The sequence below is a fragment of the Quercus lobata genome, chromosome 12 (assembly GCF_001633185.2).
Source record: "Quercus lobata isolate SW786 chromosome 12, ValleyOak3.0 Primary Assembly, whole genome shotgun sequence".
Lineage (NCBI taxonomy): Eukaryota > Viridiplantae > Streptophyta > Magnoliopsida > Fagales > Fagaceae > Quercus > Quercus lobata.
The window spans coordinates 28,939,548-29,010,674 of record NC_044915.1 but is presented as its reverse complement, the minus strand read 5'-3'; the positions used below and the strand labels follow the sequence as shown (position 1 = coordinate 29,010,674).

Here is a 71,127-nt window from a genome sequence, read left to right as displayed (position 1 = left end):
AGGCACTTCTACGAATACGTCCAAGGACAGCGGAGTGCATGAGGAAAAGATGGGAGAGGACACGTTGGTGGACAATGCAAAGGACATGTACGAGTCGTGGATTATGGTATCACGTAGAAGGAGTGGGAGCAAGGCGACAAAGAAAGTGGACCCCATTGATTCAAGCTCTCCCAATATGAAGGGAGAAGGCAAGCTTGGGCTTAATCAAGCCGTTCAAAGGGAAGGCAAGAGGAAAGTGAATTCGGTGATCAATACTCTTGAGGCCCAAATGGCTAATGTGGTCCAGTCAATTACAAATGGGCTGAATAACACAAACAAAAGCCCAAGTCAGCATCACGTGGAAAAGAATGGTCCGAAAGCTGAGTCTAGTCTCTCTGTTAGGGGCAAAAAGGGGATTGCAAGAAATAGGATGTCTTTATTTGCTACTAATAGAGGGGTAGTCAATGGTGCAGCCACAGGAGAGATCAAATCTACGAAGCCTTCCTTTCTAGATAATCTGAGTGTCAATGGGAACGCAACTTTTAATTTCAAAGCCAATTCTTGTGGGCATTCAACGAGCGTTAGCACCAACGACCATCAAAGCCGTACCAACCATGGGGAGAGGCAGCCATCAGTTCAAGCGATCATGGCGGCTCAAGAAAGTTCAGATATGGTGGAGGGAGGGGATGATGGGTCTTCTCAGTCTAAAGTTTACTCAGATGGGGTGGAGCAAATAGCAGAGTTTCAGTTCTCGAAAGGGAATGATGTGGTGGCTAAGAAGAAAGCAGGCTCAAGCCATGATGGGACAGTGCAAATGGAGTTTGAAGAAGATGAAGGAGTGGGTCCGCCCCCTTCGTAAGGAGTTTCTGTTGCTTCTAGTCTTTATGGTAGCTATGAATTTAGTTGTATGGAACTGTAGGGGCGCCTTGAAGCCCAATTTTCAAGACTATGTTCATGATCTTGTCCGACAACATGATCCAGCTATTTTTGTGGTGACTGAAACCCATGTTGGAGGTGCTAGAGCTCGGGATATCACAGACAAATTACCGTTTGATGGTGCTATTCACACCGAGACTATTGGTCGAGCGGGGGGATTGTGGTTATTGTGGAATTCTAACAGAGTTGATGTGTCCTTTTTGGCTAGCTCAGAGCAAGAAATTCACTCCACAGTTAAGGTACGCTCCTCTAATTTTAGTTGGATGTTATCTGCTGTGTATGCTAGTCCTAGAAGTGCTGAGAGAAGTATTTTGTGGAATAATCTTTCTAATATTGCTGATCTTCATAAAATGCCTTGGGTCATTACGGGAGATTTTAATGAGCCTCTTACTGGTGCGGATAAGTTTGGTGGTAGAGCGGTCAATGTTAATCGAGCCTTGGCTTTCAAGGAGTGTTTAGATAAATGCAATATGGTGGATTTAGGATTCTCTGGTCTGAGATTAACTTGGACTAATGGCCGGGAAATTCAGGACCTTATACAGGAAAGGATTGACAGATTTTTTGTCAATCCGGACTGGTATAGATTCTACCCGGAAGCTAGAGTAACGCACCTCACCAGATGTCACTCTGATCATTGCCCAGTGCTCCTTGAAACAATGCCTCAAAGAAGAATACACCTTGACCGTCCTTTCAAATTCCAGAGATATTGGCTTTCGGATTTATCCTTTCCAAAGGTTGTGTCTTAATCCTGGAGGCAGCCTACTCAACTTCATGAAGCTATTCAGACATTTGCTACTAATGCTACTATATGGAACAGGAATCAATTTGGCAACATTTTTTCTAAGAAGAATAGGATTAGAGCTCGCTTAAATGGGCTTCAAAGGATTATTGCTATTAGGCCTTCGAGCTATTTGTTAGAGCTTGAAAGAAATCTGAATCAAGAGTTGGAAGAAATTCTTAATCAAGAACACGACTTGTGGGCTCTTAAATCTCGGCTGAATTGGATGGTGCAAGGGGATCGTAACACGGCCTTCTACCATGTATCTACTTTAGTGAGGAGAAATAGGAACCGGATCACTGCTATAAAAAATAGTGTGGGGGAATGGATAATGAATGAGGCGGAGGCGATGGATTTTATTCGTAGGGGGTTTTGTGATATTTATTCTTCTTCCCACAGTACTTCTAAGTGGTCGGCAAGGCCTATCCAATCAGGGCAGGCTTGTTTGAATAATGAGGAAAGAGATAGTTTATGGTCCAGGGTGACGAATGAAGAGATAAAAGCGGGGTTATGGTCGATGAAAGCGAACAAAGCCCCTGGCCCGGATGGGCTTCATGCGGGTTTTTTTCAATTATTTTGGCCAACTGTGGGTGAATCGGTGATCGGGGAAATTAAGCAGATTTTTGCCACTAGGAAAATGCCAGAGTATCTGAATCGAACTCATATTGTGCTTATTCCAAAAATCCAAGGGCCTGAAACTCTTGGGAATTACAGACCTATTAGTCTCTGTAACGCAGTTTATAAAATTGTCACGAAGATTATTGTAGGCCGTCTAAGACCTTATTTAGAGAAGCTTGTCTCTCCTCTGCAATCAGCGTTTGTTCCTGGCAGGAAAGGAATAGATAATGCTATCATTGTCCAAGAAGTAATTCACTCGATCAGTAGGAAAAAGGGTGCAGTGGGGTACATGGCAATTAAATTAGATCTTGAAAAGGCCTATGATAAGCTCGAATGGAGTTTTATTCGAGAGAGGCTTATGGAGATTAATCTGCCTGAAGAGTTAATTGAGCTTATTATGAGTTGTGTGTGCTCGGTTTCATCGTCTGTTCTGTTTAATGGTGGAAGTCTAGATCCCTTTTTCCCATCGAGAGGAATTAGACAAGGGGACCCCTTGTCTCCATATCTCTTCATTTTATGCATGGAGTATCTTGGTCATTTGATAGAGGAGAAGTGCAGCCAGAAGTTTTGGAACCCAGTGAAATCTTCACAGGGAGGCTTGTTCTTCTCCCACCTTATGTTTGCAGATGATGTGTTGTTATTTGCCAAGGCTGACCAGGGCAATTGTGTGGCCATAAGGGATGCTCTTGATACTTTTTGTAGTAGAACTGGCCAAACAATCAGTGAAGCGAAATCTCGGGTCTTTTTTTCTCCAAATGTGGACAAAGATACCAGGGAGGCGCTTTGTGGTGTGCTGGGGTTTGCCTCAACTCAAAATTTAGGGAAATATCTCGGAATTCCCATTAAACATACAGGTTCCCCGATGGACGTTAACTTCATTCTGGATAGGGTTAAGCAGAAGTTGGCTGGTTGGAAAGCCAACCTATTATCTCCAGCTGGCCGTACTGTTCTCATCCAAGCTTCATCTTCAACAATCCCCGCCTATGTCATGCAATGTGCTCTTCTCCCTAACAAAATTCTAGAGGGCATTGACCGGGTCAATCGGAATTTTCTGTGGGGGTCGTTTGAAACTGCTAGGAAAATCCATTGGGTGGGTTGGAATAAGGTGACAAAACCAAAAAAAGTAGGTGGCCTTGGTTTACAAAGTGCAAAAGGTAGAAACATAGCGTTATTAACTAAGTTGAATTGGAGACTCCACACCGAAAATGAAAGTCTTTGGGCTCGTGTGATTAAAGCGAAATATTGCTCCACTCGAAGAATTAATTCCAGGAATCCGAGCAGCCTCCCTTGTTCTCAAACCTGGAAAGGTATTAAAAAAGGCACAGATTTATTCCGGCAAGGAGCTAGGTGGGTGATTGGTAGAGAAAGCAACTTGAGCTTTTGGTATGATGATTGGTCTCAGAGGGGACCGCTAAGGCATTTGATCCAAGGACCTTTACCTTTGGGGGTGGCCGAATGGAAAGTCAAGGACTTAGCAGCCATTGGGGGATGGAATTGGGATATTGTCCCATTTGACATACCCCAAGACATAAAAATGGAGTTTCAAGCCATTCCTTATGCATTCGCTGCTAGTAGCAAAGATAGATTAATGTGGAGGGACTCGCCAAGGGGGGACTTTAACATGAGAAGTGCCTATAATATGGCAGCTGGGGTAGATCGGCTACCAGATTTTAAAGGAGGTTGGATTTGGAAGCTACATGTTTTTCCAAAGATTCAGTTTTTCTTGTGGAAGTGTACTTATAATAGTATTGGAGTCAATGAATGTCTTGCTGCCAGGGGAATGAATGTTGATCCGCTATGTCCTATCTGTCGTAAAGAACCTGAATCTATCATCCATGCCCTCCGGAATTGTGAGAAGATTAGGGTTGTATGGAATGAGCTTGACGCAGTGGGTTTTGACAAAGACTTCTTTTCCTCAAATGTTGAAGACTGGATGGCAGTTAATGGGAAAATGGACACAGCAAAAAATCAGAATTCTCCTCCATGGAAAATCATTTTTTCTTTTGCCGTGTGGAATATTTGGAAGAATCGGAATCATGCTGTTTTTAAAGGGCTTTATCTGAACCCCAGGTTAGCAAAATTAATTACCAATCATGCTTTGGAATTTTTCTTTTGTGCTAGCTTACCTAAGGCTGTTCGGACTCGGGTGGTAGAGTTGGTAAAATGGGTTAGACCTGAGATTGGGTGGATGAAGTTGAATACTGATGGGTCTGCTTTAGGGAACCCAGGAAGTGCGGGTGGAGGTGGTGTTATTCGTGACTGGGCAGGGAGATGGGTGGCTGGTTTTTCCAGGAAGATTGGCATTGCGACGAGCTTATTGGCTGAACTATGGGCCTTTCGTGACGGTTTGATGCTTTGTGTTGATCGCAATTTGGCTATGGTTGAAGTGGAGATGGATGCTAAGGCAGTAGTGGATATGTTAGCTAATCCCCTGTACTCAAATAATGCCATTTCTCCTCTGTTAGAGGACTGCAGGTTCCTTATTTCAAAAATTCCTCATGTGAAGATCAAACACTGTTATCGCGAGGCCAATAGGTGTGCGGACAATCTTGCTAGAATGGGTGCCAATCAGATTCTTGATTTCATTTTGTATGATGATCCTCCTGGGGATTTAGGTGTGTTGGTAGAGGCTGATTTTAATGGGGCGAGTACTGCCAGGCAGTGTCCTGGATCCTTTGTAGTTTCTTAGTTTTTTTTTTCTTTTGTATCCTTTTGACCAAAAAAAAAAATCTTAATTGCACCTTTGGCCGTACTCATTATATGGGCCTATCGGCTATCGGCAACAGCAAGAGGCCAAGACGCCAAGTGCTACACAGCTGTAGCACTTTTAAATGACATTGACAATTTAAAGTTTATACAACAGTCTCCAACCGAGAGAATGAAATTAATATATCTTCATGTAAAAAATCAAAATCAAAATTTAATTAACAATGAAGGTGTGGGGCCCAATAATTTAAGGGCCAAGCCCTATTGCTCCTGGGAAGTCCGAAGGCCCAATCCGAGGAGAGCTGTGGCCCAAGCTCTACAATACAGAGCACAAAACAATTTTTGGGAGGCAGCCGAGGACGGTTCAGTCCTCGGCAGATCCTGAATCCCACCGAAATAAAGGGGTAAAACAGGTATAGGGACGAATTCGTGAGGAGATCCAAAATATCTTGGGGAAGTTATCCTTACTACCCTTCTAGATAAGACCCAGCACATGACAGAGCCGTACTCTGCAGCCTTATCAACCATACCCAACAATTCTGGGATTAGACTGATGAGACAAATATCAGTCTTGTATAGATTGACCCTACACGTGGACGAAGGACAATCAACACGGACGAGTATAAAAGAAGAAAGTAAGTAAATCTAAAGGGGATCCCGGCCCACCCCCAAAAAGAGAAGGATCACATGGGGGAGAACATCTCAACAACACCGGACTTCACTGAAGAAAGTCCGTCGTTGGAGAACCGGGGAAAGGCCTCAATGGTCCTCGGATCAACTCCGAGGAGTCCCATCCCATAGGGTACGACGTCTTAGGGCTTAAATGTTCAAGCCCAACTCCTTTTTCTACCTGAATTCCTCTAAAACCAGGATTGGACATCGCCCCGTGACCAGCGGCTAGCTTTTTAAGCTCACTCTCTACAAATTATATTGTGAGGAATCTTTCGTACCCGAGCCCAACATCCTTATTGGGCCGCCAGAGAATTGTGTCCTTACAGAAGGAATAACAAAAATTAAAGGGCAACAAAACGGGCTTAGAGGCATGGAAAACCAGTCATTCTTAAACAGTATTTGCCCGTACAAAGATAATAAAGAGTTACCCCAATCTTGTTCCCAAGATATAACTCAGCATAGAATTTTTAAAGTAGTAGTATTATTGAGAGAATTCTTATGAATCTCTATAGGAAGCCGAGGAGAGTATATATATATTGTGAGAATGAATATGGATCATTATTTATAATTAAAAGGTCGTATTCCTTCAATAGGTACCTTTAGAGAGTTACAATAGTTTATTGCACATTCACAACAATATATTGCACGTTCATAAGGCATTTCGATTGTTTGAAATACTCAAAAACTGTTGCCAAGAATTCTGCAAAAATTCTACAAAAACTATTCTTCTTCAACTTTCGACCGGTCAAACATGATTCAAATAGGAATAAAAAAAAACCAGATTGGCCAGAAGGCCTCCACCATCGATTTGATTTGTCAAAATCCTTAATATAAACATTATTTTTACTTATCGTCTTTTTCAAATTTTATACTCTCTATTTATATATATTACAATATATGTTATATATGCCTATATATACGCCAACAATAACCACTTGCACAACAATGAGGCATAAAATCTCAATTAATTGCACCTCTTGCAGTACGTACTCGTTATATATGCCTATCAGCAAGAGGCCAAGTGCTACACAGCTGTAGCACTTTTTAATGACATTGACAATTTAAAGTTTATGCTACAGTCTCCAGTAGAGAGAACGAAATCAATATACTTTTTTTAAAAGGAAAAATAATGAACAATAAAAACCACAGTTCGTAAATTGTGAGAGTTCTGCCGTGGCTAGTGATTTGGGATTTCAATGAAATTAGATATCAAGCAGAGAAGGAGGGAGGTGCACCTAGGCCTGTTTAGCAAATGGCTCGGTTTAATAATTCTATTAACTATTGTGGGCTGAAGGAGGTTGGCTTTGTAGGTCCGAAGTTCACATGGCTATATCAAAGACAAGATAACACTCAAATCAGGGAACGACTAGATAGGGCCCTGGCTTCTACAGATCGGCATTCTCTATTCCCTACTGCAAAGCTTCATCATAAGTCCTCTTCTGCTTCTGATCATAATCCTCTTTTGTTGCATCTATTCTCAAAGAAAAAACACCAGAAATACAAGAAAATATTTAGGTTTGAGTCTATGTGGTTGAAGGATGAGAGATGTGAGAAAGTGGTGACAGAGGCATGGGAGGAAGGGATGTGTATGGCTTCGAATTTTCCTATTTTAGCTTGTATGGAGTCTTGCAGAAACAAATTGGAGGTATGGAATGCGAATGAGTATGGGCATGTGGGAAAAAAGATTGCTTGTTTACAAAAACGTTTAGAAGGACTGGAGATGCAAGCTTCATCACCTGGGGTTATCAGAGACTTAAGAGAAACTAGAGTGGAGTTGAATTGTTGGCTGGATAAAGAACATGCCATGTGGAAACAGAGGGCACGTCTAAATTGGTTTCAGGAGGGAGATCGAAACACCCGATTCTTTCATGCACGGGCTTCAGCAAGGTTTCAAAAGAATTTAATTGAGGGGGGTTTTTGATGCTGAAGATGTGTGGCAAGTTGATCAAGGTGAGATTGAGAAGGTGTTTACTGAGTACTACTCTGATTTGTTCACTTCCTCATAACCGTCAGACTTCACAGAAATTATGGAGGCCATTCAACCTAAAGTGACACAATCAATGAATTCCATGCTAGTGAAGGAATTTCAGGCAGGTGAAGTGCATAAAGCCCTGAAACAGATGTATCCTTTAAAAGCTCCAGTTCTGGATAGTATGCCCCCTATTTTTTTCCAAAAATTTTGGTCTATTGTAGGTGGTGTTGTGATTAAGACAATATTGGATTTCCTAAATTTAGGCATCACCCCGCCAAAATTTAATGAAACCCATATTGTTTTGGTTCCTAAAATTAACTCACCTGAAAGAGTAACTGAGTATAGACCAATAAGTCTCTGTAATGTCATTTACAAACTGGCATCTAAAACTTTAGCCAACAGACTCAAAAAAATCCTCCCATCTGTTATCAGTGATACTCAAAGTACTTTTGTGAATGCTAGGTTGATTACTGATAATGTTTTAATAGCCTTTGAGGCAATGCACCAGATTAATTTGAAGAAATCAAGGGCTAAAGGAGAGATGACTCTCAAGCTTGACATAAGCAAGGCCTATAACAGGGTGGAATGGGCATGCCTAGATAAGATAATGGAGAAGTTGGGGTTTCACTCAAGATGGAAAAGCTTAATGATGCAGTGCATTACTTCAGTCACTTATGTTGTCCGTGTTAATGGTAAACCTAGTGGCCATATTATTCCTTCCAGGGGGCTCTGCCAAGGTGATCCACTTTTCCCATATTTATTTTTGATTTGTGCAAAAGGTCTTTCTGCTTTAATTAAAAAGGCTACAACTAATGGTTTGTTAGAAGATGTATCTGTATGTAGGGGTGGCCCTTGTCTTTCTCATTTATTTTTTGTAGATGATAGTTTAATTTTCTGCAAAGCCACTATTGAAGAGTGCGAAGCCCTTCAGAAAGTACTGTGTACGTATGAGCAAGCTTCTAGCCAACAGTTGAACCGTGCCAAAACTTCTCCGTTTTTCAGCCCTAACACAATTAAAGAGATCCAGGATGAGATAAAGGTGAGGTTTGGTGCTCAAGTGATTCAGCAGCATGAGAAGTACCTGGGTCTTCCATCACTAGTGGGAAGAAATAAGAAGAATACTTTTAAGGGAGTTAAGACAAAACTGGCTAAGAAGTTGGCAGGGTGGAAGGAAAAACTATTGTCTAAAGCTGGGAAAGAAGTTCTGATAATGGTCGTGGCCCAAGCCATCCCAACGTATACTATGAACTACTTTAAAATTCCTGATTCTCTTTGTGATGAGATCACAAGTATTATTAGGAATTTTTGGTGGGGGCAATGTAAGGAAAAACGGAAAATGGCATAGATCAGTTGGGAGAAACTGTGTGCTCCGAAGGTTTGTGGGGGTATGGGTTTTAAGCAACTGAAGCAATTTAATTTGGCAATGTTGGCAAAACAAGGATGGCGGCTCCAGTCTGGGAATGATCCTTATTGTATAAGGTTTTTAAGGCCAAATATTTTCCAAGGTGTGAGTTTGTTGATGCAAGTCTTGGGGAGGAGTATTTTAGCAGCTCAGGCAATTGTCAGGAACGGTAGAAGGTGGTATGTGGTTAATGGCCATAGCATCATGATTTGGAAGGATAAATGGGTGTCCTCCCCCTCAACTTATAAGGTTGTATTTCCTATCTCATACCTACCTGAGGACTCTCGGGTTGCAGCCCTTATTGATGAAGAGAATGGTGTTTGGAAAAATAAGCTGGTGCGGCAAGTCTTCGTACCTTATGAAGCTGACTTAATATGTAGCATTGCTCTAAGTGCTAATCTGCCAGTGGATAAGCAAGTCTGGGCTTTAACACATAATGGAATCTTTAGTGTTCGAAGTGCATATAAGCTGGCCATGGAGATGAGCTCAGCTGTACTGGTGGGAGGAGTGTTTGATAATAGTCAGTTAAGGAGGTTTTGGAAGTACCTATGGAGCTGTAATATTCCGCACAAGATTCGCCATTTCACTTGGAGGGCCTGCAATGATGTATTGCCCATGAAGGAGAACCTGGACAGACGTAAGGTGCTGTTGGACGGAGCTTGTGATGAATGTATGGCGCACTTCTAATTTGTTTCAGGGCTCTATGGTTCATCATTTCGGATCATTCATGGACATACTTTGGTACATGGTGATGATAGCTCAGTGGGATCACAATGGGGTGGAAATACTGATTGTGATAGCTTGGGCGTTGTGGTCGAACCAGAACGAGTGCAAAAATGGCGGTGCGAAGAAGTCGTGTCAGGCTCTGTTGCAAGGAGCGTTGGAGTACTTGAGTGAGTATCAGGCCTATATGAAGGTCACGGTGTCTCCGCGACAGCCAGCTGAGGCGGTGGTGTGGTTGCCCCCCTCTTCAACCCATTACAAGATCAATGTGGATGGTGCCGTGTTCAAGGAGCAAAAAATGGCAGGGGTGGGGATTTTAATCAGAGATGTCGTGGGCCAGGTGATCGGTGCTTGTAGTAAAAAGATTGATGCTCCTCTAGGCGCCATTAAAGCTGAAGCTAAGGCCGTTGAGCTGGGTCTCCAATTTGCCAAGGATTTGTCTGTCCAAGACTTTACGCTTGAGAGTGATTCTTTGTCGTTGGTTAATGCCTTAAGGGACTTATGTCCTCCTCCTTTATCTGTTGCTGCTCTGGTCTATAGCTCTATAGCCACTGCCCATAGCTTTCGATGTGTAGACTTCGCCCATGTTGGTCGAAATGGCAATAGGCCACTTACTTGCAAGACATGCTTTAGGCATTGCAAATTTTTCTGTTTAGGTTGAAAGGACCCCTTGTTTCCTTGAACAAGCTCTCAACCAGGATGTATTTGTCATTTCTTCTGTTTAATAAAGTTTAGTAGTATTTCCCATTAAAAAAAAAATATATATATATATATATATATATATTTATATATTAACTATCGTACCAGAATTGGAAATGTGGTAGCTATATGTTATGTTCATATATATCTTTGTTATTATAGTAATGTTGATGTTTATAAAAAAAAGAAAAAGAAAAAGTAATGTCGGTTTCAATTAGGAAAGGCATGGTTGATAAGAATATTTGGAAGTCAATAAGAATTGTATGTAGGGGTGTTCACCAAACCGCAAAGATTACACTAAAACCGCTTGTAAAATGGTATAACCGCACTACACCGTAAATAATAGTGCATCGCACCGCTTGATGCAGTGCAGTTTGCAATTTTATAATAAAAAAACCACACCGCATCGCACCCTCTCTATATATTAATAATATATTTAATTTTTTTAATATGAAATATATTATTAAAAGTTTAATACCCCTAGTTTTCAAATATATATATAGTTTAATAAACCAAGTAAGTGTTGATTAGGAAGCCAACCCAAAATAAAGAAAAACTAGCTCAATAGTTTAAAACTTAGCCTAAAGCAAATGGAAAAATCAGTTTAGAGTGGGCAAGAAAAGCCCAAAATTTTAAAAATATATCGACTTCAAATTGCATCTTATACACCACACCGCATATTTAACCGCAAAAATGAGGTGCGGTGCGGTTATGATCAGATGAATGAATTGTCTGGAGTTTGTATGAGAGTTGGTTTAACTGCCCTAATCATGGTAGAATATTTCCGAGATGTTAATGAACAAGACGTACTCCTATTTATCAACAATATCTTCCGTTTCGTTCAAGTAGGATTCGAAGTATCTGCCTTATTGGGTAGAATGACTTTCGCTGTGGGTTATCAACCCACCCTTAGTACCGAAATGGGTTCTTTACAAGAAAGAATTATTTCTACCAAAGAAGGATCCATAACTTCTATTTAAGCAATTTATATGCCTGCGAACGATTTGACCAATCCTCCTCCTACCATGACATTTGCACATTTAGATGCTACTACCGTACTATCAAGAGGATTAGCTGCCAAAGGTATCTATCCAGCAATCGATCCTTTAGATTCAACTTCAACTACCACACATGTGACAGCAAAAATGAGGTGCGGTACAATTATGGTTTTAGCTAAACCGCACTGCAAAGTACGGTGCTAAAAATGACCCAAAATCACACCGCGAACCCCCCTAGTTGATGGTACTCTATAGTGTTTATTAATGTATTAAACAAAGAGTTTTTATTTTTTTTATTTTAAATTTATTAATGTATAACTTGACTCGCCCTCTCTTAAAAGTTATCATGATTTTTTAGTAGAATTTGTGGTATGCTTTTGTGTTAGAATACATTTCCCTCTCCTTATGTGTGTGTGTTTGTTTCTAAAATAAAAATAAATAAATAAATAAAAATAAATAATCTTTAAAGAGATTATGAACTGCTATTATAAAATTGGGAAAATTATATTTTACTCTCTTAAACTATATTTCTTTTACACTTACTCCCCTAAATTATCTAAATGCACACTTAACCCTCCTAAATTATTACTCATATGTAACACTTACCCCCTAAATTATGAGAATGCACACTTTTCATCCTAAATTATTACCTGTGTAATACTTATACCACATTCCATGGATAATTGTTTAGGTATGTAAGTGTGTATTTCTCATTGTTTAAAGGGCTAAATGTAAAATGAGTATAGTTTAGGAGGTAAGTGTAAAAGATGATAAAATTTAGGAGGGTACAGTGTGCATTCTCATAGTTTAGGATGATAAGTGTAAAAGAGGGTATAATTCAAGGGGGGTAAGTGTGCATTCAGATTGTTGAAAGGGATAAGTGTAAAAAGAGGTATAGTTTAGGAGGATAAAGTGTAATTGTCAATTATGAGTTTAAAATATTTGAAAGTCGATAAGAATTATATGTATAAATTCATTTCATCTAATATATTTTGGATAAGCCTTAATTTAAAAAAAAAAAAAGGGTAAAAATTCATGGATATTAATTTTAGAGGTACTTCATAATTTCACATCACTACTATTTCGGAATGTATAGAATTACATTGAATAAAGGTTACTAAATTCCTATAATAAATAAAAATAATTGCTGGAAATGTTAAAAATGCCATGCTATTTCTTTCCTTGCAAGTGGCATACCTTCAACTCACTGAAACTTTAGTCCTTCCTTGCCACATTAATTTATAAACTTTTTGTAGTGATTTTTATTATTATTATTATTATTAATTTTAGCATTTTCCTACTTTAACTTGTGTAATATAAAAGGCGAAGTCATTGGGAGACACACTAAAAATGATGCCACATCCGTCATAATTTTTGTCGCATTAACAAGTTCTAAAAAAATTGTTAATTTAATGTCACCAACATTGTGCATGTCATTTATGTTTCATAAAGAGCATTTGATTTTTTGTTGAGGGAAAAGAGCATTTGATTTGGTAGACCTACCTGGTATAAATCATTTTTTTTTTATATATAAAAAATTTCGAAGAAGTGAAGTTAAAATGTTATATGTCTATCTCAAATTCAAAACCTTTTCTCACCAACATTGTACCATTTATGTTTCATGAAGAGCATTTGGTAGACCTACCTGGTAAATATCAATTGCAGCTAGCCTACCTAATTTTTAGAGAAAATTGGTAGCCTAGTCTTTTTTTGTTGAGGAGTAATGGCTATTCATTTAGTTTCTCAAGTTGGAGAAACGTGAATTTTTTTTTCTCCTTCAAGCACAATTGTCAAGAACAATTCTTCTAAAAAAATTGTCAAGAACAAGAAGCAAGATTCCGCTTTTCTCCATTGAGAATTATTTACCAGCCTAGCTAGCCCTAACTCTAAAGCCTCAAACATTAGCATTTGGTGTGCTAAAAAAATGCTATTTTTAGTACCCATGCTACTTTTGTTACTTTAACATGTAATTTCACTTTAGCACATTACCAATTAAAATAACTTCTACTATTGAAAAAAAAAAAAAACAACTGAAAATCACAACCCCAACCCATTGCCACCACTGAAAAATCACATCACCCACAACCCACAGTTGCAACCCCCAGCCCATTACCACAACTGAAAAAACCACATCAACCGCAACCGACAACCGCAACCCATAAGTTTTTGAGCTCCACATCACAAACAATTTTTCAACACGCAAGCCCAATCACCAATTGCACACCATGCCACTTCCACTATCCTCCAACAACCACCAAAGAAGTTGGAGAGAGAGAGAGAAGATTGACGAAATGAATAAAAATATAGTAGCATTAGTACAATGATCTTCTACTGGTAGCAGGTTATTAAAGCAATGCTAGCACAAGTAACATGTTGCGTAAAGCAATGTTAGCACAAGTAACATGTTGGGTCTACACGTGTGAGTGAAGTCACACGTTGAATAATGATAAGAAGAATGAGTGATTAATATAACATAATTGAGTATATATCCATTGGATTTAGGCCTTTTAGGTTAAAGTGTGTCTCTATATATTATATTAATTACTCAAAATATCTCTCCAACATAACACACATGATGGAGGAATGTTTTTGCTCCTTGGCGTGCTAGGAGTTACACGTGTCACCATCTCTAAATCAAATCTTAAAAAAGAAGGAAAGTTATACTTTTGTTGCATATGTTGTAACATGGTATGAGACACTAAAAAAAAATATATTGTATGATACAAGTATACAACCACATGATTAATATTTGTATTCATAATTAAAAAAAAATAAAAATAAAACCATTAATGTTTGTCACTGCGTCACACACTTCACACAGACAGGTCCGCTCGGTCTTTTGCATTTTTCGGTCTGTTAAAAAGTAAAACCTTGGACACATCTGATTGGACAGGCCACCGGTCTGGTCTGGGTGTCAGTATTGGGCCTGCATCGTTGGGTTCCAACTAAATTGCTAAACGTTAAGGCAAATTATATTAATATGCGCTTGAGTACTCATGTAAATATTAGGTTTGAGATTAGGACATGTTTGGCTTTAGTCCTTTACAGTCAACAGAGACTGAAAAGTCAAAAGAAATTGGTCCCCCCTTACTTTATGTGATCCAGGAGAAGGTTAGTGGTTTGGTATTTCTGCTGTAAACACCTGAGGTACCTTGTTATCGATGCCAACAATGAAAGCAAATTATACACAGAAGTCATACACAGATATGTTTCTTAGAAATGAAAGAAAAGGATATAATATTATAATCTATATGCCGTGACGGCATTGCCGTCTAGCACAAAGAATCGCATAATATATATCAAATTTTCTTAAACTTTTTTGGATCAATCACCATCAATCTTAGTCAAGAATTTTCAACAAAGATGATATTTAACAAAACAACAAAAATTGGTTATGACTTGTGACCTTTGCATTGTTCTGATTTATATAGAAAAAAGGAGGACGAAGTTACCAGTTCGTAACTTCTCTGCCTAACCCCTAACCCCAACCTGTACTAATGAAACTGTCGGCAAATCAGCATTAATATGTATTTGATGTCGTGAAAACTACAAGAAAACAAAATATTTGATGTCAGGAAAGTTACAAGAAAACAAACATGTTGTTTTCTGTATAAAAAAAGAAATTAAACACTTTATCTCCTACTTCTGAATGAAAACTTTGAATCCACAAAAGGTTTTTTGAATCCACAAAGTGATAGAGTTCTAGAATCCGCCGGAGAGAAACAATAAACAAAGTCTGTATTTTTGTTAATCTAGAAACTAAATTACCCTGGAGGCTACAATATATTTAAATAGCAAAAAAAAAAACCCCGAGCGGCTAGGAAAACTCCCAAAAAATCCTAATTTACACTAATCTCATAATTAGGTGGCAAAATGGTATTTTTTGCCAAAAATAGCAAAATTAAGATAACTAACTGCGAACCCGCGCGTTGCGCGTGATATTTATTTTTATGGTAGTTTTATTAAATTTAAACTAATCTAATAATGAGTAATGTATTTCGTAATTATTTTTTTATTTATTATAGGAACAATCATAAATGTAATATAGGAACAATCCAAAACACCAAAAAAACATAAACTAAAAAAAATTTAATAAAACTTAATAATAATTAATTGAACCAATATTAGGATAAAATTTTGTTTTTGATAACCTATTAAGGTTATTTTCTTTGTAGAAATTATAATTTCAACCGCCCAAAACCTATTATCAAATAAAAAATTATTAGCAAAATCTAAGAATTAAATTTCTATACATGCATTGTTATAAAATAATAATAATAATAATAATAAAATTGCAAAAGTTAAAATTTGTCACCTATCCAATTATTTTTGTTTGGTTAACCTTTGCTTCTTCTTTTTTTAATAAATGGCATTATAGGGTACTTCTAATACAACTATTAAGAGTACTTTGTCCACCACAAAGGTTTAGAAAATAAACAAAAATTAGTAAAGTCTCATAGTTTAACATCTAAATTGAGCACTATAAAAAGTCATGCTATGTAACAGAATAAATACCAAATTATCTAAATCATGCTATGTAATAGAATAATATTATATTTTTATATGCTATATTTAATTCTTTAGAACGCAATAGGATAACATTAAACAATCAAAGAGAATAAAAAAAAACCAATTTAAAAAACAAAACTAAATCACAATTTTAAAAACAAAACTAAATCGCATAAATCCAAAATAGAGTTTTAAAGAATGTAAAAAATTATCAACCTAAAGTAGAGATGTAAGAAAAATAAAAAAATCCACCAAAAAATTTAGAGAGAGAGAGAGAGAGAGAGATAGGAGACCTTTTTTGTGAAGGAAAACTATGCATAGAATAGAAGAGATAGTGACAAATTTATAGTAAGAGGGTGTGAATAAGAAGAGACAAAAATAAAGGAAGATGAAGAGAAAGAGGAAGAATGATATTAATGTACAGGATAGTGGGGAGGTGAAAAGGTAAGGGAGAGAGAAAGATTGAAGTAGTGTAAATATTAAAAAAATAAATGTTAAAAATAATTATAAGGAAAAAAAAAACCACTAAAGCTTGAAAGGCTTCAACGTTTCATTTTGTTTTTTTTTTTGTTTTTGTTTTTTTTTTTTTTTTTTTTTAAGCTGAAAAGGCTTACACAAAACCTTAAAACTGAACTGAAAAGGTTCTGAGTTGGGCTTGATTGTGGAACTAAATAAATAAGAGGTGGGCTGGATTAATTATACAGATTTATTATAGGGTGATAGTGGAAGTAAATAAATAAGTAGTTGGTTGGATTTATTATAGGGTGATAGTGGAAGTAAATAAATAAGTAGTGGGCTACATTTATAGGGCTGAAAATTGTAAAAACCATTTAAAAATTGTAGGATAAATTATATTTTTAAAAACGAAAAGAAAAAAAAGAATGACGTGGCGGTTAATGTAGCGCAACGTGAGAGCGACAGCATTAAACGCTACACTTCAGCTTTTAGTAATATAAAGATTGCATAAATTGAAACTAGTGTCTCTAGGAGACGTCCTAAAATAGACATAACTTTATTCTCACTTTTAAACTAAAAGTTATTGTTGAAACAATATTACTAAAAATAGCAAAAATATTGTTTTCAAAGATTCGTCTAAATTAGGGCGACCCTCGAGATTCTCGAGTCTTGATCAGAATGTCGTTTCCCTTCATCCCTCCAAATTTCATGCAATTTCGACATCATTGCCCCGATGGATTCTATTGACACCACCTTTAATCTTACACTGTGATTTCCGATACCCTTATTGCTTTAGGAAGGTTTGTGTTGTCTATTCTACATCAGCATTTGTACTCTTCATAAAATCTAAGGTTTACCTTCTTTCTATTAGTAAAAGACCTAAAAAAACATGAAGAGTTTTACATGTAACATGGCAAATATTATTTTATACATGAACGGTTCAAATCTTTTCCTTGAGAAAAATGTATTAGGCAATATGCCCGTGAAGTAAAAACAGAATCACATTCACATGACATTGCATGCATATTGTATGGCTGCATGTGTGCACACTTGTTGGCTTTTCTTCGTATACCCTCTTTTTTAATACAGTAAATTTATATCGTGCTTGATGCACCTTAAAGCAAAATGGCCAAAAAAGATTAGCCAATTAACCTTAAGCATGAGGAATTTTAGACTTTGTTGAGTGTCACACATTTTTTTGGACTATAATAGTCCGTTTGGATTGAGGGAGAAGAAGGAGAAGTAGAGTAGAGTATAGTAGATTTAGTACAAAATTAGCTTATTTTTAGCTAACTCTACTCTACTCCCCTCTACTCTCCCTTCTTCCCCTTTCCATCCAAATAGGCCATAAATGTAGCCTTTGTCCCATCAATATGTACATGTGGCCTTTGGCCTCCCCTTCTAGACTTTCGTTTCTCTTAATTTACTGGCCTTTTGTTTTTTCCCTGGAATTAGATTTTAATAAATCTATAACAAATAGTGACGTTTTGGATAAACTCCCTTATAAACTTCTATGTACTGATAATCCCTAAGCTATGATATAATAACATCTTATAGTATAGGTAAGGCAAAGAGTTAAGATTCCAATTAATTATATTAACCTGGTGACAAAAGTGAGGCAAAGAGTAAAGATGCCAATTAATTATATTAACCTGGTGACAGAAGCAAAGTGCTAATAATTGTGAAACCATGCCTTGCAGAACATTCGAAAGCAGGCTGCATTTTGTGGTCTGTTAATTTGTTTAGATTGTCACTATCAATTCAGAACCTCAATGGTGATACAACGTGACTGGATGATAACAAATATTTTGTGGCAATTGGCATAACCTATCAAGGATATCAGTGCATTATGTACAGGATCAAACCCAGCCTGGTTCTAAAATATCGTCAATCTGCATATCTACCAATGACCATACATCATAATCTCACACGTTAATTATTTGTAGAAAATAATAAAAGGAACCGCAATTGATCGATAATGGTTTATTGCAAATGCATTGAAAGGGCTATTGCATCTTCCATCTATTGTATTCTTTGTTTAGCTAGAGAATCATATCGGCCACTTGTATAGAATATATTACCAACTTTCCACTTGGACTGCAGGCTTCCTTTATCTCCAAAGAAAGCTTCAGGGGAAGCAAGTGTGAATGTTTGCCTTTGATGTCCCTAGTTACTCCAGCATCCTTGGAGTAAAGCTAAGTTGTTGATTAGGTCAATAAGGACCTGAGAGGAAAAGGAATGTTTTAGAGACCATGTGGATTCTTAATGCTCACCTTATTATTTGACAGTTGGTTTCACTTTCATATATAAAGCAAGACACCCATCTTCATGTAAATCTCGTTACATGGCTTGAAACAAATCATTGCATGTCAGAACATATATTCTTGATGATCACATTATACCATAAAAGAGTTTAAAGGTTAGCCGACTCATTACATGCTATGATTAATGATTAGTTTGTAATCTAAGAGATGGCATCATTAGGAATTGGGAGAACAGGAATACATGACGACTGACCTAATAATTGGGAGACAGTTTTCTGGAACAAATAATAACACTTCCCTTCCCCAACTCAATATTGGCTTGCATTTATATATCCATCACTTTATACTTCATAGCACATATATGATGTATGTAGCTGTTTCTCTCTTGCATATTCCCTTATGGTGATGGCATGAGCTAGGAGGATTACATTGATAATATAGTACTTCTGATTGTGTGGATTGTATGTTAATTCAAATCCCGCATTAGGTGTGTAATCCTACATTAAGTGAGCTAAATAAATGATTATAGATAATTTCAATTATGACTAGTCCTTTTGAGATATAATATAGATATTTTATAATAGTTTCCGCAGTATGGAGTCCACCCTCATCCCTCACTATTCATAGGTTCTATGTGAGAAGGATGTCAAGACAGAGGAGACTAATACAGAGTCTAAACGACCTGTAGTAGAGTTATGAACTACAGGTAGTCTAAGATTAGGTGAGTCTGTTACTGATGTGAGTCCAGGTGTCATCATCTTATGTATTTGCCCACGTTTCAACATCAGAGGTATTTTAGCTAGAGTTGTTAGAGTGGTTCCACATTCTACGGAATTGGTTATTGTATATATTGGAGTCTATAATCAATGCTAATCAATCAAGAATCAAGAACTGAATTTCTTCAAGAACTCTTTCATTTTTTTTTCTCTGTGTTCCTCTTCTTCTTCTTGTATTGTTCATCATTCTTTTCATGGTATCAAAGCCTGCCATTAATGGCTTCTACTCCGAGCTATAGCCCTTCCACAACCCCTTCCACTACAACTACTACCACCACTCCTATAGTGAATCTGTCGTTGAGCTCCTATCGAATATGGTGAGTATGATGACGGTCAAACTAGATTTTTCCAATTATATGGTGTGGAAGCATTAGATTGTAGTTATTCTGGAAGCTTACTCCATGATTGGTTTTGTTGATGATTCGTGTGAAGGTAGTCTAAGATTAGGTGAGTCTGTTAGTGATGTGAGTCCAGGTTACATCATCTTATGTATTTGCCCACGTTTCAACATCAGAGGTGTTTTAGCTAGAGTTGTTAGAGTGGTTCCACATTCTACGGAATTGGTTATTGTATATATTGGAGTCTATAATCAATGCTAATCAATCAAGAATCAAGAACTGAATTTCTTCAAGAACTCTTTCATTTTTTTTTCTCTGTGTTCCTCTTCTTCTTCTTGTATTGTTCATCATTCTTTTCATGGTATCAAAGCCTGCCATTAATGGCTTCTACTCCGAGCTATAGTCCTTCCACAACCCCTTCCACTACAACTACTACCACCACTCCTATAATGAATCTGTCGTTGAGCTCCTATCGAATATGGTGAGTATGATGACGGTCAAACTAGATTTTTCCAATTATATGGTATGGAAGCATTAGATTGTAGTTATTCTGGAAGCTTACTCCATGATTGGTTTTGTTGATGATTCGTGTGAAGCTCCTGATCCATTCTTGAAAAAATAGTTCTAGAAGTTTCACTAGGGAGCTAAATCTTGAATTTGTCAATTGGAAAAACAAAAAGCAGGCATTATTCACTTTCATCAACTCCACTCTATCTCCCTCAATCCTAGCAATTACTATGGGTTAGAAATCTGCGAAGGGAGTCTGGAAGGTGCTTGAAAAGAGGTTTGCTTTTGTTTCTTGATCTCATGTGTTGAGTCTAAGAAATGAATTGCTAAGCATTAAGAAAGGTCCTGAAAATATTGATACTTTCTTTCAAAGATTTAAAGAAGCTAGGGATAAACTGAGTTTTGTTGCTATTTTCATTGATAAAGAAGAACTTATACATTTAGTCTTAGAAGCTTTACCTCATGAATACGATGCTCTTTGCTTTGCAATAAGGACTCGTAATGATGTGTTTACCATAGAAGAATTAAATACCTTATTAAATACTGAAGAAAGAGATATTAAGAAGAAATCTGAGCCTAGAGATACAACTATAGCTATGATTCTTCAGAATGGGTTTAATCAGAACAATAATAGAGGTAGAGGCAGAAATGGCAATCAAAGAGGTCGTGGTAGAGGATTCAACAATTTTAGTCCTAATTTTGGGTTTAACAATGGTCAATCTTTTGGCAATCCTAATTTTGGGTTCAATAATGGTCATTTCTCTGGGAATGCCACTAATCCTACTCAATTTCCTAGAAGTCAATCTAATCCTCAAGCCAAGAATGGTTCTGGTACTCACTCAAGTCAGTTTCAAGGGCAGAATTTTCTCAATACAAGGCCTACCTGTCAGATTTGTGGCAAGAATAGTCACATTGCCTTGGATTGCTATCATCACATGAATTTTGCTTATCAAGGCAGACATGCTCCAGCCAAGTTAGCTTCTATGGCAGCTAGTTCAATGGCAGCAACTGCTAATTCTGCTTCAGCATCTACCACTAATTGGCTCATTAATATAGGTTGTTATGATCATGTGACCCCTGATCTATCTCAACTTTCATTGCATTCTTAGGCTACTACAAGTAATGAGACTGTTACTGTTGGCAATGGGCAAGAATTACCTGTGACTCATGTTGGAAATGGCAAGCTTCTCATCCTTTCTCATAATTTTCGTTTGGATAATATTCTTAGGGTTCCTGCTTTAGCTTCCAACTTGTTGTCTGTCCATAAACTTTGTTTACAAAACAATGCCTTTTGTTATTTTGATGCCAATCAGTTCTTAATTGTGGATTTACCTACGGGGAAGGTTCTTTATTAAGGCCTGAGTAAGGATGGTGTCTATACAATTCCTCTGTCTTCTCAACTCTCAGTTGATCCTGGCTTTCCTTCTTCTCTTGCTTTCAACTCTTCAGTCAGTCATACTATCTCCAACCAAGCAATGCTATTCCAAGCTTCTTCAAGCTGCCTTAGCTTTTTTTCCTAGCAATGTTAAAGTTTCTGTAAATGATGACATTTGTTCTTAATGTAAATATTGCATAAGTGCTAAAATGCACAAACTTCCTTTTCCAAAGCAAGTTATGTCAAGTACTTTTCCTTTACAGCTTGTCCACAGTGATGTTTAGGCTCTGCCCCTATGACTTTTGTACTTGGCTATAGATTCTATGTCATTTTTGTTGATGATTTCACTAGATTTACTTGGTTATTTCTTCTTAAACATAAATCTGAAGTGTTTACAATTTTTCTGCACTTTAAAGCTTTTGTTGAGAACGAATTTGGGTCTAAAATTAAAACTCTTATATCTGATGGTGAGGGTGAATACACCACTAATTATTTTAAGTCCTTTTGTTTGGATAATGGCATTCAACATCAATTGTCTTGTCCTTACACCCCTTAGCAAAATGGTGTTACTGAGAGAAAACACAAACAAATTGTTGAGAGTGGCCTTTCTATGCTCTATCAGTCTAGGCTTCCATCTTTCTATTGGTGTTATGCTTTTAGCATTGCCACATATTTGGTCAATAGAGTTCCATCTTCTGTTCTTCAGTTTAAATCTCCTTGGGAAAAGTTGTTTCACACTCCACCTTCTTTACAATCCTTGAAAACCTTTGGATGTGCTTGTTTTCTTCTTCTTAGACCATATTCTGATCATAAGCTTCAATCTAGGTCTACTCAATGTCTTTCCCTGGGATACCCTCCATTAACCAAAGATTATATATGTCTTGAACCTTAGACACATAAATTTTACATCACATTTCATGTCATTTTTCATGGAACTGACTTTCCAGGTTTACCTACTCCGTCTGCTTCTTCCAACAATTCTGGGACTGCTAGTTCCTTCTTTGATCTTTGGTTGTCCACTCTTTTACCCACTTCTTCATCTGAACCCTTATCTGCTGTGTTTGTTGTCTTTCCTTCTCTTACTACATCTATTTATGTGCCTAATGATTCTTCTGATGCTATTTCCTTTCCTTCCCCTAGTCCTATCTCTTCTTCCAGTGCTACTTTTGATCCTATTCCTCAGTCCTCTCTTCCTATTGGTCAATCTGTACCACCTTCTATTCCTAATACTCATCCTATGCTTACCAGATCCAAACATGGTAGTTTCAAGCCTAAAGCTTACACAGTTGTGAGGGATTACTCTCAAGTGGAACACCTAGTTTTAGTGTTGCTTCTCTGCATCCACAATGGGTTGAAGCTATGGATTCTGAGTATGCCTCTCTTTTAAAACAACATAATTTTTTGGTACCTATTCCAGCTGGTAAGATTGTGGTTTCTTGTAAATGGGTATATAAAACTAAGAGGGACAGTGATGGAGCTATTGCTAGGTATAAGGTCAGATTGGCGGCCAAAGGGTTTTTGCAGCAATATGGATTGGACTATGATGAGACATTTAGTCCTATTGTGAAACCAGCAACTATGAGGATCATTTTGGCATTGGCTGTGTAGCATAATTGGTCTTCAAAGCAATTAGATGTATCTAATGCTTTTCTTCATAGGGTGCTTCATGAGAAGGTCTTTATGTCTCAACCTCCTAGTTATGTTGATCCTGAACATCCCACTCATGTCTGCCTCCTTCTTTAAGCCATTTATGGACTTAAACAAGCCTCTAGAGCCTATTTTGGGAGCTTCACTTCTCAGTTGTTTCACATTGGTTTTCATGCCTCTTCTGTTGATGGTAATCTATTTATTATGCATCATGGTTCCTTTGTGGTTTATCTTCTTCTTTATGTTGATGATATCATTTTCACTGGGAATAGTCCTCCATTCATTGATCAGCTTATTTCCAGCCTTAGTGCTTCCTTTGATTTGAAGGATCTTGGCCCTCTTAAATTCTTTCTTGAGCTTCAGATTGAATATACATCTCAAGGTTTGTTTGTGCATCAATCTAAGTATGCTATGGATTTGCTCACTAAGTTCAACATGTTGGGTTGCAAGCCTTGTCTCACTCCTTGTTCACCTATTATGCATGTGAACTCCTAGACTAGTCATTTCCTCTCTGATCCTACTACCTACATGAGTATACTTGGTGTATTGCAGTAAGATCTTACTTTCATAAGGCCTGATCTGTCCTATTTTGTTTAGCAAGCATGTTAGTTCATGAGTAAGCATACTCAACACAATTTGATGGCAGTTAAGAGGATTCTTAGCTATCTTAAGGGTACTTTGCATAATGGCATCCATTTCCAACCTGGTTCTTTGGCCCTTTCAGCTTGTTGTGATGCTGACTGGGTTGGTGATCCTCTTGATAGAAAGTTCATCACTGGCATGGTTGTCTTTCTGGGCAACTCCCTTGTCACTTGGTCTGCTAAGAAGCAATTGACAATAGCTCGATTCTCTACTGAGGCAAAGTATAAGGCCTTGGCTACTACAGCAGCTTATGTTGGATTAAGCAAATTCTTAAAGATTTAGGGGTTTATTTGTCTATGCCTCCCATGTTATGGTGTGATAATGTGTCTGCTCTAGCATTGGCTTCCAACCTAGTTTTTCATGCTCAAATCAAGCATATTGAGGTTGATTATACATCAGGGAGAAGGTTCTATCCAAGGAGACGCAGGTTCATTTCATTTTCACTCTAGATCAATTAGCTGACATCTTCACCAAAGCTCTCTCTTCTCCAAAGTTTCTGGAGCTTGCTTCCAAACTGATGGGAGTTCCTTCCTTCAATTTGAGGAGGGATGTCAAGATAGAGGAGACTAAGGTAGAGTCTAAACGACCTGTAGTAGAGTTATGAACTACAGGTAGTCTAAGATTAGGTGAGTCTGTTACTGATGTGAGTCCAGGTGTTAACGTATTTGTCCATGTGTCAACATCAGAGGTGTTTTAGCTAAAGTTGTTAGAGTGGTTCCACATTCTACGGAATTGGTTATTGTATATATTGGAGTCTGTAATTAGTGCTAATCAATCAAGAATCAAGAACTGAATTTCTTCAAGAACTCTTTCATTTTTTTTCTCTGTGTTCCTCTTCTTCTTATTGTATTGTTCATCATTCTTTTCAAAGGAGGGTGGGCTAAAAAGGTGCATTGGATTAACAAAACAATATCAAGAACAAAATAACGTGAGCATCTACCAATAATAAGGAGGGAGATCATCACATAACATTAAGGAAATATCTAACATATACACATAATGATTGCCTCTTCTGTTGGAGTGAACTAGGTTGTATGTGCTGAATTTACTCATCAAAGACCTACAATAAAAGGTCATAACCCTTTAAAGGCTAAGAATTTTCAAATTGAGGATAGCCCGGGCATCTAATACCAATGAGAAATATCAATATCAAAGGCATGGATATCCGCTTTTCATCACTAATAGAGTTATAGCTTCTTAATCAATACTTTTTACCCAAACAATATCTCATGTATCGAATGTATGCATTTTCTCACTCATATCATGTGTATTAGGTATCTCACATCAATATCAAAGGGAAGGGTATCCACCTCTCCTCACTAATACGTATTAGCTCTTTCATCCAAAGACTCTATCTCATGTATTGGATATATACATTATCCTTAATAACGTGTTTGTTTGACACAACTGTGGCTTATAATTAAACTATGATAAGGAAGATATATGTATCTGATATGCGTGAAATAATTATTGATTCTCCCAACTCTTCTTGTAACATCACAACATTAAACTCCAAAAAGGATATGGTCTTCTATGATTGTCTCACCTTCATCCAAATCTTAAGATCTGTTTGGTAAGGGGTTTCTAGTAACATTGTTGTTGTTTTGTGAAAATATATGTGTGAACAAGTATATAGAAATACGTGTAATATTGTTTAAACACTGAAAACTGTTGTTTAAATAACATTACCAAACACCCTCTTAGAAATTGCACTTATCCCATTCCTAGAAACTGCCTATTTGGTTAAATTTTGATTTTAAGATTAAATTTTTTTAAAAATAAATTATTTTTTCAAAATAAAAACCTCTCCAAAAAAGAGAGGAAAAAAAGTACGAACTTTCATATGCAATGAACGACTGTACTTGCCTAGTTGGTACCTACTAAACGGCAGGTCGTTCCAGCGTATATTGAATTAACCGACTTTCATGTGTAATAAACAATTGCCTTTGCTATTTATTTGAGATATCAGAAAACGACTAGCCGTTACTGACTCTACTGGTTTCGACGACGATGATGCTGAAGCCGAGGCTCGGAGCTTGTCTATCTTCACTATTATTCACTGGTATACCCTAACCCTAACCCTAACTCTCCCTTTTATTTTCACGTTTTTCACTGTTAGATTCTGAAGGTTTGGCATTAAAATACGCGCAGGCGAACACGGCGTCGTTTCAGTCTCTTCAAAGCTCAGGTTCTTCGAGCTCATTTCTACGACTTTATTTGTTTCCATTTTCTTAAATCAGTTTTTTTTTATATATATAGTCCTGATTTAACTAGATATTACAATTTCGGGCTTTAGTTATGTGTATTTTTATGTACATAAGAGGTGGTATAGGATAGAAATGAAGGACTTTGTACGATAATACATGGTTTTTAGCTTATTAATTTGTCTCTGACTTTTTCTGAATCTAGATAATATAAATTTTGTTTTTTTAAAAACCAATTGGATGGATTTTATCAAGTTCTTTGTGCAATTTCAAATAGTTTGATTTCAATCTTTAGGTGGAGTTAGTTGGGTGCTTGTCCAAATCCAAATACTAGTTGAGACTTGAAACTGATTGCCCATTGAGAGACATTGTTGTCATATCAATGTCCTTATTTTTTGATTAATTTGATACTTTTTTTTTAATTAATTTTTGAACCCTGCCACATAAGGAAAAGAAGAAGAAGAACTTAATTGAGAAGTGATGTGGGTGCATTGTGTGAAATTTGGAATGAAGTTACGAGTAATTAGATGAATTCATATTTGGAGAAACTGTGAAATGGGATTGAGATTCGCGGATATTCTTTAGACCCAAAGTCATTCAATAAAAAATATCTGCAAAAAAAAAAAAAAATTTGATTGACCTTTTTTTGTTGGATGGTCATATTAAAGTAGGCCATGGTGACGCTTTTTACTTTTGATATACACAAGTAAAAGCTTTAATTCTTGCCAAGAGCCTTGTAGCTCAAATGGCATCTCTTGGTGTTTCCAACGGAGACATCTAAGGTTCAAATCCCCCCTCCCCCATTGTAACTAAATAAAAAAAAAACTTTAGTTATTCTCTTACCACATTTGTCCAAGTGTAAATTCTATTCTATCTGCTAAGCTGGTCATTCAAGTTATGAAAAAATACATTTTTCTTTCATTGCTGTTAAAAGATAGGGCTGTATGTTGAAAAGATGATTAATTTTATGAACTTATTCTCTAATAGGGCTGTATGTTGCATACAAAGACTGGCCAATTTCCAATTAGAAGGCATTCAGAGCCTTAGGCGGTCCTTCTATAGTTCCTCGGGTGAGGATGATGACTTTGCAGAATTAGGCTCACCAGTGGTACGAAGTCTAGGTACACTTAAGAAATTGAAGACAGAAAAGCCAGAACCTTTTAGGGTATGCAAGTAATGCACTGATTGGATTCTGTGTATCTTTGAATTCATTATTTTCATATTGATAGTTCTCTCTGCTTAAGTCTTCGTGAATACTCATTGAAAAATGCAAAGTGAGTTGTTACCGGAGCTTAAATCTCCAATTTATGCAGAAAAATGAGCACGCAAAAAGATCTTCATCTGGCAAGTCTTTGCGTTCAGAAGCCAGCCCCAGCCTGAAGGATAACTCTACAAAACTTGTAAACTCTTCTCTAGCTCTTCGTCTCAAGCTAGACAACCTTGACAATGTTTCTAGTAATCCTAACAATGTAAATGCTTCTAACTTCAATAGTTCAAGCTCTATTTCTGTTGAGAAAATACCTTCCTCAGTCAGCCTTTCCCAGTTGAAAGAGGCACTTTCAACTTTTGGGAAGATCTCTAAGGCTTCCATGAGAAGTAAACCAAAAAAACGTGGTTGCTGCTACATCCAATTTGAGGTACTTTTTTTTTTTTTTGTTTGTCCATCCCTCCTCTCCCTCTTTTTTCTGATGCGGTTGTCTAATAAGTATGTGAATCTCATGCTTCAAGAGTGTGGAATCTTGCGAGAGAGCAATATCTGCTGGTGTAATTGCAATTAATAGCTACATTCTACCTATTCATCCTCTGCTTGTTGAAGACAATGTCACCTTTAGCATTAGCAACATCAGCTCAGAGACCGCTGATTCAACAATACATTCTATATGCATGTCATATGGTCCTTTGGAAGGGCTTGTAAGGACAAAAAAGGGTGTGGTGGATGCCTTGTTTGGTGTGAAAAACAACTCAGACTTACAGAGCATACTTGAAAAGTAAGAAATACTACCACTTATATGTTTTCTAATGGCTTGGTTTTATTCATGAATACATGTTCCTTTTTTGTCGCCCTGCCCCCCTTACTGGGAGGATGGGTATTCATTATGTACTGTTCTAAAATTAAGTTTATTGGTAAGCATATAACTTCTTCTGGTATATTATGCATTATCTAAAAAGTGGTCAGAAGGGCAAAATTATTTGGAAAGAAATGTTTTAACTAAAGACATGAGCAGCTCAAAGGGCATATGGGAACAGGTAACTATTATGTGCTGCTTCTCTAGACATGTAGGGAACTGGAATGCAGAGTTCAATGGTGCAAGGAATGTTCTGATGTGTAAGAGCTTTGGCAAGATGGTTGCATAGATAGCTCAGGCTACTCATATATAAATGATATACAGAGGAAGAGAAACACTAGGGCCCTGAACATTTTAAAATGTATGGATGGGAATCGGTTCATTGAAATTGCAGGGTAGCTAGTTTGGGTGCTGTTAAAAGATTCTGGAAACAATAGAGAACTCTGATTAATTTTGTATCTATCTTCATCTTTTGGGAGATGATTTGTTTTGCTAATATTATTTGAGTCTAGGTCATATTTAAAAAAAATAAATAAATAAGGAGTGTGTACAAGATGATTGGCTGTGAAAGTTTTTTGTTGCTGTTTTATTATTGATATAAACTATAAATCTTTTAATTCAGAGAGATAAGAAGAAAAAGGCATAAACACTGATGAAATTTCCATGTTTACTTGGGTTTTGGGTCCGTCAAATGTTTCCTCTGATGATCCATGAGTACTTTTGGGTATTGAGGGGAAGGAGGCAGGAACAAAAGTGCAACCTACCAGTGCAGGAATTTTACCTTTTTCCCATTGTATGTGCCTGCACAATGGGAATATTCATATTTCAAAACTACCTAATGTTCCTATTAGATCAAACTCATAACCCGAGTTTATTTTCTTCTTGTGTTACATAGGAATAAACGACTGCCATCATTATTTTCCCCTCACTTGAGCATGTCTTTGGTTGTCAGATTGAACCATACAATAATGGATGACTGCAACTGGACAGCTTGTTTAAATCTTAGAGACTCTGCGACTGAAGTGATGTCCAATAACAATGATAATCAGTGCGATTTGGGGATGCAAATCAGCAATCATTTAGCTGACTTGAAAAAGGAAATGTCAATTATGAAGGTTCACTTATCAAACAAAACTATGAAGGTTCATGCAGATGACTTGCAGAATCTGCATCATGTCATATTGCACCTTGAAGCTCCCCTTGCTGCAGAGAGAGAAGTTCCCAATATTGATTGAGTTATACATTTTAACATTAGGTATTTTCTGCTTTACAAAAGGCTTTAATGAAAATTTAGAAGATTATTATGAAGAGTTGAATGCTAATTTTGGCTGTAAGTCTTTGATGTCTGATTTTGACAATCATGGACACTCGTACTTGTATTTGTACTCCCTGCCGAACTCATATTGCTTCAAATCATACTATGATTTTTATTTCAAATGTATACATTTCATTGTTGTGATAAATATTATAAATCCAAATGTATATATAATCTCAGGCAATTTAAATTTTCAAATGGTGGGACACTACATAAACTGTTAAATGCAAGAAATAAAAAAAATAAAATGAACCCACCATTTAATCCTCCATATTAATGTTGAAGCTATCAAGCACGATTAAGGTGGCTGCAAATTAAGCAACAAATCAAGAAAAAACTATCATTCTTCTGTTTGAATTCGATAGGACCATTGTTTTGTATCAGTAATGATTTTAGGGTTGTTATATTTACCTATTATATTAGCTCATGTACATTTTAACCAATAATTATCTAATGCATTCTTTCATAGGGTGGGTGACACTATTATGAGAACTACACCCAAAAAAAATAGAAAGATGCAGATACAAGAGATTCTTTTTCCATTTTGACAGATGGATATCTAATTGTTATTATATATACTTTTTAGAATCAATGCCTAATCTATATCTGTATATAATATATATTGTGGGGATAAGAGATTCAGATAGGGGTGTTGGGCCGTGGGCCATGCCCGAGGATGCCAAAGAGCCCGAGGACAATCAAGTATTAATAAGGGCAAGTGGGTTACTGGGCCAAGGACGAGGGCTTATAACAGCAAGTAGGTGATGTTGTCCGAGGAGCCAAACTTCCTCAGACAAACAAAATGGAAGTCTAATGTCCGGCAACCTAGCGAGTACTGGATAGCAAGCAACCATGCTTGGGAGGATAAGCTTTAAAGGGGTGAGTCAACAAAGAGTTGAAAAATATCTGTGAAGAAAGCTTGAAAAATATTTGTGAAGAAAGTTGCTATCACCACATTGAATGCTCTGCACCTAACTAATTGGCCACATTAATGTAGAGATGATACCTGAACAGTGACTTCTAACCTTACAACTACACATAAGGACTTTAAGAAGGTTTTGATGGAACAAGTATCAAAAAGATTAGTTGCTTGATCAACAAGGAGAAGGCTGAGATGGGGGAAGGTGAAGGAGTATAAAAGGGAAAGGTTTCCATTACAAGTGGGGGAGGAAAAAAGAAAGAAAGAAAGGCATTGTATAACCAAGAACTTGAACATTTGTAGAATTCTGGGAGATATATACAAGAACCTACCATCCTCGAATTTGACCGATGAGTGTTTTTTCTTTTCAATTTGTTCTTATCAATCATTCCTACACTAAACTAACCCGTTGTGATTCACATTTGACTTGATAAACATTCAATATTAACCCGCTTTCTAACAAATCTATTGTTGTGAGCTTGTTGGGCCATTGTCCAAATTTTTTGGGCTGCGGATCAATTTGTCCCCCCACATATATAATAACCAAAGATGTTTTAACTTTTTTTGGACTCTTTCATATTATGTCACACAAGCTTTGGTAGTCTCATAATTTTTTACATAATTTTAATTTTATAATTCTTTATTTATTTTGACTCATAATTTTTTTTAATTCCTTATTTATTTGACAAAAATTAATCAAATGTCAACCATTTTTTTTAATACCCGATATGTAGCTTGCATTTAGACTCCCATTAGGAAATTTTTTTCTTAGAGTGGCTTGCAAGTCTTTAACTTGCTTCCAAAGCATGTTTGTATGTAACACAAATTCTTTCACAATAAAAGATGTGTAGTTGACTTACTCTCCTAAAAATCATATACAATTTTTAGGAGAGTAAACTTAATATCATATATATTCTATATCTATATTTGCTACCTTACTCTGAACTTTGAAGGCTTCACAACATCATTATTTTATTCATTTGATTTTTAAACCAAATTTTACCACTAAAAATGGTGTTTCTCTTATATTTTTGTTGTGTATTTTGGTCCTATTCGGTCCACTTTGGTCCCAATTGGTCCATTGTATCCATCTTGATCATATTCGGTTCACGTTGGTCCTATTTGGTTGACATTGGTCTTATTCGGTCCATTATATCAACTTTGGTCCTATTTGGCCCAATTTGGTCTTATTCGATCAACTTTGGATCTATTCGGTCAACTTTGGTCTTATTCGGTCCATTCTGTCCACTTCGGTCATATTTGGCCCACTTTGGTCCTATTTGGTCTTATTATGTCCACTTTAGTTCTATTCCATCCATTTTGGTCATATTCAATCCATTCTGTCCACTTTGACAATTATCATTGTTATTTTTGAGAATCAATATCTAATTATTATTAAATTGAACATTAAAGATGTAAATATTTTGGGCTTTACATTGTTTTATACTTTTAGGCCCATGCTCAATTAATTCCAAGCCCAATATTGCTATACTGTGCCCCAATTGGGCCTTGGAACAAATACTCATTCGGACAAGTCTCGTAAGATTCAATTTTGTTTTTTAGTCTGTCGTGTCTCTTGTATCCCAAAAGTCCTCTCCAACGTACAAGCAAGCTCATCCTCTCACAACTTGACACGTCATCTAAAACACGTAACCCCGCACTCATTCGCCAACCGCACCATGCCACATCACTAATATAAAAATGAAGAAGAGCCACCTGGGTTTATCAGCCCATAATAAATTAGTAATAACCACATGAGGTCGCCCACCTGGGTTTAGCAGCCCGTAAAAATTCACCTGCTCTAAATAAAGAATATAACAATATAACATAAGCAGGCATATACTTCAGCCAAAAAAAATAAGAAGGTAAAATATATTTAATATCTAATTCAAGATGCTAAAATTTTCTCTAAATCCTTTTTAATCAATTATTGTAATGAGAAGGTAATAAACTTGTCCAGCTAAACATTTTCTTAATGTCCCCAATTGTGCTATGTGGATAAAAAATACTCTTATCACAATTTTATTATATACTTCATGCTTATATAGCTGAGTTTTTTTTTTTTTTTTTTTTTAGATAAAGTCTTTCATCTTTCTTCTAAAAAAAAAAAATTATGAGATTTGGGCTAATTGACTAACTTGATCCTAAACTCAACTTATACCCTAAATCGTTATTCTTTTTTTTTTTTTTTTAATTTTATTAATTAGTGACTAAATTAGTCTTTTTTTTTTTTTTTTGGAGAAAGTAGTGACTAAGTTAGTCGGTTTTAAAAAAATATTAAACTTAGCTATTGTTAGTCCAAATCACATGTTAACCGTATTTGACCAAAAAATAAAAAATAACATAAGCATATACTTCAGCAAATAATAATAATAATAATAAGTTAATAAGTAATAACATAAGCATATACGTAAGGGGAAAATCCTATATATTTGGGTACTATTTTCTCCATTTCTAGTTGGTTTTGACATTGAGCTAAAAGAAAAGCGAAAACAGAGAGAGAGAGAGAGGGAAAAGGAGCAAAAATGGGAAAGCTTGTTCAGATCTGTGTAGGCTTGGCCTTTTTAGCTTTATCACTATCATCCATAGCAGTAGCAGACGACGTCGTTGTGCTCACCGAAGAAAACTTCGAGAAAGAGGTCGGTCAAGACAGAGCAGCTCTCGTCGAATTCTACGCTCCTTGGTAATTTTAATTTACAATTAACCATTTTTGTGTTCTTTATTTAATCTAAGCTCAGCTCCAAATTTATTGTGTTTTTTTTTTTTTTTACTTGTAAATCCTTGCTTTATTGTTCTCTAAGATCTCAAAGAAAATTTTATATAACTTATAAGCTCTGTTATTTTTGGTACTGATTAGGAGCATAATAAGAATTGGAGATCAAATCTTTAAATTGCTTCATTTGAAGAATTTTAACAATACCGATAGATTGAACTTTGATTGAAATGAATTAATCATTTCAAATCTACATAATCAGTCCATGAATTTCATCGATAGAATTTATTTATAAATAAATAAAAAAAGATTTTTATATTATATATTCGAATCATTACTAAAATGTAAACTTATGTTGAGAAGATGGGGAAAAATAAATTACGAAAATGAATATTACAAAGAAAGGGTTGTATGTGTAGATTTGTATGTTTTTAGCTATTTCAAACTTCAGTTTTTTTTTATGGAATAATTAAAGTAATTTTTTTAATAAAGATCGGATCTGAGGATGAGTATGAAAAACTAAGGACAACGCCTTAAACTAGGAAGAACCGACACTTCATTTAGGGTGTTGTATCTGTGTCATACTGGTATCGTACTGGTCGTTTTATGTTATAATTTTTCAGAAATGGCTTGCGTCACGTTGTTGTACACGTGTCCCTCTTCGTGCTTCCTATACCTTAAATTCCTCAATTAAATTGAGTCACGTGGCTGTTTTTGGTAATGGGTTTAGTTGGAAACCAGATTTCCCGCATACTAAGTTTCTGGAAAGTGAAACTTACTTTGATAATATGTTTTCCTGTGATAGGTGTGGACATTGTAAAAAGCTTGCGCCAGAGTATGAGAAGCTTGGCGCAACCTTTAAAAAGGCCAAGTCTGTTTTGATCGCAAAGGTCAGCTCTTTACAACGCTGTAAATGACATTTATAACTTGATTTTCATATATTATGAGTAATATGCATCGGATGACAAATTTTTATGTCCGCAGTGAATGCTTGAAAGTTTATGCCATGTTACTGACTTTTGAAAGTTTTACTTCCTTGTTTTGGCTTTGTTAAGAATTTGCTGAATGCTTATTGATATATCATTTGTAAATGTTGAGTAGGTGGACTGTGATGACCAAAAGAGCTTGTGCAGCAAATACGACGTTTCTGGGTATCCTACACTTAAATGGTTTCCTAAAGGATCTTTGGAACCCAAAAAGTGAGGATAACTCAACTAATCAACATAGTCCTGAAATTTTGGCATCTGTCAATCATCTTTCTCATGTCTAATGCACTTATTTTTAATGAATTTTGATTGAATGTTATATGCCTATACAGGTATGAAGGACCACGTACTACAGAAGCCCTTGCTGAGTTTGTGAATACTGAAGGAGGTATTGTGTCTTCTAAGTTACCTGTTTCAACATGTGAACCAAAAAAAAAAAAAAAATCATCTTGTTGGAATTTTGGGTTAGACACAATATATTACATGACATGTTTTCATAGAGGAATATTGTTTTATTTATTTTTAGTTTCTTTATTTCACTTTAATGGCTCTGTTGTATGAAGCCCACTCAATGTATTTTAGTTCTATGTTATCAAATCAAACAAATGTAATGTGCTTTGAATTGTAATCTCTGTAGGATGCTTTGCCTTCATTGTCTTTAAACAAGTCCTCAGGTGTTACCCTAACACGTATAGTAGAACTTGGTTGCTACACATAATTTTTATACTATTATTCTTTTCCCTATCACGTCTTCAAGAATGTGTCACAACAGATCATTCTGTCTTGACGTAGCATATCTCATAGAATAGAACATTAATTGCTAGACATTCTTTGTAGTTTTAAGAATTTCCCTGTCACAGTTTCAGGAACTAATGTCACTATAAAATTCTTATGTTTTCTAATCAGATCAATTGTTTGCAGGGACTAACGTGAAGATAGCTGCAATTCCATCCAATGTAGTGGTGCTCACATCTGATAATTTTGGTGAGGTTGTTTTGGATGAAACCAAAGATGTTTTGGTTGAGTTCTATGCACCGTGGTAAGCATTCTTATCTCTCTCTCTCTCTCTCTCTCTCTCTTAATGTCTAATTTTTATAGATACTATTGATTTTGCTTTCTCCATGGGCAGTGAATCTTGAAATTAATTTATTTTTCTTCTTAATTTGTTCTCTGTTAATGGATAGTTTCTAATGGATTGTGATTTTGCCAGGTGTGGTCATTGCAAGAACCTTGCTCCTGTATGTCTGCCTCTTTTCTTTTATGCTTGTGGATGGAGCCATAACTTATATACTTTGTAATGATTTGGGTTTTTCTTTTGCTTCTTCAGACCTATGAAAAGGTAGCCACTGCATTTAAACTTGAGGAAGATGTGGTGATTGCTAATGTAGATGCTGACAAATACAAGGATCTAGGGGAAAAGTAAGTGCAAACTCAAGTTATAAGCTTATTTATCTACTGGTGATGAATTCATCAACATTAAGGATTTCCAACAATCAATATTAAAGGTCAGTGCTTTGTATGAAGGTATGGTGTAAGTGGGTTTCCAACGTTGAAATTCTTCCCAAAGGGCAACAAAGCTGGTGAAGAATATGAGGGTGGCAGAGATTTAGAAGACTTCGTGGCTTTCATCAATGAAAAGAGTGGCACCAGCCGTGATGCAAAGGGACAGCTTACTTCAAAGGTTAGTAACTGAGATAAAAGCTGACAGAGATGGCAATTTTATTATTGCTTACTTGATATACTTGATGGTTTCTACAGGCTGGTATAGTTGAGAGTTTAGATGCCTTGGTGAAGGAGTTTATAGCTGCTAGTAATGAAGAGAAGAAAGCTGTCTTTGCTCGGATACAAGAGGAAGCTGAGAAGCTCACAGGTTCCAGTGCAAGGTACTCCATGGGTGTCAGTTTGTGGCTTTCTGGCTTTTATATGTTACTAGGTTTTAAACAACAACACCCCCCCCCCCCCTCTCTCAAAAAAAAAGAAAAGAAAAGAAAAGAAAGGAAAGCAAAAAGTATTATTGGCGGGTATCCTCTTTGTAAATATCATAGACTATATGATAAAATTAGGTCCTATAAACCGTGGTTATGTCAAGTGCCTATCCTTTATTAATAGTTCCCCTATAGTTTGGGTTGTTTCAAATCAAAAAATAAATTTTAAAAGCTTTCAATTAGAATTAGGAAAATTTTTAAATCATTAAATTTGCACACTATATTAGCCATTATAACTAAAAGTTAACAGAAATTCACGTAAATGCAAAAAAGTCCTTCCATGTGAAATTGTAAGACTTCTAGTACACTGTACAAGAGTTGTGAAATTTTAATAATCATTCAATTAGTCATTGTCATCAAAACATTCACATATTAAATAGGTTCACATCCAAATCATATCATATCAAACTATTAAACTTTATAATAAAAGTTGTGTTCTGCACTGTGTAATTTTGTCAAGTGAGATCTTTTCCTCTTAATGTCATATGAAACATTAAAAACACATTAAAATAATTAACATTGATGCTTTAAATTAACTCTATTGTTAAAGTTTCTAAAAGTTAAAAAAATACTACTTTGATTAAAATTCTACTACCAAGTGTTCTTAGAAATATAAATTTTCGTTATCGTATTATATGTTTTAATAATAAAAGTTGGGTCTTACATGTCAAGCTTGCACTATGTGGCTCAATGTAAGTGTTACAAGTTATACAACATAATTTTGTCATGTGACTCAATAATATTTTTTGATGACGGGAAACCTCTTTAAGGTAGGGCCCTTTGGACCCACCATTGTTTGAGTAAACCTCTGCCTGGCCGTGCATTGGATTAATCCCTAAACTCAATCCCAGGACCTTGAGGGAGCACATTCCAAGGCCTACCGATCAAGCTATTGCCAAGAAAAATTAAAATACTTCTCTGGTTGAAACTCGGTTATCAGAAGTTTTAAGAACTTTAAAATGACTTCCATTACAACATCAATAACAACAACCAATCCTTAATCCCAAAAAATTTGGGGTCGGTTTTGAATCCTTAACAAACCAGTCAAGATCAGTCACATGTATTATTTTCTTTCATTCAATTTTATTACTTATATTAAATTATTATATAATGTAGTATAATCTTTGCATTTTTCATAATAACTTGGTTCTGCACGATATGCATTCATCATATAAATTAAAGTAATTTGGATTGTTTTATTCTACTATCTATTTTATTATTCATTTTTAATTAGATTATTACAATATTTACTTTAGTTTATATTTCAGTATCTGATTCTTGATTAAACTGTGCGCACGGACATAGTACTAGATAATAAATGTTGCATCTTACACATTATGGTTGCACCAAGTGGCTCAACACCAAATGGTTTTACACTTTTAACACATAATGGTTGAAAGTGAAACTTTTTTGCAAGAGTTTTAAGAAGTTAAAAAGACCTACTTTTATTGATTTGATTTTACTTTGATTATCTATTAAAATTTTTTGTTTTTGTCAATAAAAGTTTGGTCTTACATGTCGTATTTATGCTATGTTGCTCAACATAAGTGTTACACTGTGTATGGTGTGCTTTTATCATTTGAACGCTTAAGTACATTAAATTCATGGGTCATTCTATAGTATCATAGGTAACTAATCTTAACAATTCATCTATTATTATAAAATTTATATTAAGTGTGCGTTTGGCTTCAGTTTAAAAAACTAGCTTATTTTATTATTCAACTTATTTTTGCTATTATTCATGAGTTCCACTACACTTTTTGGTACTATTTATGGGTGGCTATATTATTTCAGCTAACTTTTACCTTTATTTACAATATTTTCAGCAAAAAATTTCCTGTCTTAGCAAAATAAGCGGATCCCAAACAGACTCTAAGTGTGCGTTTGGCATTGATGAAAGTTGCCAGCTTATTTTACTATTCAACTTATTTTTGTTACTATTCATGGGCTCCACTACACTTTTTAATACTATTTATGGGTCCCACTATACTATTTCAGTTAACTTTTACCTTTATTTACAGTACTTTTAACAAAAAGTTTTCAGTTTCAACAAAATAAGCGGATCCTAAACAGACCCTAAAAAAAGATTATCTTTAACATTAAGATTTTCTTTCTCAAAAAAAAAAAAAAAAAATTAAGATTATGTAGGTATGGCCTTATCCAAAAAAAAAAAAAAAAAAAATTATGTAGTATGGTACATAACCCAAAAAAAAAAAAGCATACGATAAAATTCTTCTAAAATCAAAACATAGTTTGCTCTAATACTTAAAACACCATCACAACTTTTGTACACCTACTATTTATCTTATAAAACTGTGAACCTAGATTTAACTCTTAAAACCCCTTCTTAGGTATGGAAAGATTTACTCGAAAGCTGCTAAAAGTTGTTTGGAGAAAGGTGCTGATTATGCTAAGAATGAAATCGAGCGGATCCATCGCATACTTGACAAGGTATGTTTTGTGCTTGAAATAGTATCTACAAATTTTGGATAGCTTAAAAATGACCAATTCTTGGAATTGGTGTCTAACATTATATAGAGTATAGACCATTGTAATAATTTTTCTTTAGATATTTCTACAATCACCAAAAGAAAGAAAAGTCCTTTTTTTTTTCTTTTATAAAATTGAGTAGATTGTACATTGTATTGTGAGAATAATGTATTGTGGCTTTCAATTTTTTTTAGAAGAAGCTTTCAAGATATTTAAATATGAAGGATGACCAACTATAAATTAATACCATCCTTACTGATCTCTCAAAAAAAAAAAAAAAAGCTACTTCCATATGGCAATTTTGTGGCTTTGTGCCCTTAGGAATCATAAGTTCATAACTATTAGTTTTTAGTTATTACCGTTTAGCATCATGTTGAAGATACTAAAAAAATTAGCTAAATGATTCGTCGTATTTTCCCTGTTTGATGTAGTCAATCAGCCCAGCCAAGGCAGACGAGTTCACCCTGAAGAAGAATGTTCTATCATCATTTGCTTGATCTCCAGTAGCCTAGTCTTGCCCTCATCTGGCATTGGGTTGAAGTTCTCTAAGCGGTTTTCCCACCACCACCCGCAGCATGATATTAACTTAAATTTGATCTGATCTGGGCATCTTGATGGTTACAATTGTAGGCGTTGATGGTAATCAAGTACACATGCTGTAGCCAAGAACTGCTTTTAGATCCACTTTAGCTAACTGGGGGTGATTTACTAAAAGAAACGGCATTCCTTTACTATCGTGTTTTGTATTCATGATAATAGAACTTTAGATTGGAGTTGAAGTTAGAGTTTGTTACCAGCTAATATTTCTTTCTATGATATGCCTTGAACTTTCACTTCACTCCTCAAGAACCCAAAAAAAAGGTAAAAGAATGAGAACTTTGCATGTCATAATTGTCGAATGCATTTATGATTTGATTACAAATCATAATAAGAATATTTTTGTCTGTTTTGTTTATCTGTTTATATTGTTTGGTTCTTCTGTCAGTATCTTCACATTCTGGTCGGCAACACTGGATATCACATACACAGCTGAGATTATTCAATACGCCCAGTGTATTATACCTGGGTGCATTATACCTTAATCTCAGGTGAAGGTACACTCCATATATGAGTCCAATACAGGATCCAAATTTTATGAAGGAGAATGTTAACCGGCACCGCTTGGTGCTGGTTAAGGGCAGAAAAAACAAAAAAATATTTGTCAGAAAAAGTAAAAAATATCCTAAAATAGTACCTGTAAACTGAAAAAGTAACATATATTGAGAAAGAAGATACAATTTTTTTTAGAAAAAGGTGTGCTTAATTAACACAACCCTTTTATGAAAAAGGAAAATATAATCTGAATGCACTAAATAATTTTTCCACATATTGACACAGCAATTAGTGGTGGATGTGATTTTTTTTTTTTTTAAAAAAAAAAAAAAATCTAAAAGTGAGATATTGTGACCTCAAAATTATTCTCATAAACATTGAGGTAATATATTTTGGTTTTTTTATTATTTATTTTTATGAGATATATTGTGATTTGTATACAATAAAAGTGGTGTTATTAAAAAGTCCATGTAAAAATGATGTACTTACCACTTATAGTTGTGAAGTTTTTTGTCTTGAGCATTACTTCCTTAACAATTAAACACATTAATCATCTAAAATTTGTATTAAAAAAATATATTTGAAGACATTATTTAGTATTTATGAGGGCATAAAATTCAAGTCAAAGAAAAATCAAGGTTGCCTCAAAAGGCTCATCCCATGATAATACACCAGTAATGGAATTATGAAATGCTTATTTATTTATTTATTATTAATTATACAAGGAAGTTGTGTGGGCCTTTGGTTAGATTATTTCGCTCTGTCTATAAGACTCTTCGGAACCTCACAAAATTAATAGCATGGTGTATCAAACTTGAATTACATTTTTTTTGAATCTGGGTCAATCAATTTGTCTTTAGAGAAATAATCGTGAATGCTCATGCTTTAGCCCATCGGGCCAATAGTTGTAATAGAGTTGGGCCTGTTTGCATCCTGATCTCCTGGCCCGAGCTGTGCGGGCTGACCGGCTGATAGGGGGAGATGGCTCTCAGATCCTGTCTTTTTTGGTTGATAAAGTATTTGTTGTGTTGAATATGGGTAAGGTTCTGAGAGAAATGATTCAAAATGGTAAGTTGAAAAAGAAGATTTACAGGATATTAAGAGAAAGGACAGGAGTATAATTGTGTTGAAGAACAATAAAGGGTAGAAAAGCCCAATTCATGGGGCACAGAAAGATCACAGGCATCAAGCGCAAGGAATCTATGATGACAAGCAATACTCATAAATATCACTATCATACAACATCAACATCATAAGCTATGCTCGAGTTGCTGCCAAGAATCAAGAGAAGGATGCTATGTCCAAAGTGAATAATCTCTTCTTTTTTGGGGATGAAATTGTCAGCAGCCTGATATATAACTCATGGCCTTTCATTTGCATAAAATAATGAGACTTTAACTTGCATATTTCCCAATTGACAAGAACCAACCGAGACCTTTTGGGGCATGCACTGAAATACTCACTTTTAACTAACACAAACAACAGTGACCCCAGAGCAAATAGATGCCCATGGTGAGATTAGAGCTTGTCTTCCTAATGCACTTCCTAATGAATCTAATCCTCAGAATCACCCCCTTTAACATTCATATTCACCACTTCGCAGGAGCTATCTTGATTAAACTCAGACTCTGGCAGTCCCATTGAAGAACACTCCTCAATTTGATACTCCCTCTCATCAACCAAAGACTTCATGTATGAGCATGGTCGCTCTTCAGCTTCTATATTAGGTACAGGGTCTTGTCCTGAACCAAATGGCAGTTCATAAGATAATGGGCCAGGAGACTGTGTTCTCATCTGCACAGACCGCAAGAGAGCAGCCCTCCTCAAGTCAGCTGAGTGGCATATATCACTAGGTGATGATGGGAACCGGCCCTCAGAATCTGAGCCTCGTTGGCGAGGCTGTGTGCTTGTGACAGGAGCCATGGCACAACCATGTGAAGGGTGTGAACTAGTGGAAGGTGAAGAAAAGAACCCATTAAGTGGTCTTTGATACCTGTATGGAGAGACAGGACTGGTGGGTACGCTGTCAGGTTGGGAGGAGCATGTGTTTATAGGGTTCTCACAAAATCGAGAGTCATCCCAGTCTTCTAACATCGGTGAATATTGAAAGGACATCTCATCCCTGGAAACATAAAACAATGGTTTTAAAAGCACTAAAGATATCATCTATACCAAAGCAAGTTATATCTGCATTGGAAAACAAGGAGTTTCTTATAACAAGAGTAATCTAGCTACAAGGAGAGCAGATGATGTAAGTGAACTGATGCTCACAGTCAGAGACGGTGATGTTTCACATATTTCCACTAAAAGAGCCTACTTATCTAGCTAACCTACAATGCTAAGGCCATGATCAATGAGTCAGCAAACGAAGCAAACACCAAAATCACAGACAAATATATTCTATGCAATCTGCTACCACATCTGTATTTAGTGGTTTCACCTCCTAAGTCCTATCAATAATTAACCAATTTCAACCCAATTTCACTTACCAATTGGTTTTAATTTGAAGCCTCTAACTAATACCAAAAGATTAACCTATATCAACTACCAAGTTCAGATTCTCCACATTCAAGCAGTAAGATTCAACCCAAAGGCCTACCCAAAATCCACCCAACCCTTTAACCACCAAACCAATGCTTGCAACAATGAGTTGGGCATGGTTATCGCATTTAACCTTCATATATTCTCATAACAAAAGAAGAGAAATGTATCTTTCAGCCTAATGTCTGTGTTCATCAAAACCATAAAATGTTACCTTGGATAAAACATGCTTTCAGACCTGGCTGGAGATTCCATGAGATTATCAGAAAGTGGGTCTCCAACGGTCAATCCATTCAAACTGGACGCCATTATCTGCAGGACAATTTTTTTTTTTAATTTCTTTTTATACGCAATCTTTAAAGAAGAGAAGGAGTTAAGATGCAAATTGACACCAATTCAGACACAAACTAAAGCTAAACCTCATACTAATCTCCACCCATTGAAACCAAATAAACATATAAAGCAATCAATGTAAAAAACAAAAAAAATGTAAAATTTATCAAAGGCACTCAAAAAAACTCCACCAACATGCATATTTTGTGTATCAAGAAATTACTTACATTCCAAAACATATCCCAAGAAACCCATAACAGACTGCAATTAACAAAAGCTAACAGCTTGTAGTTTTGCCTATGGACAAAATCGATGTAAGAAATCGAACCCCATTGTTTGGCAACATGAATTAGCTAAACCCCATGAAAACCCAGTATTTTAGAAATGAAAACAAGGCCAACAAAAGTTAATAACAAGACAAAACAAAAACACCGGGGGCGATAAATAATATATAAAAGAATATTAAAAAAATAAAATAGAAACAAAAAACAAAAAAAAAGGAACCAACCTCGCTGAGGTAGCGTTTGTGAGAGTGAAGGTTGTCGAGGTAAATCTCATCTTCAGGATCTCTAGCTCGCTTTCCAGAAGGTGATGGTGTTGTTGATGAAGATGCAGATGAAGATGAAGAAGCTGCTGAGTTCGATTCAGGCTTCATTATATTATTTATAATTGTTGCTTCAATTCCATTTTTTCCATAAAATCGAAACAAGAAATAAAAAAGTACAGAAGAAAATGGAATTTAGGAAAGGAACAGCGAACAGTGAAACAGACAACAGAACAGTAAAACTACATTTGTTGTCGCCTCTCGCTCGAGGTGCCTTAAAAGAGTGAACGTGGATGTGGCTTTGTGTGAAAGTATGGATTGTAAACTTGTGGCACCAGAACACGTGGAAGATGTAGACAGGGCACTTTGGTCATTTGACAGAGAAAAATAAAAAATAGATTTTGCAATTTTCATTTTTGTTTAAGCATAAGATAATGGGCTTAAGTTCATCATTTATTCAAAATTCCAAATTACACGTAGGGGTGTCAATTCGGGTAAACGTGTCAGGTTTGTGTCGGATTGAGATAGGAGTATTCGATTAAATTGCTCAACCCTAACCCGACCCATTTAATAATCGTGTCATGATCTTTCAACTTTAATCCGACCTGTTAATAAGGCGGGTTGACCTGACCCAACCTATTTGATACGTTTAATAAAAGAGTAGTGTTGGACTAACACAAATGTAACACAACCTATTTTAACTTGTATAATATTAAATATAACATCTATCTAGAAATAATTTTTTTTTACATCTCAAAAAACAGTGCATATAATTTAAGTCTTCAACCCACATTCAAAATAATATAGTTCAACAAAAATATAACATTCATCTAGAAATAAGTTCTTTACACTCCAAAACACATTCAACTCAAATTCAAAATAACAAAGTTTAACAAAAATAAAATAACATAGTTCAACAAAAATATTATATCCTTGGAACTCACCAAATGCAAAGTTCTATGCCAAAAAAAAGAAGTATTAGTAGTTCTAGAGTCTGTAAAGTTTCAATTTCCAATTATATCCATTGTAAATTGTTGTAATTACTCACTTTTCTTTTCAAATTTAAAATATATGTTTAATATGAAAGGTATTTGACAAATCTAAAATAAAATAAATATTTATTTGTTATATGAGTTAAATGAGTTATGTTAAGTGGGTCATTTCGGATTGACACAATTAAATTGACGTGTCAAACGTGTCTATTGCGGGTTACGCGGGTTGACCCGCTTATGACACATTTCTTATCGTGTCGCTTTCGGGTTGACCCATTTATGACCCAAACCCATTAAGGCCAAACCCTAACCTGAAAAAACCCGTGTCGGGTTCGTGTCGTGTTCGCAGGTTGGGTCGAACATTGACACCCCTAATTACAGGTTAAAATTTAGTTTTTTTTTTTTTTTTGGGTTAAGAAAGTTAAGGGTCATCAAATAGCCCATGACCCATGGGCTGGCCCAGTAGCCCGTTAGCCCACCAGGCTAATGGGCAGCCCAGCCCGGTAATATTGAAGCCCGTGGGCAGCCCAGTAGCCCAATGTGACAGGCTATGGGTTGGTTTCTTTACCCATGGGCGCCCGGTGGGCCGGCCCGTTAGCCCAGCCCAGTAGCCCGACCCGTTAGCCTGACTCATTACCCAAAATTTATAACAAAATAATTTGGGGGTTGGGTGGGTGAGGGATTGAACTTTAGACATTATAAAAACTTTAAGACCACACACCTAACCACTAAATACTTGGAATGATTGTGATACAATATGCATAATAAATATATATTTTGGTATTAGTCTAGTAGCTTTGATTTTTAAAACAAAGTTACTAAGATGACTGTTGCCCTACCTCTGTGCCTCTGGAAAGAAAGTCATTCTTTCCTTTGATAAATTCCAATTCTTTCCTTACAAGTTACAATTATAGAAGAAATTCCTTTAAAAAAAAAAAAAAAAAAAAAAAAAAAGCTTACTGTTGGTTGGAAGAAATTCTTTCCTTAATGAGTTGATATTTGATTCTTCATATATTTCCTTTAAGAATTGATATTTTATTCTTCAAATATTTCCTTTAAGAGTTGATATTTAATTCAATGTACTTATTTATTCTTATCAATAAAAGTTAATTAATCTTATTTTAGTTTTAAGAGGTATGTCTTAGTATTTTTTTAATAGAATCTTTTTAGTAGATTTAATTGTTCAATTTGATAGTTTGTAATAATATATAAATTATAATTTTTTTGGTTAAATTTTTATAACCCCATTGAAGACTTGTTAAAAATGCCCATGGGTAGCCCATTAAACCCACCTCACTAGCCCAGCCCGCTAAAGCCCAAATGGGCATTGCCCATGGGTAGGGCCATGGGCTAGGGTTTTTCCATCCAGCCCGGCCCGACCCAGCCCATTGACTAGTCAACAGCCCGTTAAGCCCAGCCCATTAGACCCATGGGCCAAGTAAAAATGGGTCGGGACAGCCTGGCCCGGCCCATTGACGAGGCCTAAAGAAAGTTTAAGTTTATTCGCAAACTTTGTAATTAAATTATTGTTTTCTCAAAGTAAACTAGCCACTTTGCACTTGTTCAGGCCTTTTCTATTTTTTTTTAAATGTAAGTATTTTCCATTCATCTTAATTTAGAACTTATATTTTTTCTAATCATAAAAATATCCAAGAGTGTGATGAGATTTATATTTTTATGTACTGCATCTCATCGAACTCGTAGATAGTTTTAGGCTTGGAAAAAAAGCAATAACCCTAGAATGAATGGAAAGTATTATTAAAAAAAAAAAAAAAAAAAAACCTTTACAATTAAATTCAATGCTATTATGAAATAGATCAAAAAATACCATTGAAGTATAACATTTTTGACAAGAAAAATCTAATTTAAATGAAAGCTTTGTACAGTTGAGCTTTATTCATATCCACATTCTTAAACTTTTTCACAAAAGAAATGAATATAAACATTTTTTTTAATGGATCAAGCAAATTGGGCTCATTTATGCCTTGCTCACGAATCACACTCCAAGATTAAAGTTTTGTTTCGACAAAAAAAAAAAAAAAAAAGGGTATTTCACTTTGCACTATTGCCTTTATTTTCCAAAACGACATTATGAACCTTAAAGGATACGGAGCACAACAGTAGACTTTTATTCACGGGCTTGGCCTGAAATATAAAGCCCGGATTCACCAAAATGAGGTCAGGCCTTAATGGGCCCGTGAGATAATTTGGACCGATGACTATGTTTGATTAAGGGGAAATAAAAAGTGGACGGAGAGAAAAATAATTAAAAATGTGAACAAAAGCAATGATGGAAAGAAAGCATAAACAACAACCATCATCTTCATCACCACCACTTAGATACCTAATGTAAATTATATCAAATTTTTAATTGTGTGGTGAAAAGGATGGAAAATTAAAATAATATATATATATATATATATATGATGTGATTGTTTAGAATTGAATCTTTATATAAATGGTATTTATATATATATATATATACTTTGGCTCCTAAAGATGAAATTTTAGTTCCGTCTTTGTCTCTCTCTTTCTTTCTTTAAAAAGATAACAAATTCATATAACGGTTCATACTTTTGTTTTCAAAGATGATATTTTAAGCTCCGTTTGGATTGCGTACTACGTTCACATGTTTGCGTCTGCATTTTTTTTTTTAGCTTTTTCAATGTATCCTGTGCACTATTCACGAGATCTACAAATCTCTTTTTCTAACAAAACTTTCATTAAAAATAGGTCTCATGCACTATTCACCATTTAAAAATTATTTTGCTATAATATTTTTAGTTTTCAACAAAATAAGTGATATTTAAACGCACACTTAGTTTCGTCCTTGGTGTTCTTTTTCTCTCTTTGAAAAAATAATAAAGACATATCATGGTTCATATTTTAGCTCTCAAAAATGAAATTTTAGTTCCGTTCTAGTCTATCTCGTTTTTTCTTTTTGAAAAATAATAAAAAAATGTTAAAAATGGCATTCTTTTCTAAAATTCGTCATTAATTAGACCCTTTTTAAATGCTTTGATCATGGCAATCCAAAACATCGTTCTCACATTCACACTTTACTTTCCTCTTCCTCTTTATATTATCCTCTTGAATTTTCTCTCCTTTTTAAGGCATGGAAATTTGTGGGCTGAGGAAGAAAGCATCTCTCACCTCACTTTCCTTCCATTCAATTTTTCTCCATATCAAACAAAATAAATTATCAACCCCTCTACCCTTTTTCTCCGCCATTCCCTACCCCCTTTAAAATCTTTCGTACCAAACAAGTTGTAAGAATTAAGAATTAATCTTTCAAAAAATGACGAAATAAATCTTTTAGAATAATGATTGATGCAATCTATATATAATTAGAGAATTAAAGAATTAAAGAAACTAAAATATGAAATTTATATGGTTCGAGTTATGAAACTTATTGGGACACATTCTTAAATTAAAGGAAGAGAAAAAAGTCAAAAAAATTTCATTGAGATTTTATTAAATAGTAAATTCAAAAGCCTTTGCACCAAATTTTGTTAGAACTTCAATAAGATTTATTTAGGGAAAAAAATATATAAAAAAGAATGTTAATAAGAGATTTTTTTTTTTCCCCTTGTAAAGACGTAGTCACAATAACTAATCATGTTATTATCTAAGGGTTCTAACTTCTAAGTCTATCCTACTTAGGTTATATGACTAAGTAAAAAAGTCACAAATTGTTATATATATATATATTCGAGAGTAACTTAGCACAAAACAAGTAAAAGAAGCCAAAAGCCTTATAATTTAATTAGTTTACACATCCTGAACACATTTATGATTCAAATCTCCATTTCCCCAAACTAATCATTGATTTATGTTTATATGTATGTTTAGGCTTCCTTTTAGAAATTTATAGTGCGCTAACTTTTTTTTTTTTTTTTTGGAGAATCTATAGTGCTCTAATTTTGATGCTAAGCGTTTGTAAAAATCCTCTTAGTATATGCCTTTGCATCAATGATCGCTCTATTAAAAGATTAGCCATTGACGGATTCCATTTTTTCAGCATATAACCTAAGATAAGGTTAGTGGACAAAACTCAAAAGGAAAAGATTCTAAAATAGAATGTAAAATCTATCGTTCATATAAGAAATTATATATATTGGAAAACAACGAAATCAATCAAAGTGGAGGCATATATGGGGCTATGCGTGCCTTCATTAAACAAGGGGTATCTTTCTTTGTGTCTCTTAATTTTGAGATGTCGGTATCTTACTATTTTTATTTTACTACTGGTCACATAGATGGTTTGTAGCCAAAATTATAAAAATGATTGTGAAAGCATACTTATTCCTTTAAACTTTAAAGCACAATTCCCTGTAATGTACTAAATTCTCGAAATGCTAAAGATTCTTTTTTGGATAAAACTCAATTTCACAAAAGATCTACCACAAAAGTTATACTACTTTCTACAAGATATCAAACAAAGCTAAAGCCAAAGGTGTTGTGACTTTTAGTGGTGCACGTGCCTCCAAATTCTTCCAAAGAAGTGATGCATGATAATTGAAATTCCTTCACTCCATATGTGGTAAAATTTGGCTTATGGGGGTAAAAAAAGAGAGAAAAATAAAGCTTTTAGCTCTAACTAAAACACACTTTTGGGCATTGAGATGCCAAAATAGCATTAGCTAATTGAAGAGATTATATAAGGTATAACAAGAATACATTTAATGATTGAGTTGGTATTTACTATTTAGTATCATCAATACATGTATAACGATGATATAAAATCCATTTTCTTAACCGTTCTGTTTGTTTCAGCATTAAAGTTTTCTGAAAAATGGTTCATTTTTCAAAGGGCATTTTCTAGAAAACTGTCTTATTTTTCAGTGTTTGGTAACGACCTTGAAAGTGCGCTTGAGAATGTTTTCCAGTGTTTGGTATGCAATTTTTAAAAAATATTTCTTGCATAATTTAAAACATATATATTATGTAAACTAACTAATGTAATCATTATAAATAAAAAACCAAGAATGAATTTGGTTTTCATATTAATTAATCTAAAATTTTGACAATAGATACAATCAAAATTAATTAGTTGTCCAATTTTCATGATCTCTACCACTCATCTTATTCATATATATAGACAGTAACGTACGTACACACACACACACACACACACATATCAACCATTTGTCTACTATGGTCAACCATAAGTCTTTAATATTACTCTAAATTATGTATTTACATAATGTACTACATAATATATCATCACTACATAGTATCTGCCAACAAAAAGTGTATTTGCCAACAAATGCAATTCTCCTAAACAATTATCATTCATTATATAACAATATTATTAGTCCATGGTAAAGATTGTCCCATGTAAAAGCAATTTAGAGCAATATAGGTACTATGTTTAAAATTTTCATTTTTTACTTCTTTCATTCTTTCTTCTTCTTCTTCTATTGTGTTACAAAGGGGAAGAGAAACATGGAGAAAAGAGAGAAGAGAGACAGTTAAAGAGAGAGATCTATGGGAAGAGGAGAGACCAAAATTAGTGACGGTGAGAGTGTGAAGAGAGAAAAAGCAAAAAGAAGAGAGAAAAAGTGAGAAAACTTACCATGAGAGAGAGAGAAGGCGCCAAAAAATTATGTTTCCCACGGCTATAGATGAATATAATATTTATAGGAGATGCAACCCATGAGAGAGAGATTGTCTTCAAAAAATTTTTTTGGAAAACAGCTTATAGAAAATAAGCTTTATTTTTATTAGAGTTTTCCATTGACCAAGTGTTTTTTTACTACCAAACACTGAAAAATGTGAAAAATTATCTTTACAGAAAGTTTTCCAACTAAATAAACAGCGCGAACTACTCTTATTGTCTTACCTAAGGTGGAACCTACTTAAATTTTACTTTCATATTTTTTTTTTACCTTTCCTAAATGAGCATTACCACCTTTTTTTAATGTCATGGAAGCCCACGTTTAGAAATTAAAATCCTCAAAAGTCCCTCCCAAAAAAAAAAAAAAAAAACAAACTCCCCTTATTAAGATTTGGACATTACCATTTACCTCCAGCACGAGAAACAAGACTTTTTCCTCTATAAAAACCTCCCAAACGAAGCTTCATAGAGTGGATCTTTCTTTCCCTTCCTTTGTTCCGAGAACGTTTCCCGCTCGGTCATTAACACAAACACTTTGTCTGCAATTGTGAAAACTCATACACAACACAAACACAAAAACCCCAGAGAGAGAAAGAGAGAGGATGAAGTATGTGTTGGTGACAGGGGGAGTGGTGAGTGGGTTGGGCAAAGGCGTCACAGCCAGCAGCATAGGCGTAGTCCTCAAAGCCTGTGGCCTTCGCATCACTTCCATCAAAATTGGTTCTTTGCTTTCACCCATCACTTCTATCTATGTTGCTATTGCTTTTATCGGGTTTTTGAGTTTATTATTGTTTTATTCTTGTTTGGAAATGTCGCTGTTTTGTTACTTATGCTGATTTTGTTTCTGGTGTCTCTATTGGAAACTTCATAGTTTACATTGGTTCAGTGCTTAACTGGTTTAAAATGAGCACCTTTTTGTGCTGTGATTGTTATTTGTTAGTTTGTCCATATGGGTCTGCAAGTAGATATTATTTTCTATCTTTGAAAGTATTCAAATAAATACATGTGTGTGTGTTTGTCTCATTCACTTACCCATAAAAAAGAAAAAAGAAAAAGGTATTGGTCTCATTTATTTATTCATTTCAACATAGTAGTTTATAACTTTAATTAGGAATAAGGCGTAGTTGAGTTGAGTCTTATGCTGGTTGTTTCAAGGTTTGATGGAGCATGTGGCTAATATCAACTGGTAAATAAATTAAAAAAAAAAAAAAAAAAGGTTTGATAGAGTATGTTTGAAAAAAAAAAAAAAAAAAGAGGAAGAAGAAAATGTTAGGAAGAATTTTATGTTTTCTTTTGCATCTAAATTTCTGCATTTTTATTTATTTTATTTATTTATTGGGTTACAGATCCATACTTGAACACCGATGCTGGTACCATGTCTCCCTTTGAACATGGGGAAGTTTTTGTTCTTGACGATGGCGGAGAGGTTTGCCTTTTTTTTTTTTTTTTTTTCCCCCTTGTTTGTAAGATTAAATTTTATCCATATGTACACAAGGGGGTGGCTGGTAGGCTAGTGTGTGTTATAGGTGTTCATGCTATTGGCATATTAGTTCATAAAGTAAGAAATGGATTATTGGTAATAGTAAACCTGGAATTTTATGGATGTCGATGGTATAAATTTAGTTTAATGATATGATAGTTACTTCATTTATTTGCTTTTCTTCTGAAGGTCGATTTGGACTTGGGTAACTATGAGCGGTTCCTAGATGTGACGCTTACAAGAAACAATAATATTACCACGGGAAAGATATATCAGGTGCTAATTTCTTCAATTCATTACTGGATTTATTAACTTTATCAGATTGATAAGCTTCTTAATTTGACTATGTTGCTCTGTTTTAATCAGTCTGTCCTTGAGAAGGAACGAAGAGGTGATTATCTTGGAAAGACTGTCCAGGTGATTCTACATTTGATAACTTAATTAGGCTTCTTATTTAACTTGCATTAATAGATTACTAGTGACTGAGCTTAGCCATGTTTGAGTGGATTCCAGGTAGTGCCACACATAACAGATGCCATTAAGAATTCGATTGAATCAGTTGCTGTCATTCCTGTTGATGGAAAAGAAGGTCCAGCAGATGTTTGTGTGATAGAGTTGGGAGGGACTGTAGGTATGAGCTATTCAAAACAAAGAGGCATATTATGTGCCAAATTATCTCTCTGTTGCTTAATTTTACCTGCAAGAGATAATTTTATTATATCATTTTGTTAGGCGATATTGAATCAATGCCATTCATCGAGGCTTTGCGACAATTGTCCTTCTCAGTTGGTAAGTTTGACTTTGTTTATGGGCTCAATTAAAAAGTATGGCCAGATATGTTATGATTTTTACAGTATAGACAAATATGGTTAATTTGGACTTAATGTGCAATGCTGTTGCAATATGTACGTTCAATTGATACTCAAAATTGAGTATAATAACTTGTTCTGAGTATTCAGCTTACATGCTCTTTGGTTCTGAGTTTTCATCATGTTTAGAAATAATTATTTGAGTTTATTTTTTATTTTTTTTATTTCTATCTCAGGGCAAGATAACTTCTGCCTCGTTCATGTGAGCCTGATACCAGTACTGGGTGTCGTTGGTGAGCAAGTAATACTCCATAACCTGTATATGAGATTTTCAAAGTATTAGTCGTCCACTTATTGGATTGTAAATGTAGAGATTACAGTTGATTACATTCCCTGAACTGAAATTTTGTGTTCTCTTGTTTGGAGTTCTTTTTCCCTGCCTCTCCCCTTTTTCTCTCTGTAAATGTAACTTCCTCTCTCTCTCTCTCTCTCTCTCTCATGGTGCAGAAAACGAAACCTACCCAACATAGTGTCCGGGAGCTGAGAGCATTAGGCTTGACGCCTCATCTGTTAGCATGTCGCTCTGCTCAGGTACATCTTTTCAATTGCTGGTAACTGCATGTGCATAATGGAGTTAATGATTGTAACATATCCAGCTTAGAATCACCTAGCAAAATAGAGGGAAAAAGATACCTTTGCGTGCAAAACTCTTCTGTGGATCCATGTAAGCTTTCTTGTATTCCTCGATCCTCGTCTTAATGGGGTGTAGCTGAGTCATATACCATTACAGTTTGGGGAAAGCTTACTGTGAGCCTAAATTATCAATTTATTTGTGGCTATACTTTTCTTGTAAGTATATTTAGCTGTATCAGTTTGGAACCAAAAGTTTTATATTGGATTGTCTCTTTTTACCCTGCTTTTTCACCTTGCCGGCATGGGGTCATAAGTTGTTCTTAAAACATTGAAATATTCCTTGCAGTGGGTATCTTATTTGTAGGTTTTTATTTCTTGTGTCATACTTGAAGAGGCATCGATCTTATCTATGATTTGAGATTTAGCTGCTCGGTATTCATCATTTTTTTGAAAATGTAATTTTGACAATATTGAAATAAATTCTCATCAAGTTTATTGCAGCCTTTATTGGAAAATACCAAGGAGAAACTTTCACAGTTTTGCCATGTTCCAGTAAGTTGTTGACATTTGCTTGGTCATCTTTCAAATGAACTGTATTTTTGTTGAGGATTTTTCATTGTCCTTATGGTCTTTCACAGGCTGGTAATATTCTCAACATCCATGATGTTCCAAATATTTGGCACATTCCTCTCTTACTTAGGGTGGGTTGAATACAGTTCTTTGATTCTTCTGAGGCTTTGCTGCTTCTAGTATATTCATCTAACATTTTCATTTTTGGATGTTTGACATTTACTGCTGTTTCAGAACCAAAATGCTCATCTCTCAATTCTAAAGCAGCTAGACTTACTTGAGTAAGTCTTTGTTCATCTTAAGGCTTAGATCTTGGCATCAAACTGCTAATCGGCCTTGGCCTTTCAAAAGTTTTCTAGTATGTGATGAGACCCTGTCACTGTGGCAAATCATATGTTTGATCCTTGCAAACTCCGACAATTTTAGTCAATTAATTTTTATTTATTTATTTTTATTGAGGCTGAGGCATAGATTGGATCTATGGACTGCTAACTGTAGAATTTTGGATGCTATAAAACTAAATGTGCCATCAATTTGGAAATAATATACTGAATGTGTGATGATTATGTTAACTTTTAATAAATTTCTTTTTCAGTGATGCCGCAACTCCTGCTTTACAAGATTGGACCAGGATGGCTGAGACTTTTGATAATCTCACTGAATCTGTTAGTATTATCATTGATAAAATGTAATGGTTTCCTTTGAATATTTCCCACTTTTTCATGGAAAATAATCACCTGCTGCTACTTGCAGGTGAGGATTGCATTGGTTGGGAAGTATGTTGGCTTATCAGATTCATATTTGTCTGTTGTGAAGGTGCGATAATAGCTTTTCTTCTGTGCTTAATTTGAATTGGAGATGGACTTATAATCTGTAAAGCCTGCAATGTCAATAACTTATTATCAATTATTTCAGCAATCAGATATGTTTATGAAAATTAATATTCTAAAGAATACTAGATGCTGATATGGAAAAAGTCCTCTTTGTCTTTTATTGTTTTTCCATCTTGGAATATAGCATACATGATGAAGTTCACAAGCAATAAAATGTTTTTCCATCTTGAATCTATGATTTTTTTAAGCACAAGAGGATTATATAAAATGTTTAAACTTTCTATGACTAGACTATTATCATATTGTCCGTTGATAGTTGTTTTCACATTTTATATAAAATTTTTAATAAATTGAAAGAATTTTAGTATAATTTAAACTTATAAACTTTGTGCAATTGCACTATCTATTTTAGCTAATAGGCAAAACATATTATTATTGTGGGCTATATATATGTTATCAATCTTTTTATTAGAGATTATTTTATATTGTATTTTAAAAATGCGTGCTTTACTTTAATCAGATGTGCACTTGTGTTTTGTGCATTGCACCTAGGCTCAAAGAGGCCTAAGCGCTTAAATATGTTTGATGCTTTTACCAACATTGAGCGAAGGTCAATAGTTCGAATTTCCCATCCCCCCTCCCTTGTGGCCAAAACTTATATGCATATACATATACACATATATATTGGTCTTTAAATGGTGTTGTCTTTAGTTTAAATTATATCATAATATCATAAGAAGGTAATGGTACATCATTCACATGGTAATAGCATTACGATGGTTAACCTGATTGATACACTACTGAACCACTCAAATTATGTAGTTTATTTCATATTATGGCTTCCTGTCTTTTTGTACTTTGTTAGGATTAATCTAGTTACAGCTCTCTAGGGGTTTATACATGGTTTATCATCAGCAATTCTTGATGATATTCTAGGTCATGGATGACATACTATTCAATTGTAATTTCATTATGATGGTCAATCTGATTGAATAAATGAGATTTATATTTTTCTTAAGGAAACTATTTTCCTGTCCAATTTTATAGTAACTTTTTTCATTATGACTTCCTGGATTAAATATGTCTAATTTGGCTTGCAGGCCCTTCTGCATGCCTGCATTGCATGTTCTCTGAAGCCATCAATTGACTGGATTGCAGCTTCTGACCTTGAAGATGATAGTGCTAGATTGGTACTGTTCCCTTAAGCTGCATTTGTAGAGGATTTTGTTTTATTTCTGTTGGAATTTTGTCTCATTTAAAATTCTGTGTTCCTAATACAGACGCCAGAAGCACACGCTACTGCATGGGAGACTCTGAGGGTACAGTCTGCATTGAATTGATATTATCTTCCCCCCCCTCTCTTTCTTCTAGCATTCAAGTGCTATTTCCCTTGATTCAAGACTCTGGTTTTGTCCATCACTCTTGAAACATGAAGATTGACATGTGCAAATCCAGCTTTGGATTGCCTGTCCCCCCGTTCAGATATGTCCAAAACTGGCCAAATTAAGGGCAGGGTGGGTCAGGGCCTGTCCCTAAGATTGGGTTTGATGTTTGAACTCCTTGTTCAGTAGTTTTGGTTGTCCTTAATTAGCCTGTTCTGTTGATGGGCAGTTTTGGAAGATATGTTGTGATACAATAACTGGAAATATATGTTAGACAACTGATGGGGATTTCTAGTATATCTAATATCACATTGTGGAACGGCAAGTAGGTCTCATGTTTGATCTGGGCTGATTTGATAGTGAGCTTATTAATTCTTAGGTGCTCACTTAATGTATATTTTGGCAAGGAGGGGGTGTTTGACATTTAAATGTATAATTAGAACTGGTTCTGACAGAACTCCATTTTCAGAATGCTGCATGCGTCTTGGTTCCTGGTGGATTTGGAGATCGTGGTGTCACAGGTATGATATTGGCTGCAAAGTATGCCAGAGAGAACAAGGTTCCTTATCTTGGGATTTGCTTGGGCATGCAGATTTCTGTGATTGAGTTTGCTAGATCTGTAAGTGACATTTCTTTTGTTATCATGTTTTCTTTCATTTAACAGGTTATATGAACCTTACAATAATTACTTGTTCTAGGTTTTGGGTTTGGAAAGGGCAAATAGCAACGAGTTTGACGAAAAGACACCAAATCCTGTTGTAATTTTCATGCCTGAGGTATATATCTATCATGACAGTTTTACCTTGTGATAGTTACCCTTGTATCAAGTATGCAATTATCATCATTTCTATTTTTTATAGGGTTCAAGAACTCATATGGGAAACACAATGAGACTAGGATCCCGAAAAACGCTATTCCAGACACCTGATTGTATTACTTCAAAATTGTATGTGATTTATCTCTAAATCTGACCGCTTTCTAAAATACTCAAAAATAACATCCTGTTAGTCTGTTACTGCAAATTGAAATTGGTGACTCGATTACCTTTATGAAAATACCTTGTTTCTGTACAAAGAACAGCTTTATTTGTAGATATCATCCCTTGGAGTTGGATGACTAATTTATGTACCCATCTGGTTATTTGCAAGGACAGACAGCCATAACTATAAGGCTGGCCTGTTCAGTGTCCAGTAGTCATCTCAGTGCTAGTGATGGAATGTATGGTATTGTTTTATAAAAACGTTGAAGAATCATCTCCTTTTGAACATCTAGCTGGGTTAGTCCGTTGCTTCTGCTTGATATTATCCTGGTGTACTACTGCTACTGCATTTATTTGTCTCTTACATGAGGACCAGTTTTATCTGTTCTCTTTGCCTTTATTTATTTATTTTTTTTTTTGTTGATAAGTCTGTTCTCATCTCTCTCTCTATTCTCTTTGCCTTTTGGGATCCATTTGGTGCTACTTTTGCAACCAATAAGTCAGCCATCTCTTGTACTTATCAAAAAAAAAAAATCAGCCAGCTCTTGTCCTAGACTGATTACAGTGAGCCTGATTAAAATAGTTGAGACTCATATACTGTGCAATTGAGTCTACTTTGTTGTTGGCATCCACCATTGTCCATGCCTACATTTATAGTTCTTCCTGATTGCCTAGGTACCAAAATTCAGAGTATGTGGAGGAACGGCATCGGCACAGATATGAGGTTAGTTTTGCAATCTAATTTCAGTGGAAGAAAATGATCTTATCAGGCATTGTTTCTCTTCTAAATATGTAGTTGACATGGTATGATATAGTGTCCATTGCCTAGTGCAGGTAAACCCAGAGTTTATTGAAATTCTAGAAGAATCTGGCCTCAAATTTTTTGGGAGAGATGAAAGTGGAAATAGAATGGAGGTGGGTTTTCGGCTGAATAATAATTAGAAGAGCTTAAGCTCACATGAACTTGAGAATTTGTCAGTATTGCTTAAATTATAATTACAAGTTAGGCTTAAATTTTATACTTCCAAAATTTTCTTGTGTTTTGCAGATTCTAGAGCTTCCAACTCATCCGTTCTATGTAGGAGTGCAATTTCATCCAGAATTCAAATCACGGCCTGCAAGGCCCTCAGCTCTATTTTTAGGTACTTACTGAGAGCCATGCGTATACCTTGATATGCTGGTTGGAATTACATTCTAATTAAGCTATTTCTCAAGTTTTAAGTCCTTAACAGACTGACATGATGACCAACGATTTAAGGAAAGACAGGGTTCTACATAGAGCAGAACAGCTAGAAGGATTTGTATAACTGACCTCCAATAATTATTTGGATAAGGCTTGGCTTGTAGATTAGCATATTGCCAATAGTTTTTTATTTTATATATTTATTTTTTCCAAAAATTTATTCTGGGATAATGTGTTCAGCATTGATTTTTGTAATACTTTTCTGGTTTTTCACACAATGTACTTTTGATCTATTCTTTTGTTTTCTCAATGTATTATAAGTCACATTTATCATTGTAATTGAGCTCACAGTGGTGTAATATCATGTTCATTTTCAACAAAACAGTTTGAAAATGAAGTCATTTCTAGAAATCCTAGGAAGGTTATTCTTGATAAGAAAATGGGTAGAATCATATTGATGCATTCCTGCAATGTGCTCCTTGCAGTTTCCTTGTAAATATGAATATAACTTTTTAATCCCACCTAGCATCCAAATTTCTCATCTGCAAATGCCTGTGGACTTTTCTGATATCTGCACTTCAATTTAACATTTATTCCTTTTCAATGTAGGTCTTATATTGGCAGCAACAAGACAGTTGGAAGCATATCTTGGCAGGCATCAGAATGGAAGTTGATATGCTAGTTTTCCCCATCATAGTACCTCTTAAATCTTTCTTTTAAGGTATTTTTTTCAGGATTTCTTCTTTGAAAAAAAAAAAAAGCATTTTTCAAGATAAAGAATTTTTGAGAAATACCTCAGAAGAATTTGCAACTTGCCCTGTGGTTTCACTGCATTGTGCACCTTACATAATTTGGGATGGGTTTGTTAAATTGTGCAGTAGATTGCAAACGGTGGGCCAAATCCATGTTTTAGAAGGAGCATGTAGGATTAGGACCTTTTTCTCTGGTTTTATGGTACTAAATGCACAACAATAGTTTGACGTGCACTTATGATATTGTGTATGGAATAAAAAGATGTAGCAGTATGCAGATGGGGTCAGTTGGGTAATCTATCTGACAGGTCTGTGTCCTTAATAGAAATTTAGATTAGGGTTAGGGTGGATTTCACATGCTCTTATTTTTTTTTTTTTTAGATATGCTACTCTTAAATATGCCTTGACTTTGTCTACATGGCACCATCGTTGCGCTCATGGTGGGACCTTGCCCTCCCAAACTTGGGCCGATTGCATTTTATGCTGTGCCTGTTATGGGATGATATTCTTGCTATGGTCCCATAACACACTTTCAGCAGCTGTGATGTGTGGGTATGCACAGTGCCTTGCCTAAGGTTGTAATTAGTGTGGTAATGCCACCTGAATTATAACATAGTTCATTTACGACATTTTTTCTCTGTACTTACATAATATGTTTTAACATTTTAATGTAGGAAAATTATTGATGCTGTCTAGCTGAGCAACGCGCTTAGATGTTTCCAAAGTGGATCCGTAGTGAGATGATTTCCTGCTGCATTTTGAAGTTATGGACATAAAATGTTGGTCCAATCTTTTGGACATAAAATTTACATGTAAGAACAGATATACACAAATTTTGGATGCACCGTGGCAATGATAGTTGCTTGTTGACTCGTGTGTTTTTTTGGTTAAACAAAAAGGGTAGGGGGTGGCCAGTCTTGGATACCCACTTTAGGCTTTCCCTAGGGTTCAACTCAGAATGTTCACCCAACAAAACCACATGAGAGTAAGCATTTGTTATCGATCGGTTCACTCACCCTCTATGATTGACATTCTTGATTTTTGCCAATGCTAAACGTTGTAACTTATGGTTTTAGACTTCTCTTACTGTTTATTAGCCGACAAGACAGGTTTTTGGATAGAAAATAGGACCTTTTTTTTTTTTTTTTTTTTTTTAAAGCACTCAGATGTTTATTCCAAAACATTATATACTTTTTAGACATCCATCTTGTGCTTGGAGTGGCTCTTTTATCTTAATTTTGATATACTGATCTTGGTTTAGAAGATATTGCAAATAGGGATATCTGAAAATGTGAAATAAATTCGATCATGCGACTCTGGCAAAGTATGAGCATATTGAATTTTCCAATTGTAGAGGGTTCCTTTTACGTTTCTTTTTCTAAGAAGGAAGTCGAGCCTGGCGCTCCTTAGAATGGGCTCTAAAGTACCATTTTGCCGTTGCCAGCTTGTGCGCAAACGTTGAGTCCAAGTCCAAGGGAAGATGCTGCAAAGTGGGCTTATCCTTTGTTTTTGTCGCAGAAGGAACTTTTCTCTAGTTTTTGCCGCAAAATGAACTTTTCTCTAGTTTCTGTCGCAAGACTGACTTTTTTGCTATGCAGCAAAACTTTCTACTGTGCAATAAAGTTTCCTATTTTGCAGTAAAGCTTTCTGTTGTGCATTGAAGTTGTTTGCTGTGCATTAAAGCCATCTGTTGTGCAATAAAGTTTTCTGATGTGCATTGAAGCTATCTGTTGTGTTTTAAAGTTGTCTGCTATGCTTTAAAGCGTTCTGCCGTGCAGTAAAACCTTTTGCAATGTGAATGACTACTCTTCGTTTTTACTGCAGAGATATTTTTCTACTTCCTGCACATAAACAAATCTAAAATTCAAAGAAAATACCCATCAAACAAATGTTAGTTTAAATGGGTTAGCATATTCTCAAATATATACATACATATATAAGTATATATATACTTATACGTATTCACATATACATACATAAAATATATTTTGCAGAAGATGAGAAACGAGATATATGTATATATATGCTTATGATAGGATAATGATTAATTTATGTCAAAAGTAAAACACGTAATAACAAATAGAGAAGAAAGCTTCAGTAGAAAAGGTTTAGTTAGTATAATAACTAACACGATAAATATAATGAAAAAGTGTTACAGCAGAATAACTAGTACAACAAGTAAATATATTATAGTAGGACAACTAATGCAGCAAACATGATAAAAACGTGCTATGGTAGAATGACTAAATACAGTAGATATAATTTATAATGAGAGAAATCAAATATATTTGCAATCAAAATCAAGTATTGAATCTTCTCATAAGATAAGTAAACCACATAAGATAAGTAAACCAAGAAAGAACTCAAACCCCAACTTGAACAACTTTGTCAAAGGCTTTTGCCATCAAAGTTGTACATTTTAGAGAATAGGCCTAAATAGCTATTTGCTATTACTTTTGAGGACATCAAAGAGTGAGTTTGCTAAGGGGGAGGGAAAAGATGGTCTATTGATGCATGCCCTTATTCCTGCCGTATTTTCTCTTTGTTTTACCACTTTCTTTCTTTCTCTCCATTCTTTTTTTACTCTTAGTTTCTTATTACTCTCCTGCCGTGGGTTGTTTCCCCTTTTTGGTCTTTCCTTTTCTGGGTCTCTCTCTCTAGGTGCTTATTACCCTCTTACCATGGGTTTCCCTCCTTTAAGTGCTTCTCCCATTGGGTCCTCCTCCTTCGATGTTTTTTTTTTTTCTCTCTTCCGTGTTTTTTCTTCTCCTCCCTTTTTCTGCCATGGTTACCTCCCTTTTATAACGAATTGATTCAATGAGATTTCTCCCTTTTACCCCTAGGGCTTCACCAATTGTTTTTGGCTTGTTGTGGGCATCCCTTTAGGATTACCCACCAACCCATTGGTTGCTCGACCATTGCCATTGCTCAGAATATGTCAGCTGCACCATTACTGATTTCCTGACAAAATTTCATTTTGTTTGTTTTTGCTGTGTACCTCTACCTCTAGGTGACTAACCAATAAGGATTGGGTTACCACACTACCTAGCTCTATGGCATGCATCAAATGGTCCCAACCATTTATTACTTCTTTTGGGTAAGATACCATCCTAGCAAGGTATATTCCCAAAAGAAGTCACGGTAAGAAACCAAATATAGACCCCCTGTCCCCCCCACCACCAAACCACACCTTCTGAATCCCCTTGACCGTGGGCCCACCTCTCTTGTATTGGCTAGGTACATGTTGGTGGTGCTTTGGCCCTTCTGTGCTTGCTCCACTATCTTCTGTGTTTGTCTCTTACGCTGTTTTTGCCGTAGCCGATTAGCTTTGTTTTGTTCTGCGGCATAGCTCTGTCTTATTTCTTCACATGTTTCCTATTGTGTTTTGTCATTTCCTTTAGTTTGACTTTTCCTTCATGCAATTCCTGCTGTTGACACTTCCTGCTGTTCCTTATTTCTTTTCATCGTGTTTTTTCATTTTAGTTCTCACGCCTATCTTTTATACAAAAAGATTTGGGCCTTTGTGGGCCAAATAAGTTGATTGGATCAAAAGGGTCTTGAGCCCAATTTATCTTCATCTACCAAAGCCATTTTGCCAGAGAACTGTATTCTGTGGCAAAGTTGTATTCTGCGGCAGATTTGTATTTTGCTGCAGAGCGCTTTCCCATGCACTTCTTTCTTTGGACCTTTCTTGCTCTTCAGTCTTCTTGGTAGGTCTTGCTTTTCATTGGGCTTTCTTCCTCATGGGCTTTTGGATATAGGTTCGCAAAATTGGGCATCAACACCAATTTATTAAATTTTTATATAAAAATATACGCCTATATTCGAGTCTTTCCTAAAACAATTTTGGAATACTTTTGGGAATTCCTAAAACAATTTTGGAATACTTTTGGGAATTGACCTCTTCAAAGTTCGGTGAAAGGGTGTTTACATTTTTTTATTTTTTACAAGATAGAAATTTTACTCTAACTTAATCTAAGTGTATGTGTGTGTGAAAGCTCCTTTTTGGAGACTTGAACTCTGACCCCTACTCTCCACACCCCACAAACACTTATACTTGTGGAGTGACTATCGCACTAAAAGTGTGCAGTGGTGGTGAAAGGTGTTTATTGAAAATCTATCATATCTACAAAAGTGGGAGCATAGTGACTTACTATTTAAAGTTCTCCCATTATACCAAATGAGTATGAAATGCTTGATTCTTTCTTGAATCGACCTCTTGCATTTCTTTCTTATCACATTTGGTTAGAGTTTCTCTCTGCATGAGTTTTTCATGAAATGCTACCTGAATTTATTTTTATTATTTTGTAACTTTCATCTAGTAATTTAATTTAATTTTGGAATATTTACATGGACTAAACTTAAGTTGAATTATTTAGGTGTTATATTATACCTTAGGTTTTTTTAATTAAATCCAATCACATGGTTGTATTAATTGGCCAATAAACTACATAGTTGAATATAATTGTTATTGGAAAAAATGATATTGTTTGTGTTGTATTGGTTAGTAATGCCTTATAATTAATTGAAAATCAAAGGTATAGATCCTATATTTTGTCCTTTCTAAATATTTGCTTCCCAAAGTTTTATCACTCCAATTATCATTCTGAATTAAAAATAAAAATGAAAAGAAAAGGAAAAACAGATTCTTCAACTAACCATGTACGCTAATGAAACAGGAGAAATTTTGAGCTATTTTGTAGATTGATGTCAAAGAAATTTATTATTATTATTATTATTATTTTAGCTTTTGATGTCAAAGAATTTTTTTATTTTATTATTTTTTGGCTTTTGATGTCAAAGAATTTGAACGTATAACTTGTAGTACTTGGGGAGTATAAAAAAAACATGTATAACTTGAAGATTATGAGCTACAATTGATCCTGCTTTGTCTTTTTCCTACAGGAGCCTGGTGGGTTTATGTTTCATTTGGGCTTGCTTCGCTTATAAGTTGATTCAAATCCATTATGCTTTGGCATTACTATTGCTGACATGTTAAATTGCGATTGGAACATTGTTGCTTTTGTTAGCACTAAATTACTAATCATAATATGGCAACTAAATATTATTGAAAAAAATGGTAAAAAATGTTGTCCTTGGACTTATTGTTTCCTCTTTTCTTTTTCTTTTTTTCAAACCAAAGTGAAGAAAACCTCTGTAATCACATCCAAAAAAAAAAAAACTGGTTCTACTAATCAAGCTCTACTGCTTATTTATAAATCTGTAGACACTCAAAACTCTGATCGAAGCTTTTCTGCTATCTACAAAATGCCGCAATGATATCATATAATAAATCTGCAAAAGCTGCAGGTACAGTTCTTCACGATCCACGAACCATGATTAAAATTGTGTCTCTATTTACCATCTCATTTGTACTGTAAATATGAAATCTGTCTCTGCAGCTTCATTTGAGCATAGAATTTAGCAATAAACTCTTCTGCTTTCGAATCAATCCCATCTTCCTGCTCACAGCTGGGAACAATTTCTTCTTCTTCTTCTTCATCATCTTCATCTTGACCCTTTAGAAAACTGTTCCTCCCATCATCATAGCCATAAGCTTGTTCTTCAATAAAATCATCATCATAGTCAAAATCCACTTGTGGGTTGGTTATGCATGGAATGTTAGGTAAGCGGAAGCGCATAGAGGCTGAACGACGGTTCATCTTGACATGGAAAATGGGGGTCTCATCGAAGGAAAGCTCGCGCTCCCCATGGTGAAGTCGATCCTGCCTAGCATTGTTGCCAAGTCTTTGAATGTACTGACGTAGTTCCATCATGATACGGCGTTTAAAGACACCACCTTTACGTGCCCATAGCAATGCTAAACGCAAGATGTTCCATGCTTTACGAGCTACACCACGGTTTTTCATTGGCATTTTCAACTTTCAAGCACAAGTATAGAAAATTGAGTTCTGGGATATATATTGTAGGATTTGAAAGCAAAGATGTTTAGACTTTGGTCTAAGATCCTCAAACTTTTGGAAAAGAAATGAGAAGTAGAAGTTTGAGTTTGAGAAAGTGCTTTTGGGTATTGAAAGATTTGGGTGGAAGAATAGGTTGTTTTTTTTTCTTTGAAGTTTGAGGTACTGATGATGGAAAAGGAGAAGCAGTGGTTTATTTATATATATGTTGCAAATATTTGTACGCGGTGTTTGAGTGAGACAGAGAGAGAGAGAGAGAGAGAGAGAGAAAAGTTGTTTGTTTGGTGTGGAAGGTGCGGAAGTGTGATCTGTGGGTGGTGGAAACCTCGTGGAGGACACCGTGGACACGGCTAAACGCGGAGATTCATTATTAATCTAGGGATGTATTATACTCAAAAAAAAAAAAAAAATCTAGGGATGTATTTTTGTTTCCAAATGTGCCCCCTAGATTGTTGAAAGTTCTTACTCCTTGGAGCAGCATTAATTGTTTTTGCTTCTTGCTTGGGATTCAACCAAATATTATAAATACAAAAAGCCAAATAATAATATGATAGTGCAAAATGTTGTTATTTCAAACTGACTCAATTAAGTTTGGGGACAATATCTTTTTATTTATTATTTCTTTTTATAAGAGCTTATATAATTAGTGATAGGTGCATAATAAAAGTGGTATCAATCGTAAACTTAGGTAAAAATGATGTTATTTTACTCATAATAGATCATTTTATTAGTTGTGAAAAAAATTGCTCCTAGAATTGAGTATATCAACAAATTAATTAACTTGCCACTAGCTTGGAGAAGACATTTTTTTAGAGATGCTAATTGCTAAACATGTTGAAAAAGAAATAGATGAAAAATGAAAAGAATAATAAAATGAATTAAGAGTAAGAGGGTCAAAGTAAATTTTAATTATGATATTGAGTTCTCTAAGTTAAGGGCTTCTGGCTTCACATTTGATGCTTACTTTCAAAGCCTTAAACTGATGAAGTAAATTACAGTTTTAAGAAAAAGCAACACTTAGCCCTATTTGTTCACATTTTATTTAGCTTGCAAGAAATGGACACACACCTATTATTGTTGCTTTAAAACAAACTCTAACTTGTCAAATGTTGATTGGAATTTTCAAATTAATTTTTTTTCTTTTCCTTTTCTATACTGTTGGTCTGTGGTAATGAATCCAATAATTGAATAGCTACCAACAACCCCTATTGTCTTCTGTCCCTGAATGTGGTACATAACTTTGAAGAGTTTTAGAATAATGGTTCTTCCTTTGTCCTAGCCAGAAGGGATTTGGTAAACCTAACCAACACAACATAGTGCTATTTGTTTTATATTATACCTAGGAAATATGATTTGAACAGTTGTATTCTATTTCTATAGTTTTATTTATTTATTTATTGAATGATGACATTTAAAAGATTATGTGATATAAAAAAAACTAGGTAAGGTCATTCTAGTCATATACTGAAAATAAGGTTAAAGTTCGGAGAAAGGACCCTCACGCCACCCTACACGAAATCAACGCTTCTAGTTGGGTTTTAGTTGGATTATAGTTTAAATGCCTTTTGCCTCCTAGTGTTTTTTTATATAAAAAAATATGGCAATCCGACACATTTTCTCTTTATCACTTTTTTTTCCTCTCTTTATCACTCTTTTCATAATAACTTATTAAAGTGATAAGTTTTACTTATAATAATATAACCGTTCATTTTCACATTATTTATCTCTAATATTTATATTAGTTCTATGTGCCAACTACAAAATGCTACAACAATAGTTACAAAAAAAAATAATAATAAAAATTTGTATGACTTTTATTCAAAAAAATCCTAACAAAAGAGAAAAAAATAACATAGAAATAGTAAAGCTTGTTCAAAAGGGTAAAAAAAAAAAAAAAAACCTAGAATAAAAAATAAATGCATAACTTTTGTTACAATTCTCCCACGTGACTAATTATGAGTATAAAAAAAAGAACAATAATTCATATAACAGTGACAGACAATCTATTACTTACCAGAATTATAGTGAAAATTGTGAATTTATTTATAGTAAAAGAAGATCTCAAAGATTAAAGACTTTCTCTTAGTAAACGTCAACTAATTTCTTTTTTTAATTTTCCAAAGAAAAGAAAAAGAATCCTAAGCTTTTAGAGGGAGCGTTGTTGAATGGTTCTTTGAAAGCGACTTCTCGCGTACGGTGCATTGGATCTCACCTAAACCGTGTCTGTGAGAGGTACTAGTTAAATGATTTTTTTTTTTTTTTTTTTTTAATTTAAAGATAAAAAAATCATAATATGAACACATATATAAAATAATATATATATATATACTAATTAGAGAAGTGCCACATGATTCCGGATTTCACTCGTAAACAAATACCAATATATATTCGGCAATAATTAGACGAAGAAGTTGACAAGCTTAAGTCAATGGAAGGGAATCAAGATTCAAGAGAGCCAATGCGTTTGCATGAACTGACTCGGATACCACTCGGATTTATGACTCTTGTTCTAACTGTAAGCCTCATGGTTCCAACAAAATGGCATTGGCTAGTACAATTGCCTTGCTTTGAATTCACCTAAAATTTAGATTGTTTTAAGTTTTAAACAAAGCATATTTAAAATGTGATGTCGCATAAGTCAAAGGAAAGCACACATGAAACTCTTTTAATGGAATAGAAATTAAACTATTAGCTTTTGGTAATAAACCTCGAATTCACGAGAGGTTTCTTTGAATGCACAAGGAGATAAACTAGAATTCATCAGAGAAAGAATTTGATAAAAAGTCTGTGTTTATTGATAATGGTTTAATTTGCCTCTAACGACTACAAAACATATAAATACTGAGAAAAACGTCTGAAACCCTAACTTGCACTAATTACGCGATTAGTTAACAAAATACCGAAATTTACCAAAAATGACAAGATTGAGTTAAATGTAGAATCATAAACTACTAACCTTAAGGGTAGTCCCAAAATAAGTAGGATCTTATTCTAACTTTTGAGCAAAAAGTTAGTATGAAAATAAAAATGACTATAAATAGCAAAATCACAGTTTTCGAGGCCTAAAAGATGGAATTCGCCATTTTCAAGGAGTACCTCATGGCAAAGCGATGACTATTGCTCAGATTACCATTTTGCTTTAGCCTGCCAAATTTCATGCGATTCAGACTCCAAGGCCCATGATTTTTACTAGTGCCTTTTTGCCTTGTGCGTTGATTTCAGGCGCGCATGAGAGTCTAAAAAGATCATGACAGTCTATTCTACGTCAAAATGTATTGCACCTTCATTATTTAAATGACTTATTAAATGTTAAAAGTCTTATAATTCAACTGTTACTATTTAATATTTTCAATAAAATCGTTTTAAGGTTAAATCTCACCTCTTCCAACTATCGGAGGACCTATTAGCTAAAATTGAATGATAATTGGATTAACTATGTGTTTAGAGAAGTGAATATTTGTACAAACTTCTTGGCTTATATGGGGGTAGAGCTAGATTGAAGATTTTGTTCTTTTCTCATCCTTCCCTTTGAAATGCAATCTGTGTGTTTCTTCTGTTATGGTTTCTTTATCTTAATGAATTATTCCTTTTATATATATAAAAATGATAATTGAAATGATATTTGAATTGTTTGGGCTTGATTTATGGTTGTCGGTAGTACATGTTTGCCTATTGTCTATATTATGTTGATAGAAGTCGGGGGGTTGATTCAAATTTTTGGTGTTTTCTTAGAAGTTAAAATTTCCATTCTAATTTGTAAGAAAGAAAACAACTTAAGGGCACCTTGAAAGAAGTGTCTCTATCAGATCACCAATTTAAAGTGAACTAACTAGCTGGACCATGCTGTACTGTGGAGTATGGACCATTTTTTCATGGGCCTAATAAAACAAAAAACACTCACAGGAAAAAATAAAAAATAAATAAAGGGTAAAGCTTGTATAGTTGGGTGCCACCAGTTTCATATTTTCGTGGCCCCCATTTACAACTTGTTGCTCTTCAATTGATGCCAGAAGAACAGTCTGAATTTGAAGAAAGAGAAGTGTAAAAGTTAAAACCTCCAGCTATTGATTGTTCCTATAGTGCAAATGAAGCAAGACAATTCAAGCACGAATCATGACCAAGTAAACGCATTATAAGTGAAGCAACTAGCTAGCTGGCACCTCATGTTCCTCTGGATGGAAGGGAAGCTACGAAAATTACTTACCAAACGTCTATACCTTGCGATTACCACGTGAAGTACTGGAATTTTATGTATATAAATACTAGAGAGAGCGTATTTTTTCAAAAAAGGGTAGACAATTGATTATGAGATGTGATAATTAGAAGTTTAATTGGACTAAGGTTGGAAACTTCTAAGAAAAAATTGTTTAAGAAATTTCATCATTGTTTAATCTCGATGTATAATAATTTGATGGAAAATTGCAATTAATATATCTACTTGAAAAATAATAAAGAAGGCATTGGTGCATGGAAATTGTATCTGCTATCACCCACTAACTAGCTTTAAAAATATGAGCTATTTTTAGAAACATTTTATTAAGAGAATGATAAAATAATAAATATTTTTGATTGTTTTTTATATTTTTTATGAAAGTGGTGTCAAAACCTTCTTATTATGATTTATTAACAATTGCTGTAAGAACATTAGTTAACGTATCCCTTAAAATATATATATATATATATATATATATTTATTGTTGTTGGGACTTGGGACAAGCATTAATTTGTGTTGTTTTGGCAACATGGTCATCTTTTAGAATGACTTAATGGTGATGCGTACATCCATTTAACATTAGCTTAGAATCCTCGTCAAACATATGTATACTTATGGTTATGGTGACACTTGTGAAGTAACACAAAAACACTTATAGAAGCTAATTATTGTCTAATTTTACGTCATGTGTCGTATTTAAGGTTTTTTTTTTTTTTTTTTTTGTTCTAAGTGATTTAATTTTATGCAAAAGACAAAGAGTATAATATAAATAAATTATCAAAAACTCAACAAAAAAAAGTGAAATCATGTATATATCCAAAAAAAGAGAGTAAAACTTATGTATATATCTATGGTTTAAAAAAAATGTAACTCTTACACTAGGTATACTTTGAACTCATATATGTACATAATTGTGATTATTTTTAATTGTACCGTACATATACATCAGTTATACACTAGTAATTTGTAATCTATCGTGTAACTCAATTGGTTGGCATATTTTAGCATTTCTAACAAAGACATTATAACAAATGTTTGGCTAATTGAACTATGATTTGATATAACAAGTCTCTTTAGAATTTCAATGCACTCAAATTTTTCATGTGAAGTGTCATTCCAATTTCACTCTAATTTTGTTTCAATTATATTTACATTCAAATTCATACATATAAAATTAAAAGATATATCTTTAAAAAAAACTTAAAAGATATAAAAAGATTCAATACGAATTTATTATACTTTTATTTAATACTCTTAATTCATAAAATCTATTACTTATTAAATATATATATATATATATTCTAATAAGTAATAGATTTTATAACTTCTTCTATGTATTTATAGATGATCTCTATTTACCACAAAAAAGAAAAAGAAAAAGAAAAAGAAAAAAAGAATCCAAGTCTCACAAATAGCCAAAACACATATTAGAATAATGCAAATTTCGTTGTCATGATTAAGCAACTCCATAGGTATTTATTGGGACGAATGTACTGAACCAAAATTATCAAATGGTTTATAATGTGTGATAAAAACAAATCCTTGCTTGAAAATAGCATAGAAAAAATATTTTTGTTCTATATATTACTCTGATTTAAACCAATAGATTATTTTGGTCACCAATGCACATCTTCAATACGACACTTGATTTAAGGTTTATGATGACTTTATTGATTTAAAGTTTATGACTTTATGGTTCTTTGATGTAGATGCTTCCAAATTTTCCGTTAAGCAATCCCACATTCATGTCATTGTTAGACAGAGATTTGTGGAAGTGGAACTAACTTGTATTTCTACAGCTGTAATGTGTTACAATGATTGTTTTCTAAGTCTCCCATATCATTTAAAATTTAAGCCCCCTCATATTTATCTTTTTTGGCCATATTTTATTTGACAAGCTGTGCTTTATAGTTCTGAATGTTTGACTGTTAACAAGTAATATGTTCATAAGATGAGTGACTGAAATAAAAATGCATTAAAAAAAATATATAATTCATAACGAGAATTTTTTTTTGTAAAAAGATAATAAAGAGTTATTTAAGATGGTTTGATCATGTGTAAAGGAGAGTGATTAATGCATGACTACTAAAAAAGAGTGAGTTCAGTCAAGCCAAGGGAATAAAATAAAATAAAAAAATCCTAAAATAGCATTAGTAGAAGTAGAAAAAAAAAATTGCATTAATTAAAAAGTTTACCAAAAGTATGATTTTGAATAGAATAAAAATGATGCAAAGGAATGCATGCCATAACCAGACTATTAAGGATTTATAACCTTGCCCAACAGTTTTTGGACTAATTCTTGTTGTTTTTGATGTTGTAATTTTATTTGTTGTTAGGGAAAAGCACATTAATAACTCTAATTTTTTTTTTTTTTGGACCAAAGAGTACATTTAAGTCAGGCCCTCAATAGGACTTGCCCAATAGGATCATTGAGAATGTAGACCGTTTAACCTTCTTATAATTAACTTAATTAATCTTCTAAAAAAACTTAATTAAGGTGAAAATATATAATTTATCACTGAATTTGAATCACGTTTTATTTTAATCTCTGAAATTTGGGGAAAAAATATTGCTA

At 34.7% G+C, this 71,127-nt stretch overlaps 6 protein-coding genes across 7 annotated transcripts; 4 read left to right on the top strand and 2 right to left on the bottom strand.

The window, feature by feature from the left end:
• The first annotated feature begins 6,941 nt into the window (after positions 1 to 6,941).
• On the top strand, positions 6,942 to 7,610 carry LOC115970497. The gene has a single exon (XM_031090125.1). The coding sequence runs from the start codon at positions 6,942 to 6,944 to the stop codon at positions 7,608 to 7,610; it is 669 nt and encodes a 222-aa protein (XP_030945985.1).
• An 18,334-nt stretch (positions 7,611 to 25,944) lies between these two features.
• LOC115970018 lies at positions 25,945 to 29,716 on the top strand. Its single transcript, XM_031089672.1, has 6 exons — positions 25,945 to 26,059; positions 26,149 to 26,185; positions 27,189 to 27,366; positions 27,515 to 27,838; positions 27,930 to 28,189; positions 29,220 to 29,716. The coding sequence occupies exons 1-6, from the start codon at positions 26,008 to 26,010 to the stop codon at positions 29,500 to 29,502; spliced, it is 1,134 nt and encodes a 377-aa protein (XP_030945532.1). The 5' UTR covers positions 25,945 to 26,007; the 3' UTR covers positions 29,503 to 29,716.
• A 3,201-nt stretch (positions 29,717 to 32,917) lies between these two features.
• LOC115971400 (probable protein disulfide-isomerase A6) lies at positions 32,918 to 39,630 on the top strand. The gene is made up of 11 exons (XM_031091303.1): positions 32,918 to 33,184; positions 34,020 to 34,104; positions 34,316 to 34,413; positions 34,533 to 34,588; positions 35,122 to 35,239; positions 35,411 to 35,438; positions 35,528 to 35,619; positions 35,725 to 35,881; positions 35,959 to 36,083; positions 38,537 to 38,636; positions 39,107 to 39,630. Exons 1-11 carry the CDS (start codon positions 33,027 to 33,029, stop codon positions 39,170 to 39,172), a joined length of 1,083 nt encoding a protein of 360 aa, XP_030947163.1. The 5' UTR covers positions 32,918 to 33,026; the 3' UTR covers positions 39,173 to 39,630.
• An 898-nt stretch (positions 39,631 to 40,528) lies between these two features.
• Positions 40,529 to 43,483, bottom strand: LOC115969894. Its single transcript, XM_031089528.1, has 3 exons — positions 43,150 to 43,483; positions 42,523 to 42,620; positions 40,529 to 41,889 (listed from the first exon to the last, which is right to left on the bottom strand). The coding sequence occupies exons 1-3, from the start codon at positions 43,294 to 43,296 to the stop codon at positions 41,322 to 41,324; spliced, it is 813 nt and encodes a 270-aa protein (XP_030945388.1). The 5' UTR covers positions 43,297 to 43,483; the 3' UTR covers positions 40,529 to 41,321.
• Positions 43,484 to 50,196: 6,713 nt separating this feature from the next.
• Positions 50,197 to 59,528, top strand: LOC115970872 (CTP synthase-like). Of its 2 annotated transcripts, none has more exons than XM_031090490.1 (23): positions 50,197 to 50,517; positions 51,144 to 51,223; positions 51,467 to 51,553; positions 51,644 to 51,694; positions 51,791 to 51,908; positions 52,010 to 52,066; positions 52,323 to 52,387; positions 52,594 to 52,677; positions 53,221 to 53,271; positions 53,358 to 53,420; positions 53,524 to 53,570; positions 53,885 to 53,954; positions 54,043 to 54,105; positions 55,223 to 55,312; positions 55,403 to 55,441; positions 55,974 to 56,123; positions 56,203 to 56,280; positions 56,365 to 56,450; positions 57,159 to 57,207; positions 57,318 to 57,398; positions 57,532 to 57,625; positions 58,276 to 58,387; positions 59,093 to 59,528. In XM_031090490.1, exons 1-22 carry the CDS (start codon positions 50,400 to 50,402, stop codon positions 58,338 to 58,340), a joined length of 1,686 nt encoding a protein of 561 aa, XP_030946350.1. In that variant the 5' UTR covers positions 50,197 to 50,399; the 3' UTR covers positions 58,341 to 58,387; positions 59,093 to 59,528. The 2 variants fall into 2 exon arrangements, with proteins under 2 accessions (XP_030946350.1, XP_030946351.1); XM_031090491.1 differs by lacking the exon at positions 50,197 to 50,517 and adding an exon at positions 50,867 to 50,983.
• A 3,955-nt stretch (positions 59,529 to 63,483) lies between these two features.
• LOC115970871 lies at positions 63,484 to 64,524 on the bottom strand. Its single transcript, XM_031090489.1, has one exon. The coding sequence runs from the start codon at positions 64,292 to 64,294 to the stop codon at positions 63,785 to 63,787; it is 510 nt and encodes a 169-aa protein (XP_030946349.1). The 5' UTR covers positions 64,295 to 64,524; the 3' UTR covers positions 63,484 to 63,784.
• Between the last annotated feature and the right edge of the window lie 6,603 nt (positions 64,525 to 71,127).

What these genes read in the sequence shown, in the direction of transcription:
- LOC115969894 (XM_031089528.1), bottom strand. Translation starts at nt 43,296, where the DNA reads ATGAAGCCTGAATCGAACTCAGCAGCTTCTTCATCTTCATCTGCATCT. An exon ending in ACAAACGCTACCTCAGCGAG is followed by an intron (nt 42,621 to 43,149) that starts GTTGGTTCCTTT and finishes ATTGTCCTGCAG; the next exon opens with ATAATGGCGTCCAGTTTGAA. An exon ending in GAAAGCATGTTTTATCCAAG is followed by an intron (nt 41,890 to 42,522) that starts GTAACATTTTAT and finishes TTATGTTTCCAG; the next exon opens with GGATGAGATGTCCTTTCAAT.
- LOC115971400 (XM_031091303.1), top strand. Translation starts at nt 33,027, where the DNA reads ATGGGAAAGCTTGTTCAGATCTGTGTAGGCTTGGCCTTTTTAGCTTTA. An exon ending in TACAAGGATCTAGGGGAAAA is followed by an intron (nt 35,620 to 35,724) that starts GTAAGTGCAAAC and finishes CTTTGTATGAAG; the next exon opens with GTATGGTGTAAGTGGGTTTC. An exon ending in CTCACAGGTTCCAGTGCAAG is followed by an intron (nt 36,084 to 38,536) that starts GTACTCCATGGG and finishes ACCCCTTCTTAG; the next exon opens with GTATGGAAAGATTTACTCGA.
- LOC115970872 (XM_031090490.1), top strand. Translation starts at nt 50,400, where the DNA reads ATGAAGTATGTGTTGGTGACAGGGGGAGTGGTGAGTGGGTTGGGCAAA. An exon ending in CACAGTTTTGCCATGTTCCA is followed by an intron (nt 53,272 to 53,357) that starts GTAAGTTGTTGA and finishes GGTCTTTCACAG; the next exon opens with GCTGGTAATATTCTCAACAT. An exon ending in TTGATAATCTCACTGAATCT is followed by an intron (nt 53,955 to 54,042) that starts GTTAGTATTATC and finishes TGCTACTTGCAG; the next exon opens with GTGAGGATTGCATTGGTTGG.
- LOC115970018 (XM_031089672.1), top strand. Translation starts at nt 26,008, where the DNA reads ATGATGCTGAAGCCGAGGCTCGGAGCTTGTCTATCTTCACTATTATTC. An exon ending in ATCTTCACTATTATTCACTG is followed by an intron (nt 26,060 to 26,148) that starts GTATACCCTAAC and finishes AAATACGCGCAG; the next exon opens with GCGAACACGGCGTCGTTTCA. An exon ending in TTACAGAGCATACTTGAAAA is followed by an intron (nt 28,190 to 29,219) that starts GTAAGAAATACT and finishes TTTGGTTGTCAG; the next exon opens with ATTGAACCATACAATAATGG.
- LOC115970871 (XM_031090489.1), bottom strand. Translation starts at nt 64,294, where the DNA reads ATGCCAATGAAAAACCGTGGTGTAGCTCGTAAAGCATGGAACATCTTG.
- LOC115970497 (XM_031090125.1), top strand. Translation starts at nt 6,942, where the DNA reads ATGGCTCGGTTTAATAATTCTATTAACTATTGTGGGCTGAAGGAGGTT.